At 32.1% G+C, this 72,089-nt stretch overlaps 3 protein-coding genes and 1 pseudogene across 3 annotated transcripts; 1 reads left to right on the forward strand and 3 right to left on the reverse strand.

Moving 5' to 3' along the window:
* Positions 1 to 24,525: 24,525 nt before the first annotated feature.
* LOC129890356 (F-box/kelch-repeat protein SKIP25-like) lies at positions 24,526 to 26,169 on the reverse strand. The gene has a single exon (XM_055965914.1). The coding sequence runs from the start codon at positions 26,037 to 26,039 to the stop codon at positions 24,903 to 24,905; it is 1,137 nt and encodes a 378-aa protein (XP_055821889.1). The 5' UTR covers positions 26,040 to 26,169; the 3' UTR covers positions 24,526 to 24,902.
* Positions 26,170 to 33,966: 7,797 nt separating this feature from the next.
* LOC129890167 (uncharacterized) lies at positions 33,967 to 37,915 on the forward strand. The gene is made up of 8 exons (XM_055965721.1): positions 33,967 to 34,320; positions 34,816 to 35,163; positions 35,715 to 35,795; positions 35,931 to 36,041; positions 36,127 to 36,237; positions 36,313 to 36,830; positions 37,472 to 37,759; positions 37,843 to 37,915. The coding sequence occupies exons 1-8, from the start codon at positions 33,967 to 33,969 to the stop codon at positions 37,913 to 37,915; spliced, it is 1,884 nt and encodes a 627-aa protein (XP_055821696.1).
* Positions 37,916 to 43,033: 5,118 nt separating this feature from the next.
* Positions 43,034 to 44,858, reverse strand: LOC129890169 (uncharacterized; annotated as a pseudogene).
* A 17,603-nt stretch (positions 44,859 to 62,461) lies between these two features.
* LOC129890357 (uncharacterized protein At4g15970-like) lies at positions 62,462 to 65,644 on the reverse strand. Its single transcript, XM_055965915.1, has 3 exons — positions 65,387 to 65,644; positions 63,958 to 64,323; positions 62,462 to 63,064 (listed from the first exon to the last, which is right to left on the reverse strand). Exons 1-3 carry the CDS (start codon positions 65,642 to 65,644, stop codon positions 62,579 to 62,581), a joined length of 1,110 nt encoding a protein of 369 aa, XP_055821890.1. The 3' UTR covers positions 62,462 to 62,578.
* Between the last annotated feature and the right edge of the window lie 6,445 nt (positions 65,645 to 72,089).

Genomic DNA, 72,089 nt, shown 5'->3' on the forward strand with positions numbered 1-72,089 from the left:
TTTCAAAAATAAAAATACCTGAATGGTATGGAGGAAATAATCTAAAATGGTAAACTCCGATTCCGAAAATTCAAAAATAGATAGCCTTATAATAAATATAAAAGGAACCCAGTTAAAAAATGAAGGCGATATGATAAACTTAAAAATGGATACAGTCAAACCAGAAGTAGATTTTAATCCCAATATTACTGAGCTCCCTACTCAGGCTGAAACCAGCCGAACAAGTTTTAATAAACCCTCTAGGGCTTATGCAGGTATAAATGTTGCAATAAGAACAAAAGATAGTCACACTCCAGTAGGATCAATGAAAACTGAAGCGATTAATCCGTTTAGAATATATCTAGATTTAGATTGTATTAATAATACTGAAGAAGCTATAGATAAATGAGAAACTTCTTTAAGGATAGCAGTAACAGTAAACAAAATGGATTATGGCACCACTAAACATTTTATAGAACGAAGTCTATTAAATAGTGTGTTAAGATTTTGGCAAAACTTAAATGATGCCACACAAAATGATATTTTTGGTGCCGATGATAATATTGCTAATTTAATTACAAGAGCTACTGAAGCTATAAGATTAGAATTTGCAGGAGAAGGTAATATTTTAAAAGACCCTGCAACGATTAAAAAATACAAAATTGCTTTGTTAAGATTACAATTATGTGATATGTGTGAAATAGATAAATATATTTATGTCTTTCAAGATTATTATTACTATGTTTACAACAGAGGTAAAAATACAGAAATGTATTTACCGATGTTTTTTACTAAGATACCAGACCCTTGGGGTAGAAAGTTAATAGATACTTATAATCCCGGAACAACCGATACTTTAGGAAAAAGAATAACTCATCTAAAAGATAGTCTTAATACATGGTGTGCAGATGTCATATTAGCTAAAGCAACAAAATGATTAAGAAAGAAAGTAAGCCTATGTTGTGATAATCCTAAAATGCCTATAATGATTGGATGTGAAAGTCCCTATTATTACAAAAATATTAAAAGAAAATATAAGAAAAAGAAACTCTTTAAGAAAAAAATATTTTAAAAAGAAAAGGCTAGATATTACAAAAAGAAAGGATATACACGATATCAAAATCTTTTTTACAAAAGGAATAATAAAAGAAAAAATCCAAAAGAATGTAGATGTTACTACTGCAAAGAGATAGGACACTATACCAATAGATGCCCAAAGAAATTTGCTAATAATAAAAAGAAAATAGAAATCGATGAAGATATAGAAAAAATGATAAATTTAGAAGAATTTATGTCACGCCCCGAGAGGGTAACCTAGGCATGACCGGCACTCAGAAACCATCTCTGGCTTCCGAGAGAACCACTTGGTCTCATTACTCATTTGTTCATCAGCGGAAGACTTAAGAATACTAATGTGGGCTTGTCATAATCAAAGGAAAAATAGATAATTCTTAGAAGAAGTAGTTTCTAAGGAGAACTACTCCGATTACATCATCAAACTCTGTCTATGAAGCCTCTAATACTCTTAGATGGTGTCAATGACATGTCCATGGCTACCTTAAAAGAAATATAATACTCAACAATAATTAAAGGATAAAGAGTTCTTCCGAATATAAAAAGGACTCACCAAATAGCTGAAAAATAATGATCTTCAACGAAACGCCTGTTGAGGATCTCTGTAACATCCCCTAAAAACGTTGTATACGATGTTTCAATTTTTGCCTAAACATGATACAGCCTCTGTATTTTGGTCATAACTTTTCATAGGAATATCCAAATTGAGTGATTCAAATTTCTGAGTAACCACAAGATCATTACCTACAACTTTTATGAAGACCATATTTTAAGATTCGGAGGTTAAGTAGGTCAAATAAATTAATCTTTGTAAGGTAGGATGTTGTGACGGAAATGAGTGTTTATAGAAGAAAAATCATATCTCACTGTAGGTTTATCCAAATTGGTTGATTCTTGAACGATATGAAACTAGACTTCCATATATACAATTCTTATGAGACACCAAATCCTAATAAGGAATTTATCTTATTCAAACGTAGCTCCCAAAACGAGTATTCTGTCAAAGATAACTCATTTCACCTACCATAGAAAGATCTAGATACATTTGACATCACTCATGACATAAATTGTCCTCCATTTAACATCATCCATGACATCAATATATTCCACTAAATTTTCAGATTTTTATTTATAATTATTTTTTTTATTGTTAGGTCCTCTTTCCCACCTATAAATACCCACCTTATTTCCTCATTTTATTCATCAAGCTTTCTCAAGCAAATCTTCTCTCTATACACTTCTTTACACATTCTCAAATATAGTTTTAGTTCTTAGTAGTGAAGAAATACTATTCCGGTAATTCATATATTCCGGGTAGTACACAAAACGTTCCGGCAAGGAGAAAAGCTAGGACTCAAGAGTGGTCATTAAGTCTTCCGGTACCAACTAAAGCTTCGGTTTCCAGGTATGTAAGGTTTCAATGAGAGTATTCCTTCCACTCTCATGTCTAAATTATTTTGATTATATGATAAATTATGTTTATTTTCTTTAAGCTTTACTCTAAGTTATGTGGGTGTTTATCCATGGGTTCTTCCACCCATGTAGTCCAAAAACTCTTTCAATTAAATATCTTGATTTCAAGTAATATTTTCTTATGTTAATTCTTAATTTTACTTAATAGTATGAATCATGGTTAAACTAATGATTATTGCTCTATTTTGATGCAACATAATTTCATATGTATGAATTGACGGTTTACAAGTAATTCTTCTATTTATCTATTTAAAGGCTCTTGAAATTCATGGTGGGTTATTTAAAGCATGATTTTTAATTAATGGATCAATAAGTATTTATGAATATTTATTTACATACATATTTGCAAATTAAAGTGATTTGAACCCACCTAGTTTTACTATGCTTTTAATAAAGTTTGACTTGAAAGCTTTGACTCCAAATAAATGTTTATGAAAGCAATATCTATGATAAAAAAAGAGAGTCTTATGAAATGAAAGAATGATGAAATAATATGAATGATAGATTCTTTGTGCAATAAGGACAATTCTTGCATATTTGAATTATCAAATGTTTTAATGAGCTATTCTAACGAATATGATGTTTGAATTCTCAAGTTATATGCTATGAATATTTTGAAGTATTAAACTATTCCGTGGGATTGACTTAGCACCGAATGAGGCATTGAGGTGGGATTCGGTAAGGGAATCCTAGTAGCAACCCCTTGTCTCATTAACTATGTGCCAACATAGGAGCCCTTGTAGGCTTAGGCTAATGGATCCATAAATAGCCCTTAAAGTTAAAGTTAAAGAAACGAATGAAGTTGACGGAGTTCTACCCGGCAAGTAGTCTCCCCGGCCAACGTAGGGGGTTATGTTGGATTCCATGTAATAGCTCGCATGGTCTTAAATGTCGGTTATGGTTAATTTCCCACAAAGTGAATATTTTAAAGGATATATATATGATTTATTATGCATACATTAAATTATGTTCCATATTACATAAATGTTTTAATGTTTCCTCAATGTTCATGCATCCTTACATACTTAGTACATTCAAAGTACTAATGCATACTCTTTTGCCTACATGATATCACCATGTAGGGATCAGTGCTCCTCCTCATTCTCCTCCACGTGGCTAGTTGATATTCCATTGAAGACTACTTTTGGTGAGTTCCCATGTTCCGGGAACAATACTCCTTTATCTTTCTAGTTTATGATATGTTAAGATATTTTACTATGGAATTTCTTCTATTATGATTGAGGGTGAGCTAGGGACTTGTCTTAGCCCCGTTAAATCTAATAGTTAGAGGTATTGTTGGACATATGTAAGTTGAAGATTTATTATGATTTCCGCTTGTTTATTTATCATCATTACCTATGAAAGGCTAAAAGAATGCTAAGAGGCTTGTTTGAGGTACTTTCGGGTTCCTCATTCGCCATGTCACGTCTAGGCCCTAGGCTTGGGTCGTGACAATCTCTAACACCTGTATCTGCATCATAAAATGATGTAGGTCGAATGACGTTAGTACGTGGAATGTATGAGTATGTAAAATGGCAGGAAGGTAAGGACAGATATCAATAAACTCCTCTCGAGAAAACTCAGCTCAAAACTCAACATTATCTCAACATCAATATGTAATGCAAGTTTAAAATATAAAAATAATAGTAAGAAGCAATGCTTACTCAGTTCGGAGTTTCTCTAACCCACAACCATCACTTATGAGGTAGCAATGATACAACGAAGCAATATCGTTGCCACATCCATCCAATACCTTGCCATGGTAAAGGACATCACCATCTTGGATCCACTCATCAAAGTCCTCTTTTTGGGACTTAAGAGGCAAAGCCTCCATCCTACGCTGGCTACGTAGTTCTGGGGTTTGAGTCAATTAAACTCTTACCCAACTCGGTGCTCAATACTACTCCCAAAATATGTGCTCATATTAAACTCATCATCTAGTCTCATTGGACTTTAATTTAAATCATCAAACTCATCTCATTTCATGTTCACCAATCATTATACTTCCAAAAACATCATTTACATCTCATCAAAACATCTTGCTCAAAATATCATTTGCTCAAATTCATTCAAACTCAACTCTTTTGCTCTTTCAAAACTCAATAAAATACATATATAGTATTAATTCATGTAACTTTCTTTTTATCAATGAAAATAATAAAAAGCCAACATCTTTACTCAAAAAAATGTGTAAAAATATTCATGAACATCAAATCAATTAGGATTCATGGGAAAGTAATCATGAACAATAATTCCAATAATATAAGAGATAACAACAATAATATTAATGCATAAATATATCAAACTCAATAGAAGAAGAATTAATTTATTTAGAATTCAAGATTTGGATAAAACTCAAATATAACTCAATTATAATGAATTTAAATATTGAGCGCATGGACAAACTCAATCCAATGCTATGAAAGTCTTACATACCTTAAATCCAAAGCTTTACTCCGAATTAGAACACTTTTGGACCCCTAGCTTTTTCTTCTCGCTGGAGCATTTTGTGTACTACCCGGAGTATAAGAATCACCGGAGTAGTATTTTTATACTACTAAAACTAAAACTATATTTGAGAAGAAGTATATAGAGAGAAGAGTTGCTTAAGAAAGCTTGATGAATAAAATGAGGAAATAAGGTGGGTATTTATAGGTGGGAAAGAGGGACCTAACAATAAATAAAATAATTATAAAGAAAAATCTGAAAATTTAATGGAATATATTGATATCATGGATGATGTTAAATGGAGGACAATTTATGTCATGAGTGATGTCAAATGTATCTAGATCTTTTCATGGTAGGTAAGATGAGTTCTTTTTAACAGAATACTCTTTTTCGGAGCTGCGTTTGAATAAGATAAATTCCTTATTAGGATTTGGTGTCTCATAAGAATTGTAGATATGGAAGTCTAGTTTTATATCATTCAAGAATCAACCAATTTAGAGCAATCTACATTGAGATATGAATTTTATTCTATAAACACTCAATTCCATCACAGTACTATATCTTGCAAAGATTAATTTATTTGACCTACTTATACTCCGAATCTTAAGATATGTTCTTCATAAAAGTTGTAGGTACGGATGTTATGGTTATCCAGAAATTTGAATCACCTAATTTGGACAAACCTATAAAAATTTATGCCCAAAATACAGAGGTTATATTATTTTCGTCGAGAATTGAAATACCGACATACAACATTTTAGGGGTTGTTACAATTTATACAACTAAATAATTTTGAAGAAGTTGAATAAGATGATACAATATTTATATTGACTGATACGGATTATTATTCTTCGTCAGAAGAAGACAGTCAAAATGAATAATAAAATAGAAACTGATATAATAGAAGAAACGATAGAACAAGTTGGAGAATATAAACAAGATATTTTTATTGATAAAAGAAAATTAAAACAAATACAAAAAGAAAAGTTTTCTTTGACTAACTACTCAGGATTTGACGTAAATATACTTGATAGATTCGGATTAAGAAAAAGACAACATCATTTATTTTATGGATTAAATATCCAAGAAAGAGCGTTAGAAGTTTCAGTTACTTCTAATAAAATAATAATTCCTTTGTTATCCAAAAAAGATATTCAAGATAAATTACGAAAAATAAAAACAGAAATTCAAAATACTCTAGGATGAATACATATAGGAGCGATCCAGATAATAATAAAATCCACATTTAGAGAAGGATTAGATACCCCAATAGATTTAGTTATTATAGATAATAGGATAATAAACAGGAAAGAAGCCTGCTTAGGAATACTACGAGGAAATTTACAATATGGAAAGATTAAATTTAATGTTTATCCTAGAATTTTATACCATCTTCTAGATAAAGACTTTGATAAAAATTTAAGCTTAGTACAAGATTTTAAAAGAAAAGATTTCTTTCAAAAATTATGTTTACTTTAGACATAACATATTCCTCCTCAGGAGGCTTAATTTTACTTGTTAAACAAGATGATAATGTTGTTAGATATGAAAATATACCCACACGGATACTTGACTTATCGAACCAGCGATTTTCTTCTGGACCCCCTCTCCCCGTTGGTAATTCAACTTAAATAAAAAGTCAAGGGTCCAACATGCTTCCATACCTGTCCCGTTTTGATCAAAATTACATCGGGTATCCGTCGAGACTTTTACCGGATATTGCAATCCCAACCTGAAAACAGGTAACTTCTCTGACGTTTCTTCAGCGTAACTTAGCACAACCTTAGTTCGTTTTCTACTCTAAGGTGTAAGGGTGATATGGAAGGGGAGACTTGTCTTTTTATAAAAGAAAAAAAAGATTATAATAGTAATAATAATATTTGCTCAAGAAAGTAACTCAAAAACTTCTTAGTTTTTATTCATATCTTGGTAGTGAAGGTATTTTACAAAAGAGAGGAGAGTATTTGAGGGTTTTTTCTGATCGATGCCCCTCTGTGTAACAAACTGTCTCCTTTTATAGATGAAGGAGACGGACTTCAACTACGAACTTCAAATTAGAAAATAACTTGATAATGACTTTATATCTATCCTAAACATCTAAAGACTTTTCTATCTTACAAAATGACAAAAGTGTCATCTTTTTCTAAGCATACTATTACAAAATGACAAAATATTAGCTACTTATCATATCTTATTACAAAATGACAAAAGGTTAGATATATGTCGCTATCTTTTTTTTTGTCTTTTCTTCTATCCTTGATTTCTTGCGTATCTTCTTGCCTTTTCTATTTTTATCTTCTTCTTCCATTTGTCAAGATAGTAGGACCACCTATCACAAAATGACAAATGTGTCTCTATCTTACCGAAATGAATCCTTATCTTCTACATCTTGATCCTTATCTTTTTTTCCACACGTCAGAACTTTATTCGGATGATGTGGACATGACATCTTCAATTATGTTTTCTTTTCTAGGAGAGCAGAATTCACACGTGCCTTTAGCGTGCTTCCTCATCTCGCACAATTTTTGCTGAGCCTGGGGGCTAGACTTAATAATACCTTTATTAATTAAATTTATCTTTGTTTCCATATATCTTTTAGCTGCCGGCGGAGTGTTTTTTGTCGGGGCAATCAAAATAGAGGAATGTATTTTGGTTCCTCCATAAGTTCTAAATCCTTTTTTAAAGCTGTGTTCCATATTTTGTAACACAATTCTTAATCCAATAGCACGTCTATAATGGATATCTTTGTTGGTGAATCTTTGAAATATCTTTTCTTGAAAATTATTTATGATATTAAAATCATCAGCCTTTCCAATTTGCATAAAATGGTAGACAGGATATTTTTCTTCTTTGTGAAAATCTGGTCCAGCAAAAATAAACTTAAAGACCAAAATATCTTTTACGGTAATCGTTGGGTTATTGAGATAACAATCTTTTCCTCCCTCTTGTACCCATGACGGTAGTCGACTAATTTCTGGAAAATTTGGAGAAGGAAGATGAATGGAATTTATAGCTCCAAAATCATACCAGTATCTAATTTCCTATGGAGATGTTTTTTTTTATAAATAATTTATTCGAGGATATATCCCCGTAAAATCAATATATCTGTTTGGAGTAGTTTTGAGAGAAAATAAATCTCTCATTATCTGTTCTTGATCTCTAATGGCCTGAAATAGCTTATCGAATTTTTCTTTAGATCCCAAAGTAATTCCTTTTTTAGGTAATTGGGGTCTAAAAGACATTTTTTCATACTTATCTTTTTCTTCCGTAGTTGTAGAGGTATTATCATCTTTTTGAGCTTTTATCAAGCTATTAATAATATCATAAAAATCACTGCATAGTCTGATTTGGGACGTTATCTGAGCACATACGCTGATTAATTTGTCAGCAATTAGTTGCTCACAATCAAAATTAGCAATTTCGATAATATCTGAAACTGCCTTTTGAATATCCTTAAATTCTTTATCAATATCTTGAAGATGGTCTTTAATTCTTTCCATCTCTGGTGAGAAAATCTGCTGCAATATTTTTATTAGAGCGAATAATTTCAATATCAAAAGAATATTCGGACAAAAGCATTTGTCATCTAATAAATTGTTTATATTCCAGTTTTGACGAAAGATTATTATGAACAAAAGCCTTTACTTGAGTATTATCAGTTCTAAGAGTAAATCGTTTTGGTAGTAAAAAGTAATATAATTTTTGACAACTTTTTACTACGGCTAACAATTCTTTTTCATTAATATAATATCTAGTTTGTGTATCTGAAAAAGTTCCGGAACAATATCTACATAGACTTTCTCCTATCTTATTTTTATTAAGATCATAATCTATCTTTTTTAATACTCCGCTCCAGCACTGTTCCGAAATATCTGTTTCTAAAATTAAATCATCACTATCTTTTGATAATTGTAATTTTGGTAAGTTTTTACAAATAGATTTAATATCATTTGCTTTTTTCATTAAGACTTCATTAAATTCAAAGCTCTTATCCTTTTTTAATAATTCTTGAAATGACTTTCTTAGTTCAGCCAAATTTTGAATATAATCCGAGGCATAGTTAAGTATTCCTAAAAAGCTTTGTACTTGCTTTTTATCGACTAATTTATCTGGGAAAATAGATATTTTTTCGACGATATGGCTTTGTAATTTTATACCATTTCCGTCAATTATCATTCCTAAAAATTCTATCTCATTTTTTAATAAGCTTGCTTTCTTTTTAGAAAGTGCTAATCCATTTTCTAGACACAAGTTAGTAAATTTATTTAGGTGTATCAGGTGTTCTTCAAGGCTATCAGACAAAACTAAAATATCATCAACGTAGATAAATATATAGTCATAATCTTTAAAGATGTTATCCATTTTTCTTTGAAATATCTGGGGTGCATTTTTTAATCCAAATGGCATGACTAACCATTCATATTGCCCTTGCGGGGTAGAGAATGCAGTATAATGAATACTATCTTTATTCATTTTTATTTGCCAAAACCCACTTTTACAATCAAACTTAGAAAATATCTTTTTGTTAGAGGTTCTATTAATTAGGTTTTCTTTATGTGGTAAGAAATATCCATCAAATATAGTATTATCATTTAATTTTTTATAGTTAATAACCATCCTTGGTTTATTTCGTACTATCTCTGCATGATTTCTAACCATAAAGGCTGGTGAACTTTGAGGGGAGTTACTAGGTCTTATTATTCTAAGAATTAATAATTCCTTAATCTGTTTTTGGAATTCTTTTTGGTCATTGAGGTTATATCTCATTGGTTTTACTCTAATAACTTTGTCTTTATCATTTATTTTTAACTTGGCTTCTATCTTATTTTTATCCCAAAATTCTAAGGGATTTTCTGAAAAGCATTGTTCTAGCTTTTGTTTAATCATGTCTAAACTTTCTTCTAATTTATTAAAAGTTATCTGATATTCTAACAAGTTGTTAGATTGTTGATTTATGGTTTGAGGGTTGTCCCAATCCGTATCGTATTGAAGTAATGAAGTACTTTTTGGAAAAATTGGCTTATCTTGATATCCTATATCACCACGCTGGGCTGTGCGGGGTTTAAAATGAATAGGTAATCTTTTGGAGTAAGCAGTTTTAAATCATTTTACCACAATAATATGTTGCTAAGGAGTTTTGAATTTTATTTGAAATAAAACTATATCATATAAATCAGTATGAAACATTTCTAAAAATTTATTTCCTAATAGAATATCTTGTCCGGTATTATGAAAATAAAATGGAGGACATTTTATTAGAAAATATCCTAGTAGTATGATTGGTTGAGCAATGCCTTTAGACATTGTTACAATATTATTAGATATATATTTTCCTTTAGTAATGGGTAATTCTTGATGGTATTCTTTGGGGAATACTTCTGGTCTACAACAACATATTCCTGATCCGTTATCTATATAGGCAGCAAAATATTCTACTTTGTAATCTTTATAAGTTAATTCTATTGGTATATAGATACTATATGGACTTGTCATTTTGATATGAAAATTATCTTATCGTTGTAAGTAATCTTGATACCATGATCAAGAATATCATATGGTTTTATACTATCTAGGAAAATGGTTTCTAGCTGTATTTCTAACATATCATTATTTTCTTCTGGTTCAACCAATAGTCTTATAGGTATAGTGTTATCTTTGAATCTTAAAATGGTTTCTATCATGTTTGTTATTTCATGTCTCTTTCCATTAAAATCAGTATAAAGATGATTATCTTTTAGTTTATATTGTTGGAGGTGGTTACATAGCCTAAGGCTAATGTAATTTCCACTAGCTCCTGTATCTAATATGATGTTAATGGGAACAAATTGTATTCCATTAAAATATTCTCCTTTTATCTTATAATTTTTTATTTCATCATTTTTTGCTTCTAAAATAGGTTGTCTAACTCTTTCCGATTGAGTTCTTCTTATCATCACTGTAGGATTTATGACTCGAGTCTCCTCAAAGGATAATCGAGAGGTGGAATCTTGTTGGTTGTACAAAGGTTTAGATTGTAAATCTAAATCTAACGGCGTATCTTCTATTTCTTGTATCTGTGTTATACTAGGCATTTATATCTGACTAACTTCCTCAAATAGATGGGGATAATCTATTGTTTTTTTTATGGCAAAGCAATCAGAATGATGTGTATTAGAAATAGCATATGATATTACATATGTCAATGTGCTTAGTCCTTTTTTGAAATACCAAATTTGATGCAATATGAAAGCCGCTTGGTTATCACACACAATTTCCATTTAACTGATTTCTCTAAATTTTAGTTCCCTAAGCAGTGGTTTAATCCATATTAGCTCACAAATTGCTACAATCATTGCTTGATATTTTGCTTCTGCACTACATTGAGCAACCACACTATGTTTCTTACTATTGTAGGATATCAAATTAGCTCTTAATAAAACACAATATTCAGATGTAAAAGTATCTATTAAAGGGTGATCTTGCCCAATCAATGTTTATATATCCAATGATCTGCCCATGACCTCGATTCTCAAAAGAGTAGTCCTTGACCTGGAGCTAACTTTATATGTCGCATAATATGAATAATTGCATCCCAATGACTATCACATGGGAAATCATAAACTGAGTTACAACACTCACATGAAAAAAGATGTCAAGTCTAGTTAGTATGCAATACCTTTCGAGATCATTGAGTGGATCCCCCTGTCAAGAGTTTAGCATTCGGATCCATGTGTATAAATTGGTCTACATTCCATTGTTCTTGTCTCCTCAAGAATGTCTACGACATACATGCGTTGTGAAATAACAATATCTGTTATGGACTAAGCAACCTTAATACTTAGAAAATACTTTAGTCTCCCAAGGTCTTTAGTCTCGAAATGTTGAAAGAGATGTTGCTTTAAGTTAGTGATACCATTTTGATCATTGCTGGTGATAACAATATCGTCAACACCATAAAAAAAATTCACAAATTTGGTGCAGAATATTGAGAAAACACAAAGTGATCAACTCCACTGTCAATCATGCAAAACTCCTAAATTATTGTGTTGAACTTCCAAACCAGGTTCGATAAGACTGATTCAGACCATAGAGTGACTTGCGCAACCGACACACAAGGCTACTAGACCCCCCCGAGCAACAAAATCAGGTGGTTGCTCCATATAAACTTCTTCCTCAAGATCATGATAGAGAAAAATATTCTTAATGTCTAGAAGAAGCCAATGGCGCAATGACAACCATGGATAAAAAAGGCGAACAAATGTTATTTTAACCATGAGAGATAAAGTATCACTGTAATCCAATCGAAATATTTGATTATATCCTTTGGCGACAAGGCAAGATCTGATTATATCCTTTGGCAATAAGGCAAACCTTACGTTGATCAACCTAATCGTCTGGACCAACTTTGACTGCATATGCCCAACAACTACCAACATAGATTTACCTATAAGAAGAGAAAAAATCTCTTATGTACCACTTGTATGTAAATCAGACATCTCGTCAATCATAGCTTGCCTCTATCTTGGATGAGAAAGTGCTTAAACTGTAGTCTTCGGGAAGGAAATAGAGGACAAAGATGATACAAAGGCATAATGAGGTGTTGATAGGCGGTGATAACATAAAGTAAGTATAATGAGGGTTAGCATTTCGAGCTAAGTTGCGCGGACTCTTCATATTTGCTACCGCACCCGTGTCGACACGAGACAGGTGCGGGTGCGGGATACATGTGGGATTCGGTCAACCCACATCAGATACTTTGACCAAGAGTCCATGGACAACCTACATCAGACGGGTGCGGGTGCGGGATGCGGGATGCAATCAACCCACATCAGATACTTTGACCAAGATACTTTTTCTCTTGGTCAATATTCGTAGCTTCATGTTTCAAGTCAAACAAAGAGATGCTAAATATTTAAACGATTGTGTTCCGACTTATGGTAGATAGTAACAATGGTTTGTAAGGAGAGTTGGTTGAAGGTCTTGAATGACTTTCTCTATCTTTTCTGAGGGGAAGAATATCTTTATATTTATAATTATATTTTATAATATTGAATATTTTAGCCGAATCCCCGCACCGTATCCATACTCGAATTCGTATCCTCGAATCTTAAAATTTAGATTATGCCGAATTCGACTCTCGAATTCTCATCCGTATTAGACACCCGCACCCCAGTCCAAGCAACTTAGATTTCGAGTGGATTGTTTACTTTTTTAAAGTGCAATCGATTGACTAGGAGGCAAGTCCGTAGTAGTTGTAGAGTCCGGCACATGACATGAATCATCTGGGCCATTGCTCGATGCGACGACGATGATAAGTCAAAGTGGTGGTGTTATGGTTGAAGATGTAGAAGTAACCGTAGATTCCTCAAAAGTTGGTATTGGTAAGGCCTCAGAGATGTCAGAATGATCAGGCTGATATTGTAAGGTTGAGATCTAAAAAATGTGACATCGGCTGATATTAGGTATTGATGAAGATCAGGTGAGTAGCAACAACGATATCCCTATTGAACTTGTGAATAACCAAGAGAGACACATTTGAAAGCACAAAGGATAATTTATCTTTTTCTGACGCTAAGTTATGAATAAAACATGTGCTCCCAAAGACACGAGGGAGGAAGAGAGTAGATAGGTGACTGTGGAAACAATATGTCATAAGGAATCTAATTCTAAATGGAAGATGAGGGCATTCTATTAATTCTATATAGTATAAGTGGCTAAGGAAGCAGGTCATGGACGACATCCCTGCTTCCAGCCAGGGGCTACATGGTCATTTTAAGCTTGGTTATGTGCTTTAAATATGGTGTACTTCATTGCTTTATGAATGCACTTTTTTTTGGACTAAAATATCAATCATTAAATGCCAAATAGCTTTTTCTATAGGCCCCATCCCTCAAATTTGCTAACAATTTTTTTTTGAGGTGTCGTGACTCCAAACTCCAAAGTTTCATTGTGGACCCTATTTGTTGTTATTATTGTTATTATTATTATTATTATTATTGTTATTATTATTATTATTATTATTGTTATTATTATTATTATTGTTATTGTTATTGTTGTTATTGTTGTTGTTATTATTCTTCTTCTTATTGTTGTTGTTGTTGTTGTTGTCGTTGTTTGCATCACAACTCAATCGAGGAAGCTCAAGCTAAATAGTTTGAACTTCTCATTAATGGTTCTAAAGTGATCATAGGGCTTGAACTTCCAATTCCCGTATTTTTGGAGCCAAAAATATTAATTCCAATAGACATCTTGTGAAATCAGAATTTTGTAGTCCAAGTTCTAGAAATCTTTTGCTAGAATCTGGAAAAAGGGTGGTGTTAAAAACTTGCTCAACAAGTAATCTCTTGCATGGTTATAACCCCCTACTTCATTTGGAGGGGCTCACAAGCTTTAAATTATTTCTGGCACTACTGGAAACTCCTGTTGACCATGTTTTACCCTCTGAAAAGTAGATAAAAGGAGAATAAAACCAAAAAAATAATAATTAATGAATGAGGGAATTGACTGCTTGGTGACCTCAGATAAGTGACCTCAGATAAGGTACTGGTAAATGTTAAAATTATTTCTTGGTTAGGGGCAAAAAGCTTTTTAAGCAGGCTAGCATCTAAGTTGCGTGGACTCTTCATATTTGTTGTCGCACCAGTGTCGATACAAGACGGGTGCAGGATATGTGTGAGATTCGGTCAACCCACATCGGATACTTTGACCAAGAGTCCATGGACAACCTACATCAGATACATCAGACGGGTGCGGGATGCGGGATGCGGTCAACCCACATCAGATACTTTGACCAAAATACTTTTCCTCTTGGTCAATATTCGTAGCTTCATGTTCAAGCCACACAAAGAGATGCTAAATATTCAAGCGGTTGTGTTCCAACTTATGGTAGACAGTAACAATGGTTTGTAAGGAGAGTTGGTTGAAGGTCTTGAATGATTTTCTCTATCTATTCTGAGGGAAAGAACATCTATCTTTATAACTATATTTTTATAATATTGAATATTTTAGCCGAATCCCCGCACCCGTATTCATACTCGGATTCGTATCCCTGAATCTTAAAATTTAGATTATGCCGAATCCGACTCTCGAATTCGCATCCGTCTCGGACAGCTGTATCCGAGTCCGAGTCACTTAGGCTAGCATTTCATTATTTTCTACCGTTGAAAGACAATTGTTCTGAGTTTATTAAGATCATGTTCTGCAGATGATTATTTTTCGTAATGATCTTAGATAATTATTATTTTCAGTCTTAAATTTGCTGGAAATCATATTCTATCATTAGTAAATGAGAAAACAGTTTTTAATATTTCACGGCCTACTGTGCGCACTTAAAGGGTAGCGGCTGCAGGTTCCCTCGTCACTTAAAGAAATATTTCACAGCCTAATTTGTTGGCATTCATTGGAAAAATTCTCAGATTGGGCAGCTATTTTGACGTGGTTAATGACCATTAAGGGCTTATTGCAGAATCAAAATATCATAGGAGGTGGCTATGGTCTTCATGCGGCATTGGCATGATAGTGGCAGTGTTTTGGTTGCATCATATGCTAAGGTGAGCTGCTAATCACAACAAAGTTTTATGTACTTTTAATTATGGTTGTTTAACAGCCACTGAAATTGAAGGAGTAACCAAGTGGAGACTTAAACATTCCTACAAATAAGCTACCGCCAATGTAGATTGTCCCTTGCCCACCACATTTGTAATAGTTCCAGTTTCTTTTTCTTCTAATGATCATTCCCTTATATTGACAACTAGTCTTGGGCCATGTGTTTTGTGCATGTACCACATATCAATGAGTATACAATTTTAAAGAATCACATGCATATTATTAAAACATTATGTTTTGAGTAATGAAAATGATCTTTTTTTTTTTGGATAAATTACTGGACGATTTTATTCACAAGTAACAGTTGAACAGTTCAAAGGAGTAAAACACAAAACAGATCAAAACTGGGACTAAGCAACAAGTTTCAGTCCTTACTAATTGACTACCCTACTACATCAGCTAAGGGTAAAAATTCAAACTATCTAACTTTTGTCGTGTTGCACCTCAAACATGCACTTCCTGTACAATCTGCTTTATCACTGTTTCTATACTCCTCTGCTTCTGTTGAAAGAATCCTGGTATTCCTTTTACTGCTAACTATGATATGTAGTGCAGAACAGGCACATTCTGTATACTTCTGCAGCTTCACTCTTGCCTTTATAGAATGAGATAGTCCAGTGCAATTCTTCATGCCACTCCATGGGATGCCTTGTTATCCTTGCCAATCTAGTACCTGTCTCCAAATTGTTGGGGAGACCACACACTTCAAAAATAAATGCGCCACACTTTCATCAGCTTGCTCAAGGCACGGGAAGGGGAAAGTAATAAATAGGGGTGTTCACGATTTGGGTAAAAACCGATCCAAACCGAAAAACCAAACCAAACCGATTAAATAAACCAATTTTTATTTGGTTTGGTTTGGTTTTATATTTTTAAAAACCAATAATATTTGGTTTGGTTTTGGTTTTGTTAAAAGCAAATCGAAGAAATAACCGGACCGAACCGAATCAACAAATTATATACATATTTTTTTTATAATTATATATACATAATATATTATTTCTTATAAACATTTTTTATGCAAAAAATACAGCACACTAATTTAAAATAGTAATGTATGATTTTTTATTTGTACAACCATATCATTAGTTTATATATTATTTAGTAAGTTTATGTTTATACATTGGATTAACTAACAATATAAGTAGGAAGTTAAAAATAATTAAAGTTTTGGTATAAGAATTATAAGATCCAAAATGGAACGAAGACAATTTATATTTTTTGAAGGAATTATTGTCTTTTCTTCTCTTTTGAATGAATAGTTTCTTTTATTTTTATGTATGGTTAATAACCGAATAATCGAATCAAGCCAAATCGAAACCGATAACAACCAAACCGATGGATGTATATTTTAATTGGTTTGGTTTGGTTTTAATAATTTTAAAACTGATTAAATTGGTTTGGTTTTGATTTTGACCAAAACCGACCAAAACCGACCCGTGAACACCCCTAGTAATAAACAAAGGGGACTATATTATTACTGTTCGATTAGCTTCAGTTCAACAAAATTTCCGCTGGTACCCCACAACGGTATATGGACCAAATTGCAGAATAGAGAGAGGCATGATCTATGGTGGAAAATCACAGCAACTAGCAGAGTATGTGCAGGACATTGGGTGGTATGTAGAGATCATAATATTACATGATATTGTACAGAAAGAAGAAACAACAATCGGCTCACAAGGGATATGCTTGGATTTTCAGATTTCATTGACGACTTGGAGCTCATAGATCCTCCCCTCAGTGGAGGATCATTTACGGTTTACCTGGACAAAAGGGGATAATCAAAAGATCTCTGCAAGATTCGATGTGTTCTTATTCTCAACAAAGTGGGACGAGACATTCAAAATTATTAGACAAGCTGTGTTACCCAGGTTTTTTCTGATCATATTCCCAATTCATTACAATGCGGGGAATGGGGAGATTCGAAATCATATTTGAAGTTTGAAAACTGGTGGTTGAGGGTTGAAGGGTTCACTGATAAAGTGAAGTCTTGGTGGTCTTCTTTGAAGTTTATGGTAGACCTGATTACATGCTTGCAAACTGAAGCTCATAATGGGAACTAAAGGAATGTAATTCTACTATTTTTGACAGCTTTAGGAAGAAGAAAACTAAGCTCCTAGATCAAATGTCAAAAATGGATAGCATTCAAGAACTTGGAATTCTAAAATGAAGAGGAATTGATACCAAAGGCTAGCTTATTCATGGAGATAGAGGAGAACACAAAAATGAAAGAGATAGCTGGGAGAAAGTAGTCAAGGTTGCTATGGCTAAAGTAGGATGATAGAAACACAATTTTTCCTCAACAAATGGCAAATGTTCACTAAAGAAACAGCACAATAAATAAGCTTGTAATAACTTGTGAACCTGTAGAAGATCAAGTGGCTATCAAAAGGGAAGTAATGTCCTTCTATTAAAAGTTATATGATGAAATTGAAGATTGGAGACCCGACTTCACCTGTATGAAATGCCCTAAAATCAATGTGGAAGTGTAGTAGTGTCTACAACGACCATTTGAAGAACAGGAGATATTAGACTGTATCAAGAATTCAAGATGTGTGCTATAGATAAAGTACCAGGGCCTGATGGATATTCTATGGGATTTTTTCGTAGCTGCTGGGAAGTCATCACGACTGACCTTATAATGACACTTGGAAAATTTCCACTCGAGAAATTTTGGAGAAGAGTTTTAATGCGACATGTTTGTCTCTAATTCCTAAAAAGAATGGGCTATGGAGCTAAGAGATTTTCCACCTATCAGCCTAATAGGAAATGTATACAAGATTATCTCCAAATTGCTTATAGACACTCCGAGAGACTCAAGAAGGTGATACACACAAGCTGGTGGATAGCCATCTAAATGGCATTCCTTAAGGGTGGATGAATAATAGATACGACATTAGTAGCTAATGAGTGTGTGGACACCCGAATGAAAGAGAGGAATCCAGGGGTTTTGTGCAAACTAGATATCAGAACGGCTTATGATCATGTAAATTTGGCCTTTCTGATTAAGAGGTTGAAGGATATGGGTTTTGGTAACAAATGGGTCAACTAGGTCTTCTTCTGTATCGTACTGTTCGATTCTCAATTTTGTTAAATAGAGCACCTCAAGGGGTTTTTTTCGTCCCAAAGAGGATTGAGATAAGGGATCCTCCATCTCACTTTCTCTTCATTATTGTAATGGAAGGGCTAAGAAACACGATAAAATTTGCTAACCAAAACAATTGGTTTAGGGGTTTTAATGTGGGAAGCAGCATAGAAGTTTCACACATTTTAATACTGATGTTTCCTTGGGTTTTCTTGACGCTAAGGCGGAGTAACTTAGGCATTTGAGACTCATTTTAGCAGTAGTATTTGAAGCGGTGTCTGGGCTACATGTGAATTGGAGGAAGATCTTGCTTTTTCCAATAAATGGTGTGACATAAATTCAGGCTTGGCTCTCTTCCTACTGTCTATTTAGGCATGCCCCTGGGATTAAAAAACAAGTCGCAGGAGATGTGCGATGTAGGTGGAACTGCCAATTGCTATCTCTGGGTGGTAGGGTGATACCGGTATACACTGTTCCTGACTCATTACCCACTTACATGATGTCACTATTCCCTGTGACTACAAAAAATGAGAAATGACTTGATTCTTTGAGGAGAAACATCATTTGGCAAGCTAATAGAGATATGAGGTGCTTTCATTTAGTCTAGTGGAAAACTCTCGCCATTAGCAAGATGGATGGAGGCTCAGGCTTAAAAGAAATTTGAGAATGCACAATATTTTTTTGATGAAATGGTCAAGTGGAATACTCTCACCATTAGCATGATGGATAGGAGCTTAGGCATAAGAATTTGAGAATTCACATAAATGTTTATTGATGAAATGGTTGTGGAGATTTGGTTGGGCAAGCATTGTGGAGGAGAGTTTTCAGAGAAAAAATATGGAGAAGAGGTTAAGTGGTGCTCAAGAAAGCTAATTCTGCTTATGGTGTCGGTGTATGGAGATCTATTAGAATTTTCCGACCTTCTCTTGTCAATAATATTAGGATACAAGTTGGCAATGGGAGAAACACTTCTTATTTGGAATGACAACTGGATTGGGCATGGACCACTAAAAGATCTTTTCCTCTACATTTTCAGCTTGAATTCACAGCCTGAGGCAACTATTTTCAAAGTTTGGAAACAGGGGTAGAATTTAAGCTTTTGAAGTCGGTTGATGACTGGAAATGAATAGAATAGCTGAGTTCTTCAAAATTTTGGATGATTTCCCCCAAGTACAACAGCTTATGAGGACATATTAATATGGTAGAGACACAAAAAAGGTGATTGCACTGCACAGTCAAGTCAGCATACATGTAGGACAGCAGGAAGGTTAAATGTCCTTGAAAACACATTAGGAGAGCAATCATACCTTATCAGGTGGCATATCTTTCATGTTTGGTTGCGGAGTTACTGATCTGATGTGGCAACTATTTCTGAACATGGAAGGAATCAAGTACTCTATGCCAAAGACTACTAAAGAGCTGTTGGAATAATACTATTGGAAATATCAAACAAAGACAATGGTGGCAAACAATACCTGCCTGCGTGGGATGGACTGTGTGGAAGGAAAGAATCACAAGGTTTTGAAGGAACGTACAACCCAGTACAAAACATTAGGATGAACTATTTGCTCTAATTTTACTTTTGTACTGAAGAACTCCTAGATGATGCTGAATCCTTAAAAGAAATTATAGAATCTTGGTAAGAAGAGCAAGGAGATGGTTTTGCTTTCTTTTGGAATGTAAATATGTTCTACACATCCTTTGTGCATCTGATATATAAGGGAAATTTTCAAAAACAAAATAAATTGAAATGCCAAATAAAATTCAATGTCTAAAGTCTTTATCTTTATCTTTATCTTTATCTTCATCACTTATTTGAAGGACAGAATATAAAGCAGAATCAACGGAAAAGGGCCTAAAATACCCTCGAACTATTGAAAATGGTATAAAAATGTTTTCATTCATCTATTGGGCCTAAAATGCCCTTGACATCCACCTTTAGGTCCAAATATGACTTTTTCTTTAACGGAAAAGGGTATGACGGGCATTTTTGTACTATTTTCAATAGTTCGAGGGCAGTTTAGGCCTCTTTTTCATAATTAAAATTCTATTAAAGAAATTTTGATTTATAATTAATTTTAAATAATTAAATTATAACCAATAGATGACCGCCACGTGTTTAAAAAATATTCAAATTATTTAATGAAAATTATGTTAAAGAAAATGTCATTTTTGGATCTAAAGCTGAATGATTATTTAAAATTAATTTTTTTAAACACGTGGCAACCATCTATTGATTATAATTTAATTATTTAAAATTAATTATAAATTAAAATTTATTTAACATAAGTTTAATAAATTTATTGTTTTATTGTATATCTTGCATAATGATCGGAGATTGTACTTGATATTTTAAAATTTGTGTATGGCCTAATTGTTTGTATCAACCAAAGTGGTGGTGTTCCTAGTTTGATTATTTTTATAAGCTTTTATGTTTGCTCGAGGACAAGCAAAAGTTTATACACAGTAAATGAGTTTGATGAGGTAATTTAAAGTTGTTTGACCTTAATTAGAATTTTGAGTTTGAGCTTAGAAATAGAGATTTTTTTGTAAGGAGTTTTTTATTTTTTCTTAGATCTCATTTGTTTGCACTTAATGAAAGTTTTAATTTTAATTATTCAAATCTCAGTCATTAAGTCTGTTCGTTTTCAAGGTTTTTGAATTTAAATAATTCAAATCTTAATCATTAAGTATGTTTATTTTGTTTACTTTATAACCACTTAATAGGTCTGAATACGTCTATATGATTAATATTTATAAGAGAGTTTTAATATCATTAAGATGTCTTTTTAGAAATTTTTATAAAGATAACAGTTCACCGCTAGTCTATCTACTTTTACCCACCATCCACAACCACCATTTCAGCTTAACTATCACCATCATCAATAACCACCATCCTCAAGCTAACCACAATCACCACACCAATTGTCATTACCATTAGCCATTATTTGCAGCCATCACCACAAACCATTATTACAACCACTAATAACTATCGATAATTACCATGATTAATCAACATTATATATCTCTAATTGTCATCAACATTCACCATGGCCACTAGCTATCGGTATTATTTTACTACTCATTATCAGCCACCATCACCAACAACCACGGTTAAACACTACCGCCAATCACTATACCATAAGATATACCCACAAGCACCATCATCCGTCAACACCATCCCAAACTGACACACACAATCACCATCATTAGACATTATCACCAGGATTTGTCATATAAAACTTTTGAAAATATTTTATTAATATAATATTATATTAATTTAATATTTTATTTAAATTTTATATTTATTAATTTTTAAATATAGACAAATTTATATATTATGATATTAAGAAAATAAATAGTCTTAAGTATTTAGTATTCAAGTTTTAATGCAATATCTTAATATTCAAATATGCATTCAGATTCAAACCTCTAAATTATAATGTACATTTTAATATTTAATGTGCAAAGATTCAAACATCTTAATTTTGATGAAAACAAATGAGACGTTAGTGGGTTTACCATGCATGAATTCTAGATTAGTCGGATGGTATGGTAAATTAAATAATATAGAAATCTTAATATTATTTTTAGTTAGACAATTTAAAACATTTTACCCGCCTAGCCAGGATCTTTTGTAACCCTCGCCGGTGTATACTCTATATATACAAATGTATAGTACATATAATGATTATACTTCAATTATATAATGATCATACTGATTAAAAATTAAAATAACTTTTTCATCATAAACTTTATTGGATTGTTGTGTATTGCAAAAGTTACCAAAAATTATTAGTGTGCGAAACTAAGATTGGGGTTAAAGTAGAGGCAAATTCAGAATATAAAATTTATAATTTTCATCCATCTCAGATCATAAAATAAAAGAAGGTATAATAAAAACTAATAAATTCTGACTACGGGGATTCAAACCCTCATCAACCAAAATGGAGGAAGAGCTTAACAAGTTCTTTCACGCTTTATTTATGAATTTTCGATTCATAGTTTTTATACATTTATTGATTTTTTCAATATAAATACTTCTTCCGTCCTATTTTAGTTCTCAGGATAAGGTCTTGCACAATCCTTAAGAAAAATTAATAAGGGATGCAATTTGACTAATATAACCCTACTATAAATATTCTTTAATCATTATGGAAATTAATCTCTATTAGTAGATTATTAAATTTATACATTAAATATCATTGATTGATGTGTTATATATTGAATGATAGGCAGTGAATATCAAAAGTTTAACAAGAAGTAATCTTGTAACTTTAAAATGACTTTTTTGAAAATTATACTAATAGAGTAGAGTTGTAGTAATAACTTTTTTTCACAATTCAAAATGACTTAATTACTAAAGGTAGAGTTGAAAAAAGTTACTAATTGTTTCTTGATTATTTAAATTGACAATTAATTAGAAACAACTATATTTAGTATACCTGACAATTAGTGGCGGAACCAGAATTTTGATTAAGGGGGTTTAAAATCTGAAGAAGTAGATACACAAACTAAACGAATGGGGCTCGACATCTACTATATATACATAAAAAAAATATTTTAACCAAGTATAAATAGTATAATTTTCTACCGAAAGAGATTCGAAGAAACTCCTAATCATAAGGTGGCTCCTCCACTGCTGACAACTAAAATGGGACGGAAAAAGTACAAAATTCAAGCCAAACTTACTAAATTTCAAAAAAAAATCCCGCTCAAAATTTGAAATTCGCCCTTGTTAAAAGAATAAAATAAAGATCAAAAGTAGACTTACCACACCGGTGTAGTGTGTTTGTACGGATATTAAAGAAAAAAAGGTAACCCGTGAAGGTGAAGCTCACTACCCTATCTTGTGTTACGTTCTTTTGACTTTTGGAATTAATTTTAAAAGTTGAAGGTTCTACTTTCCGGCGGATTCAAAATTTTTAATAAGGGGATTCAAAATCTAAAAAAGTAGACACACGAACTAGCTGAAGGGGGTTCGACATCTACTATTTATAAATAAAAAAATATTTTAACCATGTATAAATAATATAATTTTTCGCCGAAGAGGGTTCGGATGACCCCCCTCATTACATGCTGGATCCGCCCCTGCTACTTCCTCCTTCTAAGGTATACGTGAATTAATAGTCTTTGTGTAAAATAAAATATTTAGTTTATATATTTTTTAAAATTGATCTAATATTTCCTTACATGCTATAAATAAATATCCATCTTTTTATAAATTTAAGATTCGCCTTTCATTAACAATGAAAAGGCTGGCTAAAAGGGTGCTCTCAAAGATGACAAAGGAGATTTAATTATGGCTTACTTAGTTGCATTTCAATGGGTCAGCTATGGTTGTGACTTATGATGGTGATAATTGAAAATGATGGATAATAATAATAGCAATTAGCAAAAAAAATGAATAAAATATAATAGTGATGAACTGCATATCATTTTTGTAGAGATTTTTAAATATACTTTTTAATGATATTATTAATTTTTTTTTTATAAATTTTAATTATTAAGACTCATTAATTAGTAGTTGTAAAATCATGGAGGGTTGAATATATGTCCCACTATTTTGGGAATATATGTCCTGTATAAGGTGGAATAGATAATCCTAATTATAATCAAAATAAAATATAATCCTCCTTTTGAACAAACGACCCCTTAACCACATGCATTTGGTCCTATCAAATTCAACTCTACTTGGATTATCCATCAACTTTTGAGATTCTTCTTTTAGCATAAAATCATGTTAGCTCTTAGAGTGCTCATGGTGGAATTTGTATGTATATACATATACACAAATGATGCAAAGATATCATACGTAAACGTGTTTATTATTTTATAATTGGATTCAGTTAATATTTATGTCTTTCGATTTTTGGTATAAATAAGTAAAATTTGTATAAAATTGAATAAACAAACACACACATTCCATATGGTATAATACAAATCAATTTGAATATATCTCACACAAATTACTGCATAGGACGCCACGTAAAACGCATGTGTACTAGGTATACTTTTCTTATTTCGGAGAAAAAAATACAAAATTTGAGAAATATTATCAATGTCTCATCCTTTTTTTTTTATTTTTCATTCGGTGTCTGAAGCCCGTCGAGTCCTAACTAAATTCGGATCGCTCATTGCAGGATCTATTTGAGGGTGACACTCTCATCAGGATTTTTTTCAGACTTAGAATTCGAACATGAGATTTCTGATTAAGGGTGAAACAGTTTTACCACTGCATCGCAACGATGTTGGTTCAATGACTCATCCTCGGCAAAACATGTATATTCAAAACCTTAAACCCTACCGGAGTTTCAACCACCACCAACCTCGGCGGCTCAGCCACCACATCCACCACCACTATCCCAGTACTGCCGCCACCAACCACGCAAACTCTACCACCGGCTGCCGCTACATATTCCGCACCTTTAAGCATTTCATTCTCCAATATCTCCACCCAAATATCCCTCTCCTCATCATATCTTCTCAAAACTCCTTTAGATTCATCCACCATATAAAGTGTCTCCTCCGCCATCGCCGCCACCGGACCCCTCCACCCTACTAACATCCCCTCTGACATCTCTTGCCACGTGTCCATTCCGACATTATAAATTATCCCTTGTTTAGCAGCATCACCTTTCACATTCACCATACATAATTTTCCTTTCCATCCAATAGCTTCAATTGCTTCTCTACTGAATTTCCCGTCTTTTAACCCACTTATTTCCTCCCATACTGAATTGGGCCCACTACTGTTATCGAGGTCCCATTTTACAACTGATCGAGCTACCTGGACGTTGTAATGGGACCCAACCCCACTCGCTACATAAACCACGTTGCCTAACGCGCCCGCCGCGCACCACCGGCGGGGTGCAGCGAGACGGGGACCGTAGCTCCATTGTTTCGTCGTCGGATTGAAAATCAACGGACGAGAAATCGCCGGGAGGAACTGATCGGCAGTTGCAGCGAGGAGAATTAAGTTGCCGGAAACACTTACCGATTGAATCGGAAGGTTTCTGGAGATAAACGAAGGATGTTTAACGAGGAAGCGAAGTGGCGGATCTGGTGGCGGAGGAGGAAGAAGCTGCCATTTCGATGAAATTGGATCGAAACTAGCAAATTGTACAGAATCAGTAAAATTCGCTGAGTTTTTTGTTTCGTTTGTAGCTAACAATAAGGCGTATACAGATAAAAATGGAGGAAAAGAAGGTGAGTAGATAAGGTTACGCCATGAATGGCAAATGAAGAAAAGTGTAGAAGGTTTTACTTGATTTAAACAAATTTGAGCAATATCATCGGGAAGTCCAGGGATCAAGGACTGATGATCACCGTTGTGCCGGCGGTGGTGGTGGTTTTTGTGGCGTTTAACGGCGGTGGTGGCGGAGTTATTCATTTGTGGATGAAAAAAAGAAAGAGAATTGGAGGGGCGGGGGGGATGAAGATATGTATTTATTAAATTAATAGTTGATGAAAAGTGATGTGGTGGACATAGTGTGAAGTAAAAGGCAAATATTGGACACAAGTTATTATTATGACTTTATCAGTATACAACAAATCACCCTTTTACTACTACTCCCTCAGTCACTTGACATTTTAATAAAAATATTTATTTAAAATTAATTAATTATTTATTAAATTAAGATAAAATTAATTAATTTTTCTTATTTTACTCCTAAAATTAATATGGTCTTTTGAATATAAATAATTTTCAATACTAGTTATTTTTATACTCTATGTATATTTCATTGATATAAATAAAGAAAAAAATGGTAAAGCCTTTCAATGTATTAATGATTTCTTAATCACCGTATAAAATTAGAAGTGTCATCTAATATGAGACAGAAATAGTACTTTTTATAATTTAAGAATTTCTCCGCTTTCTTTATTGAGATAGTTGATTGATTATTTGAATTTTTTAATTTGCTTGAGAGTGTTTGACGTTGAAACTCTTACAAAAAATACTACAACACGAATAATGTAATGGATTCTTCGAAGCGTGAGGTGTAAGTATATTCATTATTCAACAATCTGTTCTAATATATCAAAGAAATAGCAAATAATAGTTCATCATTAACCCTACATAAAAGGTATCTAACATATTAAATATTTTGTATTAACTTTGCTCAATTTGATTATATATAATGACCATTAAAATGATCGTTTAAAGATAATGCAGAAATTTAAATTTAATTTGCAACTCAATTTTTTGCAAACTCTTAATCAAACACTCCTGCTTAAGCTTGAAAAATTGGAAATTTTCAAATGTGTTAAAAGATAATAACTATTCGATAAAATAGTCGAGACGTACATAAGCTTACTCCAACATCGCTGTCATTATTTATTTATTTTTTGGTTACAAATGTGGTATGCATGAGAATAGTGAAGAGAAAGAAGGGTAAGAAAGTAACTCAACAATTAGGAAATTTGTGGATACAACTAATTAAAGGTTGGAACTTTTTGCAATCAATACTTGTGATAAAGAGGTTAGATAGGGAGACAATAAATTGAATATATGGATGAGATAATAAATACTATAAAAAGAGTAATAAATGAGAAAAGGTAGTTTGTATTGTAATGGGAAACAAGTGGTTAATTAAAACTTAAAAGTAGTCTTTTTTGGTACACCCCTTTTTCTGCAAAATATTCTCTTTTTTTCTGCCTCTTTTAACCTTCTCTTCTTGTCTTTTATCCTATTCCATGTGTGTGACTCCCTTTAGTACCTACTCTCTCCATTCCTTTTTAATTATTATGATAAAATTCTATATAATTTTTTTTAAAAAATTAAATAAAAATATTATTTGACTAATATATTTTTTTATTAATTCTTTAATTTTTATTTATTTATGTGATTTTTAATTCTAAAATAATTAATGATAAATGTAAAATTAAAAAATATAATTAATTCTCTCTTGATTGTTTAAATTGACAATTATTTTGATACAAGTATTTTTAATATACATAACAACTAATATGAGGCGGAGAAACTATTATACGTTTCTTTCTTGGCCCTCCAATATATGGGTAGGGACAAAGAAAATAAGAGAATAGATTATAATATGAAAAATCCAATTTTGGGCAATTGAATTCTTATTAATAAGATAAAAAACTTAGGCAATCAATCCACTGATCACGAAAAAAATAATGTATGTATTAGTGTTGGAGCATGTATATTTTAATATTAAAATTATAATATCAAAGTTCATAAAATTTTCATGTTAGTGAATATAAATTAGCAATATGGCGGTTATATTTTTTGGTGTAACTTATGATAACTACTAATATCATGATCTGTCATAATTACTCACCAACTCATGTTCTACAATATTATTATTCAATTACGTTGCTATTTAATCTATGAAAGAATTCTAGGCCTATAAGTAGTGAATTTCTTTCTTTGTGTGGAAGCAGGAGAATTATGTGAAGTGTGGAAAAATACCGTAAAGTATAGTGATGTTGGAGCAGTGAAAGAAAGAAAAATATTCTAAAATTCGGTTTGGATGGGCTTAAACTATAAGTTAGAATTCTAATTTATGACTATTAGCTTATTCTGACTTATAAAAGTCTGTTTGATTTAGCTTATCTAAAATAACTTAAAAGCTGATAAGCTGTTTTAGATAAGCTTAGCCAAACATGTCAATTTATTTTTTTGGGCTTATTTTAAGTACAAATTGACTTTAAGTTGATCAGTCAAACATTAAAAAAAGTTGAAAATAAATTATAAGCTGTTTTCATCAACTTATAAGTCAATCAAAGTGCTTTAAAATTATTATGGCTTAAAAATACTTAAAATAAGTCAATTCAAACAGGCTCTAAGTCTCCAACTTATTCACTCTACAAAAGAAAGTAATTTTATGTTTGAAAGAATGTGTTCTTTTGGTGGAGTTTTAGATTCTTTAACTAATTCGCATTTGTTTGATTTATACGCCATTATCGGGCAGTTGTATCCTGAAGGAGACAAGTCAAGATCAGTTATATTGTTGAATCGAAAAAAATAATATTACCGTGGGCTAGAATCTTCTTAAAGAGAGCAAGATATGTGTCCCTCAACATGAATATTTATTTATCCATTTTTGTCAATTTTATTGTCAACTGTAATTAATGGTATATATATTCACCAATAATTAGTTTTAATATTACTAATTTTTTTATTTGGTACAAATTTGTATTAGCTATACACTTGGTTTGGTTTATTCTATGTATAAATAATACATAGCAAATTATGATATTAACAATAAAAGAGTTTTTAATACATGCATAAGCATGCTTAAAGACGCAATTGTCCCTAAAATTTTACAAAGCTAAAGAATGAAAAGAGTATTTTTGATAAACAAATAATTTATTTTAGACACTATGCTATGTCTGTTATTTTTAATACATCAAATCAAACAATGAATAAGAAATAATGTCAACATAGCTAACCTAAATATAATTGCATTACTAATCCAAATATTACCAATACACTATATTCAATACTAATCTTAATACACTCTATCAAATGACCTCTTAAAATCATACCCCGTTTTAATTTATTTGTCTGATTTTGATTTGAAATGGAGTTTAAGAAAGTAAAATGTACTTTAAAATTTTATGGTCTCAAACCAAAAATATGTAGAATGTATAAAAGTGTCCTCTAGTCTTGTGATCTTCAACATGTTTTGTGAAAAATTAGAATAAAAGAGTTGTCAAAAAGAAAAAAAAAACACATTATTTTTTAAACAAACTAAAAATGAAACTAAGACAAACAAATTAAAATAGAAGGAGTAAGTTCTAAGGTTACTTTTGATATGCATCAAAAAATTATCTTTCTTTTTTAAACTTCATGTTCAATCAAACATTACAACTTAAAAAAAGAAGAAGAGTAAATTAAAAAAATAAAATAAAAAATAAATTCTACTCTTTTTATTACATCGAGGATAGAGGAAGAGAAAATGAAGGAAGAGAGATTATAAGATGAAAATTGAACTCTCAGCACTAAAATCAAAGTTAAAAAAAAAAAACCAACTTATAAATTATTAATTGTAATTGTGAATTTTAAAGCACTTTTTTTTTTCTTTTCGCATTGTATCTATCTAAGCTTGTGACAACTTGGACCGACAGACCACTATGGGTACAGTGATGGGACTGTTTTATTTCTTAATCAGAGGTCTCATGTTTAAATTATGGGTATCGAGAATATTTTGTTGGGAGCGTCACCCCTAAATGAGTCATGCAGTACATGATTCAAATTTAATCGGAGCTTCAGAGACTCCGAATATCCGACGGAAAACCGAACAGCAAAAACTTTGGATAGACAGAAGTGTATTTATCACACTGTCTATCTGGTCCATTAGCTTGTGACAACTTTGCAAGAGATCAAGTTCATTAAATGTTCAACAATGTGAGCAAGAAATCTCTCAAGCTCTTTTTATTATTGTCTTTATTCCTACTATGTGTTTGTCATTAAATGTACATGACAAATTGCTATTTTAAATTGAAAAAAAAATAATATTTAACGTACAAGCTCAATGTGACTCGAACTCACTTGATCAAAAGATATTGACAAGGATTTCAAATTCATTTTAATATACTATTAGGGATACGATTAGATTCTCATTGTTGTTGCTTAAATATCTAAGGGAGGTAGTGACATTTCAATTGATTTATAAGATCATTATATTACAATATGTACACAAGCAACTAGATTTTTCCTTAAAAAAATATTAAGATGAGACAAATTTTTCCTTTATCGATAAGAATGATTTTATATTGATCGAGCAGAGGCGAATGCAATATTTCAACAACTTATGTATTTGACTTTTTGAATTTTCAATATAGTATATAATAAATTTTTCAAGTGATCATTCAATTAATAATAATTATCTAAAAAAATTATTTTTATATTAAGAAAAATTAAAATTACAAAAAATATATATTTTTAAAATAATAACTATCAGTTAAAATGGCTATATAAGAAATCGACTCTACAACACACGAAGGGACCAAAGTTCTTCCATGAATTTGTTGACTTTTTCTAATCGTATTAAAATCAAAAAGAAGAAACAATCAAGTTCTAGTAGTATTAAAATTCTATTCCCAAATAATATTAGAATGAGACAATTTTTGTTCTTTCTTGACTATATAATTATATTTTATGCTAATGAAAACAGTAATTTATAGACTTTTTCTTCTATTATGAAAAGGACTACAAGCTTAAATAATTAACTCAGTATTTTGTCACGTATTGAGTTGATTTTCCATTTAAAAGAAATATTTTTTCACATTTTCATATACTAGTATTTAGGTAATAATGAATTCATCTTTCAAATAAATACAAATTAATCTTTTTATTTATTGTTTATTGATAAATAATAACTGATACTGTATCGATCCGTTAGGTCGTTTTGAATACTAAAACTATTTGACTTTTCCCATAAAATCTTAAGCAAAAAATTTGAGCTATTTATTTAACTATGGTTATTTAATTGAAGGGTATTCTTTTAAATCATTAATTTATGTGGTGATTTAAATTTTTATAATTAATTATTAATGGAAGACAATAGTTTTCTAAGTTAAAAGTGGGTCATACCCACTGCTCCTTAATTTCATATAATTAGATTGGATAAAATAAGAGTAGTATTTTATAATCTGCAAAGTAAAAAAAATAAGGACGAGAAACTTACCTGCGGCATCTTTTTTTCATCCGCACTACCTGATTTATAGTAGAATCTAGAGAATGTGAACTTCTTGACAGAGAAGCAGTGCATCCAGGTGAGAGTTTTAAAATCTTAATCCATTGAGGGCATAATAAATTAGTAGGTATATGTTCTTAGAAGATAGGGGTATTATATTTGGATGTGAAAAGAATTAAAATCCTTAAATGGATGTTGCTGCACGCATGATTGTTGCTAATTGAGGACTAATGATTAGTATTTGGGAGTTGGGTTTAGGGAAAGAAAAGATTCTATGTGGAATTTTCTTGTTGCTGCAACGTGTAAATTTTATATATGAATAGAGACTAGAGAGTATTACTTACTGTTAACAAGGTATGGTGAAACAATGGAAAAAAGACTCAAAATATAGTGTATCATTATGTTGAACTGAAGAAAGGAAGAAACAAAAATTGAATTGGAAGTTGTTGTGCACGTGGTTTTCAATTTGTGTTCATTTTTATTTTAAATGGGAAATTATATGTGATAATAATTATGTGTGGGTAATGATTAGAATTGATATAAGGATATAGGGCGTAGAATTTTGAGGTTATTAGATTGTGGTTTTTTTGTGAGAGGTTCGTAATTTAGTTTATTTTTTCATATTATTATCACATTATGATTTAAGTTTGGTATATTAAGATAGGTAATTAAATGTTAGATATATTTTATTATATGAATATCATCATATCTATGGTATTGGAGGAATTTAGAGTTAACCATAGGCTTGAAATTTAGGTAATTAATTATAGATTTAGGGTGAGTTTTTGGGTCTAGACTATACATATAGTAATATGGGTGTCTACAGATTCATTTACTTATGAATAATACATTTTTGATAGATTTGAAACGTTCTGAGACCTTGCAAAAAGGAAAGGCAAAATCTTGAGGATTTGTGACACGTGTTCGACATTCGAGGTATGTTAAGACTTTTAAATTTCATTGAAGGATATTTTTCTAATTAAAGATTAAAAATTAAAATAGATAACGGGTAAGGATGAAAGATGGGGGTCTCATATCAATGGTGTGACGGGCATTGATACGAGTACCGGTGTTATAAAGGGAAAGTTTATTACTATAGAATGAAGGATTATAATTTGAGAATGCCAAAGCATATGGGTCTTAGCTGATGTATTTTTAGGGTAAATTACCCTTTTACACATATTATGATGCCATATTTACTTTTATTCCCTATTAAACCAAAAAATTTCCAAAATCCCTTTTTTTCCTTTAACTCTCCCTCCCTCACTGATACATCACGCCTCCTCCTACATCCTCGCCCTAATTTGCTCGCCTTAATTCGCTCCTCTTCAACAGTTTTTGAGATTTTAAATTTATGAGTACATCTGTTACTCAATTTCAAGGTTCTAACTAAGATATATGTTAATCTTTCCTTATATGGAATTTCACTTCATCCTCATTCAATCTGATTTCTTCTAAAATTTGTATCGTTTGATTTCTTCTGTAAATCTTTGAAAAATCTTATAAAATTGTTATCATTTGCTCTCTTCTGTAAATCTTTCTGTTTTTGTATCTCATACCTTCAATGATACATATGACATCCGTTCATGGTCTCAAACAGTCCAATAAAAATCAAGGAATTCTTGTTTTACCTGGTTCTGATTCGTCTTGGGAAGGTTACGACGAGGTTAGATCCAAACATCGTAACGATCCAATAGTGATGGATAAGCTACGTGAGAAATTGAAGTCGAAAGCTACAGTTAAACATGCACCCAAAGAAATAGACAACAAGATTGAAGGGGTTACAACATGCCCTATTCTCCCAAAGGTATGGGTTCAATTAAGGGTTTTTTTTAATGAAAATTTTGTGAAGGTTTTTTGATTCTGATACATATCGTTTATGTATCAGCTTATCATGTATCAAGCGCTATCTCTTCTGATACATAGTGTTTTTTTTAAAATGCAATTTTTTTGGAGATTTACTATTTCTGATACATCGTGTTTAAGTGTCAGTTTCTATTGTATCAAGTTTTAATGATTCTGATACATCTACATTTATGTATCAGATTATAATTTATAAAGCCTTACTGCTTCTGATACATCTTCTGTATGTATCAGAATCTCATCTTATGTATCAGATATTTTAATGCATATGATACATCGTATTTATGTATAAAGTTCAAGTTGTATTTAACTATTTTCATGTCAATGCAGGAAATGAAATACGTCATTAAGAAGATCCTGTCCTACCCATTGAGATTCGGCACGGCATATAGGGCTAATTTTCATGATGATTTTGAATCATCAATAGGTGAAGAAGGTATAAAGTTATCTAGGCAATTCATATTTGGTCACTACTTAGATATGCCAAACTGCAATTTTCAAGGGCAAATCATCAAATGCCTCTTACTTCTTGAGGTAGAGCAAAAAAACAAAGAAGAATTGCACATTCGTCACGTGCAGGGTAATATACTACGATTTACAATAAATAATTTTGCTATCATTACTGGTTTGCGATGTACCGGTAATATCAATGACTTTCGGTACTCTGATGATCCAACAAGTAGATTATTATCTTTATATTTTCCTGGTGCCAAAAATGGAGTCAACAAAGCTCGTTTCGTTGAGCATTTTCTGGTTGGAGGATGGAAAACAAACGAAGACGCTGTTCAGATGGCCATTCTCTACTTCATCCACACTTTTATTTTTTCTCAACTAGGTGATGCACCTATATCTGTTGATGAATTTAAGATGATAGAAGATGGTAGGTGTGAAAAATACCCATGGGGGAAAATAGCATTTTCCAAATTGATAAAAGAAATGCGACAGGAGTTTTCAAATGCTAAACAAATGTATCATCTAGGCGGCATGCCATACGCTCTGAATGCATGGATATATGAATGTGCATCTCAAGTACCCTCTGAAATTGTTGTAAGAGTGGGTAATAAAATTCTCAAAATTCTTAACTGGCGTGTTGTTGCCGTGAAGCCAAAATTTGAGACCTTCATGTCTACCATCTTCAGTGAGGTACATGCATTTAAGATTATTCGTTTATGCACTGATTCATTATACATAACATCTAAGATACATTATATATTCATGACCTTGATACAATATAATTTGATTCATAATGTAGATGTATCAGCTGCTATATTTATGTATCAGGTTATAAATGTATCAAGATATAATATATCTGATACATCTACTTTATGTATCAAATGAAAATGTATCAAGCTATAACCTTTCTGATACATATAATTATATGTAGCAGAAACTCATTTATCAGTATTTACAGCTCATGAAAACTCTATCTTATGTATCAAATTATAATGTATCAAGAATTACATCTCATGATACATCTGCATTTATGTATCAGATTCTACTACTTCAGATAATGTTGTTTTTCTATCAGTTTCTCATGTATCAAGGATTAATGTTTCTGATACATCATGTTTATGTATCAAAATTAACATGTATCAATTATTCACTTATTTTCTGACAAGCAATCAATCTTTTTTGCAGTATCAATGCTCCAACATTGTCCAATCTCAACATGAAATGGAATCTATTATCATTCATGGCAGTCAACAGAAACCTGAAGCTTCAACATCAGCTGCCAAGGTCAATTTTAGAAAACCTCATGAAGTCTCCGGATTTGAGGACTTTTCAACAACACCACCCACAAAATTATTAAAAAGATTCAGTCATGTCGCTGATACAGCTTCTCCACATCCTTCCAAAAGAATGAAGACTTCCCCTACTAAAGAGCCAATTCAAGTAGAAACAGCCAACATACATAAGGATTTCATACCACCAAATGAATCAGAAAAGCCTGTTTCTCCTGACAATGTACCAGCGGCGAAGTCAGCGGTAGGAGGTGAATCTTCCGGTCATTCGGATCAAATTGTTCATATGCAATTCAAAGCATTGAAGAAGTTCATAAAGAAGTCTCTAAAGAGATACGTAAGTTATTACTTTAAGATGTATCACATACAATATACTTTTAATTAGGTGATACATTCTGATTTTTCATATACCTGTATCAAGGTTGACCGAAAGTTCAAGCTTTTGGAGGATAAAATTGATTCAAATCATATTGATCTTTTGAAAGCCATCGACAGTATAGCGAACCGAATGACTGGCACATCATCTTAACTTAAAACAAATGATTTTGATCAAACATTCTATGTGGTTGAACAACAACAAACACCTACTGGATAGGAGGTGCACAATTTTGTAAATAAATCTGACCCACCCTAACAAAATGACCAATCTAATGTCCAGGAAGATATTAAGGTACATACATCACGTAATATTTGATATTTATGCCTTTAAACTTATGGATACATTTCATTGTCATGTATCATATGTAAATGTTATTATTTTTTCAGGGACCTGAACCATCCACCATGAAAAAATAGGTGGACAATATATCAGAACAAAATATTTCATCAGATGTTCCAGAATCATTTGATAAGCATGTTTCTTCTGATACATTAAAGGTAATTTATTAGAAACAAATTGATAACTAATCTGATGCTATATATATATTAGATAAGCTCAACCTCTTTAAATATATAGATATCTAGACATTTAGTATATATATATATCATAAGTAAATGTTATTATGTTTCCAGAAAGATGAACCATCCGTCAAGATACAAAAGGTGGATGATGTATCAGAACATAACATTGTAGCAGATGATGTAGAATTATTTGATCAGCATATGTCATCAGATACATTAAAAGTAATGTATCAGTATAAAATTTAATTAAGATAATGTATGATATCAGCAGTTTTTTTATTTAGTAATTGATTTTTAACATTTGTAGGAACCGAAAATATTAATTTTTACACCACAATTAAAAGATGTATCAGTACACCAAATGGAACCACAAAGAGCAGATACTGATCAGCTTATTGCTAATTCTGATACATTACAGGTAATGTATTAGATACATTATTGAGATAAAGTCAACATTAATAAATTTTGTAATGACGTTATACATTACATGTAGAACACTGCAAAGAAAGATGGAAGAATAGCCGTTGATAAAACTGACAAAGTAGAAGAGCAAGTTGAGGAGATTAAAAAAGAAAAAATCAAACCAAGCACATCGAAATCCAATACTTCAGCACCGTTTTTGACCAAAACTCTGGATGTGATAGATGCTCTAATATACGGACTTCTATTACCAGCCATGCCATTGACCGCTGTTAGTCATGAGCAAGTAGTTCAGGATGAATGTCTATTACGCGATAGCCAGCTACCAACCACTTTTCCATCAAAACCCAATGTATTGTCTGACGATGCGAAGATACCATTTCAAAAAAGCAGGATTCCTTCGAAGATCTTACAATCGCCGTATCTTTCAAACTTTGGATCGAGTGAAAAGGGTAAGGAAAAATTGTCATCTGTTATGCATCAGACACACCCTTTCAAAGGTTTTGGTATATGCTATCATCTTTCATCCGAGCTTTTCACAGACTACTCTCAATGGATAGATAAAGGACTACTAAAATCGCATGGCAATAAGTAAGTATGATATATACAACTTATATCCATACAAGTTGTGTATTATATTTATTTTGTTATTTAACTACAAGCTTCCATTCAGGAAATCGAGGGAGGATCATTACAGATCTAAGTGCTCTTTATTCGTCTTTAAAAAATAGACTTTATAGTGGCATTTCCTAAAGATAAGAACTGGTTCTACCTAATGTCACAGCCGAACAGATGCTGGAACGATGAGGTAAAAAATTCATCATAAAGAATATGATACAAGTCCTACTTACTATCTGATACATACAGATTAATGTATCTGATACATACATAATCTGATACATGATGTTTGTTATTATATAACTAATACTTTCTTAAACTGTGCAGCATATCAATGTAATATTTTAATACCTTCGAAAGAAATCAAAGATGCAGTTGAGCAATCAGTATTGATACACAATGACAAACTGCATTTTCAAAATTTACATCAAATATGCACACACACGCTACTATCACATTCCACCTGACATTTCTACCCAAGAAGATATGGCAAGGGCCAATGTTACAGCTCATCACAAGAGATCTGTGAAGAACATAATAAGAGGTTTCTCAATACTAGCCGGGTTGCCCTGACATTTGGTAGATGAGGTATACATTCCAATAAACTGCGACAGGGATTTTCATTGGGTTCTTGCGGTAGTTGTGTTGAAAAAGAGGTTGATACGTGTGTATGATTCATTGCCTAGACGAAGAAGTAGCAACCCTTCCCTAGAGATCCAAAAGATAGCAGTAATGCTACCAACATACTTGCAAGACAGTGGTTTCTTTGACAACAACGAACGTACTGATTGGTCGTCGCTTGATTCATACAAGGACAAATCAACCGATAACATGCTTGAACCACATCATCCATTTACAGTTGAATACGTTGAAGGAATTGCGCAACAGGGAAGTGACAGTTTGTGAGTATTAACAATTATGTATACCTAAATCATTAATATGTCAATTTTACTTTTTTTAAACTTGTGTATTACTTTTTTTGCAGGGATTGTGGAGTTTTCTTGGCCATTTTTGCTGAATATCGTATGATGGAATTTCTATTCCAAATAATGGACTAAACGCTGAATTCTTCCATTCAAGATATGCCGCACTCTTGTGGAGATATGGTTGTCAGAAGGCCATGGATAGTTATGTTAGCGATAACGACGATCCAAAAAAACCTAGAAGAGATATCTCTCCAAGCCAAGGAGAACTGATTGATGTCCAATAGTTTTTTTTGTGATAGTAAATATTTTAAATGTATCTGCTATTTTTAATGTATCTGATATATTAACTGTAATGTATCAGAATCAGTAAGCAACTGAAATGTTATAATCTTTCCATATATCAATTGAAAAGATTTGTATGTTTTTATCAGGTGTCAAACTCGAATATAAAATCAAAGTTTATGTATCATATTCTACAGTATCAAACTTGTATCAAGTATCATATTCATAAGTGTCACATTTTGCGAATTCTGATACATATTGTTTGTGTATGAAATTTTCATGCATCAAGATTTATTGATTCTGATACATCATGCACATGTATCAGATTCTCATTTGTCAACATTTAGTGATTCCGATACATTTATTTTTTGCATAAGAATTCCATGTCTCAAGATTTAATGCTTATGATACATGTTGCTTATGTATCAGATTCGTATGTATCAAGATTTACTGCATATGGTACATCTACAACCTATATCAAATAAGATCTTATGTATCACCCACAACTCTTGTGGAATTATGGTTGTCGAAAAGACAAGAATGTTTATGTTTGGGAAAATAGCGATCCAAAAAAAAACCATGTGCGATTTTATTTTTCCTAGTCAAGGAGAACCGATGGACGTCGTGTATTTTTTTTTAAAAAAAATTGTAGCAATAGAATGTACAATTTTGTTTTTCACCAATTGTAAACATTTTAAATGTAACTGATTTAAGTATCCCGATACATTATATTTAATGTATAAGAATCGAATGTACTAATCTTGATACATATCAACTGAAAAAGATTTGTATGTTTATGTCATGTATCAAACTCAAATATAAAATATAAAAATAGATGTAATTATATTATTCAAATAGAATGTATATCGAGATACCACAAACATCATATCTATTTAGGAATGAAATTACAAGTCTTTCTGTTGTGGCCTTCGTGGCCACAACGTCCACAAAAATTTGTGCTACTTGTTATCTTCTCACTAGAGAACTTTTTTCTCTCTTTCTATGGTCTTCCTGACATCCTTTTGTATATTGGTGGTGTAACATCCCCTAAAAACGTTGTATACAATGTTTCAATTTTCGCCTAAACATGATACAGCCTCTGTATTTTGGGTATAACTTTTCATAGGAATATCCAAATTGAGTGATTCAAGTTTTTGAGTAACCACAAGATCATTACCTACAACTTTCATGAAGACTATATTTTAAGATTCGGAGGTTAAGTAGGTCAAATAAATTAATTTTTTTGTAAGGTAGAATGTTGTGACGGAAATGAGTGTTTATAGAAGAAAAATCATATCTCACTGTAGGTTTATCCAAATTAGTTGATTCTTGAACGATATGAAACTAGACTTCCATATCTACAATTCTTATGAATACACCAAATCCTAATAAGGAATTTATCGTATTCAAACGCAGCTCCCAAAAGGAGTATTCTGTCAAAGATAACTCATTTCACCTACCATAGAAAGATCTAGATACATTTGACATCACTCATGACATAAATTGTCTTCCATTTAACATCATCCATGACATCAATATATTCCACTAAATTTTCAGATTTTTCTTTCTAATTATTTTATTTATTGTTAGGTCCTCTTTCCCACCTATAAATACCCACCTTATTTCTTCATTTTATTCATCAAGCTTTCTCAAGCAAATCTTCTCTCTATACACTTCTTTACACATTCTCAAATATAGTTTTAGTTCTTAATAGTGAAGAAATACTATTTCGGTGATTCATATACTCCGGGTAGTACACAAAACGTTCCGGTAAGGAGAGATGCTAGGACTCAAGAGTGTTCATTAAGTCTTTCGGTACCAACTAAAGCTTCAGTTTCCAGGTATGTAAGGCTTCAATGAGAGTATTCCTTCCACTCTCATGCCTAAATTATTTTGATTATATGATAAATTATATTTATTTTCTTTAAGCTCTACTCTAAGTTATGTGTGTATTTATCCATGAGTTCTTCCACCCATGTAGTCCAAAAACTCTTTCAATTAAATATCTTGATTTTAAGTAATATTTTCTTATGTTAATTCTTATTTTTACTTAATAGTATGAATCATGGTTAAACTAATGATTATTGCTCTATTTTGATGCACCATAATTTCATATGTATGAATTGATGATTTACAAGTAAACCCTCTAATTATCTATTTAAAGGTTCTTGAAATTCATGATGGGTTGTTTAAAGCATGATTTTTAATTAATGGATTTCAAAGTATTTATGTATATTTATTTACATACATATTTGCAAGTTGAAGTGATTTGAACCCACCTAGTTTTACTATATTTTTAATAAAGTTTGACTTGACTCCAAATAAATGTTTATGAAAGCAATATCTATGATCAAAAAGGGAGTCTTATGAAATGAAAGAATGATGAAATGATATGAATCATGGATTCTTTATGCAATAAGGAAAATTCTTGCATATTTGAATTATCAAATGTTTTAATGAGCTATTCTACCGAATATGATGTTTGAATTCTCAAGTTATATGCTATGAATATTTTGAAGTATTAAACTATTCCGTGGGATTGACTTAGCACCGAATGAGGCATTGAGGTGGGATTCGGTAAGGGAATCCTAGTAGCAACCCCTTGTCTCATTAACTATGTGCCAACATAGGAGCCCTTGTAGGCTTAGGCTAATGGATCCATAAATGGCCCTTAAAGTTAAAGTTAAAGAAATGAATGAAGTTGACGGAGTTCTACCTGGCAAGTAGTCTCCTCGGCCAACATAGGGGGTTATGTTGGATTCCATGTAATAGCTCGCATGGTCTTAAATGTCGGTTATGATTAATTTCCCACAAAATAAATGTTTTAAAGGATATATATATGATTTATTATGCATACATTAAATTATGTTCCATATTATATAAATGTTTTAATGTTTCCTTAATGTTCATGCATCCTTACATACTTAGTACATTCAAAGTACTAACGCATACTCTTTTGTCTACATGATATCACCATGTAGGGATCAGTGCTCTTCCTCGTTCTCCTCCACGTGGCTAGTTGAGACTTCGTCTGAAGACTACTTTTGGTGAGTTCCCATGTTCCGGGAACAATACTCCTTTATATTTCTAACTTATGATATGTTAAGACGTTTTACTATGAAATTTCTTCTATTATGATTGAGGGTGAGCTAGGGACTTGTCTTAGCCCCGTTAAATTAAATAGTTAGAGGTATTGTTTGACATATATAAGTTGAAGATTTATTATAATTTCCGCTTGTTTATTTATCATCATTACCTATAAAAGGCTAAAAGAATGCTAAGAGGCTTGTTTGAGGTACTTTCGGGTTCCTCATTTGCCGTGTCACGTCTAGGCCCTAGGCTTTGGTCGTGACAGGTGGCAAGACAAATTCTTTCAAAATTTCCTTCGGAGCAGACCAGTCTTTCTTATCTGGCATTAGAACCATTGGTAATTCATAAGTATTTGCCAACGCCTTTGGCTTGTAGTAATCAGAACAGTATGGGTGTAGGTCAGTAATGTTCTTGCTCTTCAACACTGCAATTGCATGTGGACATGGTATCTCGTCTAGTTGAAATCTACCACAAGTGCATATTTTTCTTTCTAGACACACAATGTATCTTATACCTAATTTGTAAACAGAATAAAGATAGTCTGATGAAGCAACAACCTGCAGAAATTAAATTTCAAATATATGTATCAATACTTATGCATCACATACACAACTATGTATCAGAACTGATGTAAAAGGGTAATAATTATCACAGGATATACATAACTGATGAAGCAACAAACTGCAGAAAATAAACTTCACATATATGTATCAAAACTCATGTATCAAATACAGATCTAATATATAAGAACAGATGTTTCAGTATATAATCATCACATGATATACCTGAATGATGATGCAACAAATTGCACATATATGTATCAGAACTTATGTATCAACTGTAGAACTTATATATCAGAACTTATGTATCAACTGTAGAACTTATGTATCATAATTGATGTTTCATTAGTTAATTAGCACATGGTATACATAGCTGATGAATCAACAACCAACATGAAATAAATTTTGAACTTATGTATCGAAACTTATGTATCAACTGTAGAACTTATGTATCATAATTGATGTTTTATTAGTTAATTAGCACATGGTATACATAGCTGATGAATCAAAAACCAGCATGAAATAAATTTCACATATATGTATCAGAAAGTATGTACCAATTACAGAACTGATGTATCAGAACTGATGTTTCAGTATTTAATTAGCATAGGTTATACCTAACTAATGTATTAAAAAACTGCATGAAACAAACTTTACACATATGATGTATCAGAATTTATGTATCAGTGTTTAATTAGCAGAGTTTATACATAACTGATGTATCAAAAATCCGCAGGAAATAAACTTCACACATATGTATCACAGCTGATGTATCAACAATAGAACTGATGTATAAGAAATGATGTATCAGTATATAATTATCAAAGGTTATACCTAACTAATGTATCGAATAACTATGTATCAAGTACTTATCTACTTAAAAATAACTGCCGTGTACCTTCATTCTCGAACACTTGATCGTGTTTGAAACTAGAATATCTTCGAATTTTCTATCCAAAGTATGTTTTATATAAGATACTATTTCCCTATTTTTGCAGTTCCAGGCACCAAATAACATTCTCGTTTGCTCCAAAAAGTCAATTATAGGCAGCTCTCATGCTTCAACAAGACATCTATTGATACATTCTGCGATGTTAAAAGTCATCATTCTACCCCTATTGACAGTGGCATGAACCCTTGACCACTTTTCATATCTTATATTTTTTAAATATTGTGCCACCCGTTGATCGATTCTTTCAACTTTGGCCATTAATTTATCGACTTCATCTTTTCAGTATGCCTTGGCCATTGAATAGAAGATCTCACTTAGTACAACTTTGCTCCTTCTGTATTTAGTACACACATTTTTTCATATATTTCATATGCATGCAAAATGAGGAACATTGGGAAATACCATGCTTACACTCTTGATTATGCTTTCATTCCTATCTAAAACAACATACATATTGTCCCTCTCACCAAATGCATTCTTGAAATTCTGAAAAAACCATGTCCATGATGCATCATTTTTTGTATCAACAACACCATACGCCAACGGCAATATGCAATCTAAAAAATCAATAATAGCAATACAATAGTTATTAGAATTCATCAAATCCACAACAAACGTGACAAATGAGACGACACAATGTTATTCAATAAGCAATAGTATCAGAAAGTAATACCTGCCCTATCAAGTGTGCTAGCTGATACAAATGTCCCTTTATAAGGTCCATCAAGATATGCACCAGCAACAACAATTACTGGTCGACAAAACTGAAACCCCCTCATCAAGGGCCTTAACGCTATGAACAAATACATGAACTCATCAATTGATGACTTGTGCATACTTATGTACGAATTTGGATATACGGTTTTTAGCATATGTATCTATACAGGCAGCTGTCTATATCCATCAGCAGGTTTTCCCCTTAACATCTCCAAAGCATGCTCTTTTGAACGCCATGCCTGTTGATAGGTAATATCAATTCCATATGCTAATTTAATATCCTCTCGTATATCATTAGGGGTGAGAATTCTCTTATGATTAACCAATTTAGGTGCTGTGAATGCACTAACAAAAGCCTTTGTAGCATGAACTTTGTTGAAAATCCTATGTCTCAGTACACATGAATGTTCACTATTGAAATATCTAACTTTGAATATATCGGATTTTTTCCAATATGAAGCTTTTATTCTCCAACAACAGCCGTCTGAAAAGCATACTAACACATAACTGCATTTTTATAAAAAAAAATGACATGTATTATACCAACATTTTTTCATATATAATATCACCAAACAAAGTGACATTCTGATAGGAAGTGTGTCAACGCATGTACTTGATACATACTTCTTAGTATGTATCATGAATAAAAAACAAAAATGCATCAGATACACAGAGTCATATGAATCTGATACATACTGACAACAATATGTTTTAACAGTATAACTACCATCATTTTTTAACTGAGTTACAGAAATAGAGTTTTGATGTATCATGACAGGAAAAAATAATTTTTTTAAGCATGTATCAGATACACACATTCATATGTATCTGATACATACCATTTGATAATATCCAAAACCAAAATTTCCAAATGCAGAATATGCGCATACCTTTTACTGTCGGATCTTTTAACCTTGAAATTTAATTCATTATTAATTTTGTATTTGGCCATTACGTCAACTAGAGTTGCTTTGTCCTTATAGAATTGATTCTCCTTCACTTCCGTACCATTTGTATCAGCTATGTAGTTCGTCAAATCCAATTCTGCTATATAACAATTTGCGACATTACCAGATTCTTCTAAACTAAAAATTTGGGACTCATTCGCATTTGATTCGGCACAAACGATTGCTCTAGATGTACTGTTGAATAATTTTATCTCACATCTTTTTATATCAGAGCTTGATATGTACAGGGGATAATTTACGAAACTAGGCTCTTTCTTCTTCAACTCTATGCAAAGATTAACACCCATATCATTACGAATATATATTGGCGACGAGTTACCTTCAACTATGTATCAGATTTCAATATTTTTCTCTGATTCATCCACACTCAATTCAGCAGCGATTGCTGCTTTTAGATTTGAGTAAGATATATTGTCACCGACAACGATTCCATCACTTTTGTATTGTTCATAACTAACATCGGATTGCCAAACTCTAGAATGTCTTAGTAGTATCGGGATATTCATATCGATTAATTGATGAAATGTGAAGTTTGTTTTGAATTGATGCTCTATTGTTTTCCTTGGAGTTGATGCTCTGATTTTTGACTTCAAAATTCATGAACATAACTATTGCCTTCTTTAACCAATTAATCTCATTAATTAGATTAGTAATTGATATAAAGAGCCAATCATACCTTATCTCAATCTACTATCCATAAATAGCTGATGTGCATTAACTATTTTATAGCTAAAGTTGATGTATCAGATACATAACTTATGTATCAGTTAAACTGAAAAAATAATTGAAATCGACTTCAGTTTGAATTGATGCTCTATTTTTTCCATTCGAGACGATGCTCTGTTTTTTGGCTTGAATCTTCATGAACATAACAGTTGCTTTTTTAAACAAATTAATCCCATTAATTAGATCAGTGATTCAATTAAATAACCAATCATAACTTACGTTAAGATACTAACCATAAATAGCTGATATGCATTAAGTATTCTACATCTAAAGTTGATGTATCAGATACATAACTTATGTATTAGCAAAACTGAAAAAAAATTGAAATTGAATTTGGTTCGAATTTATGCTCTATTTTTTGGCTTGAATCTTCATGTACACAACTGTTATTTTTTTTAAACCAAATTAATCCCATTAATTAGATCAGTAATTGATTTAAAGAACCAATCATACCTTATATTAAGATACTATCCATAAATAGATGATCTTCATTAATTATTCTACAGATAAATTGATGTATCAGATACATCACTAATGTATCAAAAAAATTGAAAAAAGGGAAATCGGGTAATTTTGGTACAATGAGGGATGTATAGTAATTAGACTTTTCCATTATGGGATTTAGGTAAAGTTTACATTATTAATTGATTTCTTTTGTGTGATTGTGCTTCTTATTTGAACCCGTATAATTGCGATAGTTGAGGTGATTATATGTCATACTGATATTTGATTTATTGAGATGCATCATCATCCCCTATGTTGTTGAAATTATATTGTGCACATGCATTGACATGAGATTGAGTAAGAGTAAATGTCTGACATAAGGGAAATCATTCGTGAGAGAGCATTTTATGGTTATAAGTTGGGCACATGGAGATCGTTCGTGCTAGAGATGATTTGATTTTATGATATTGCATTGAGATCGTCCGCACAAACATGTGGAGATCATCCGTGTCGATATATGGACCTCGCGAGTCCCCCATGGGTCACAAACTCTCGAAGTATATTCCGAGAAGTATTGTGTATATACGGTTGTGAGGTTACTTGGTATTTGAGGCATATCATCTCATGGTGTTGCATTGCATCTCATTATCTTCTTTATTTTTACTTGATTATGTGTTAATTATTTTGTGACGTTTGATTACTCCTATTTTGGTGAGACTTGATTGATAAGTATAATGCAGAAGTATACAATTTGAGAATGAATTTCATATATACTTCTGTCACTACTTCTTCATTATCGGTCAATGAGACATACTGGACACATGTGGTTTCGTACTCATACTACACTTGTTGCACTCTTTTGTGGTGCAGATTCGATTCCGAATACTAGCGCATCTCGTAGAGCTTTTTGAGTTCGAGCTTGGGTTATCTTGGAGTTGTGGTGAGCTGCTTGACTATTCCCCGGTCCACACCTCCCTCTATCTTTCATTTATTCTGTTATTTTAGTATTCAGACAAGATATTTATTACGTCTAAACTAGTCATTTTAGTTTCATTTTTGAATCCTATTTTAGAAATTCTTGTTCTTATGACACTAAATCTTGGGTGGTATTTTAGCTTTCCACATTTCATACTTATGACAGACTTAATGTGTTGGATCTTCCACTTGTCACTTGTCTCCTTTATTTATTTTATTGAATTGATAAGAATGTTTGGATTGGCTTACCTATCGGTTGGGGATGTAGGTGCCATCACGACATGTGAATTTGGATCGTGACAGATACAATGTGATTTTTACCCTTTAACTCTCAAATTTAAGAAGACACGCTTAATAAGCATTTTGGCAAATTTTGCAAATCTTTAATTTAAGATTATAAGATTAATTTTTCTTTTTACTTTCTTAATTTCAATCAAATTAAATTAGAAAGACAAATTAAAACGTAGAAAATAACTTTTAATCTATTTCTATCATTATTTGCCAACTATACCCAACCCCTCTTTAAGTCAAATCACATCTTTGTGGATTGCCATCAGCCAATGAATGGTTGTGAAACAATGGCAATGACAAATTGAGAAAAATAATTCAATTAAAAAAATACAAACTTTTGGCTGATGAGTCACACTCACCGAAAAGTTAAGTGGACATAAAAAAACACATATAATGAATGTCAAATAATCCTTTTAAGGTGCTCACGGCTTGGATAAAAATCGATTCAAATTAAAAAAACTAAATCAAATTAAATCGATCAAATAAGTTGATTTTTTATTTGGTTTGGTTTGATTCAGCTTTACATTTCTAAAAATTGATAATATTTAGTTTAGTTTTGATTTTGTTGAAAAAAATCGAAGAAATAATCGAACCGAACTGACAAATTATATACATATTTTTTTATAATTATATATTCATAATATATTACTCATTTTTTATAAACACTTTTTTGTCCAAAAGAATGCAGTACATTAATTTAAAATAGTAAGGTATGATGCATTTTTTATTTGTACAACCATATCATTAACTTATACATTATTCAGTAAGTTTATGTTATCAAGTATATTGAATTAACTAACAATTGCAAAAATTTAATCATAATTAAAGTTCTGGTATAAGAATTATAAGATTCAAAATGGCACAAAGACAATTTATTTATTTTTGAATGAATTATTATCTTTTTTTCTCTTTTGAATGAGTAGTTTTTTAATTTTTGTGTATGGTTAATTACCGAATAATCGAACCAAATAAAACTAAAATTGATAACAACCAAACCGATGGATGTATGTTTTATTTGGTTTGATTTAGTTTTAATATTTTAAAAACCGATTAAATTGATTTGGTTTTAATTTTGATCAATAACTGTAATAATCTAGCAATCGTTACTAAAAATATATGCGGTAAAAGATATATAAATCTCTTTCGTCATAAGACTAGGATCAATTCCGTGATATGCGAGTGCATTAGTTGTGAATTAAGATCGTACTATGCTCTTATCTCAAAGTTGAGTTGAAAGTGTTTTTTCGATTTAATTTTGAAGTTGAGTTCAAACTAGAGTCAACTTCAAACGAATATATCTCTCAGCCTATAATGAATTAGTGGCCTACGATCTATCAAATTAAAGGTATGTGAGCCATCTTTCCAACACCATCGAATTTTCCTTATTTGGAGTTCGAAGTAAAACGTTATGCCCTTTTTACTAACCATTGTCTGTGCTAACGCCGTTGTGGCGGGATTTAGGCCTCATGGCAGGACTGATAGAGAGGGATGGTTCCGCTGTGGCGAGACAGATGGAATTTAAAGTCGAGAAAAACCCAGAATGATTTATTTTATTTCCACCTCATTCTTAAAAGATCAGAAGTGGCCTAAGGAGATTTTCTACTGCTTTCCACTCCAATTTATGCTAAGGGTAAGTAATTTACTCCCTAAACTTGTAATTCGATTCCTAGAACCCACAATTGTTGGTGGGTGATCATTTAGGGGGGGGGTTGGCTTGAAACTAATGGTAGGAAAACCCTAGTCTAGGTGGAAATATCATGGGAATGGTCTAGGATTTGGTATTTGTATATAATCTCGAAGTATATAGGCCATTTGTGATTGATTTTGTATGATGCTATTATTTTAGACCAAGAACAAGCTAAGTTTTATTAAAGGAGTCAAGGTTCGCAATCAGACTTCTGCAGCAGTTGCTTGGCGCCTAGGTAGGCTAGGTTTCTCAATTGAGTAGTTATAAATCTGTTCCTATTACATAATATATCGTAGATTAACGGAAGATTTCATGTTTAGGCCATTGGGCACGGAGTCTAGTTGGTTGAATGTGTTGTTATTGTTGTTTATGGCATGAATGTACTAAGTGGGTTATGATTATGCTGTGACTAGTGATGATAGTCTAGTTCTTAGATTATTAACCTTAATAATTCTTGATGATACGGTTGATGGTCTTTGTAAAGTTAATGTGTAAGAAAATTATTGGGTTAGAGTGAGATCCTAAGACTTATGATAATCATGGGGGAGGTCTAGTATGGGGCTATTGATCCATATAAATATATATATAATGAGCCTGATTACTTGATTGTGTAAGTATATGAACTATTCGTGGTGGACTGTGATTATGCATTGTGATTGTGATATTGGATTGAGTATCACAATCCAACACATATATTAGATTGGGTGTCACATTCCGACATATATATTGGATCGGGTGTCGTGTTTTGACACGTATATTGGATCAGATGTCACATTCTGAACCATACTAAATATTGGAGCGGATGTCACGCCAACACATTAATAGTTTGGGTATGGGTTCTATGAGAGAACCATTGTGTGGCTATCATCTGTAAATTGATCTTGACTATATGTGTGATGATAGGAAAGTTGACTTGATGATAATTGAGCATGCCCATTCCGTGTAGTAATTGATATGAAGGGACCGAATATCCAAGTGTTACCATGTTAACAATTGTAACTGATATTTACACGGTGACACTATATATTGCTCTTAGAATGGTAAATTGGTAATGTGCTTCTATATATATGCATGTTAAGATTATGTTATGGTTGTTAGATGCATTTGTATCGTAGTTGTGAGGCTGTGGTAAGCAAGCGGAGTGCAGTTGATGTGTTATTTAATATGATTAGTGACTTAGAGTAAGATATTGATGGTGTCCTGTTGGTATATGTGAAAAAAAAGGATTGGGGGAGAAGTCAGAGTTACTGTCTCCGGCCAGGCCGCTCTAGAGGGAGGAATCTGGCTGTGGCGAGGCCACCAGAGCGGGATTGGTCCCGCTATAGTGGGCCAATACGGTTATAAGGTAAATCTTAGTTCACTAAATGTTTACCTCTTTCAAGTGAGATGTTAATTATTCTAAGGCCAGATGTTGGTGTGATAGCTAAAGGTAATAGAGTTATTAGACGGAGTTAGTGGTGGCCCGTGGTTTGGAAACTCCACTATGTGCTAGAAAGGTTAGGCCTTGATTTGTATTAGAGTTGGCAGCGGACCAACTAGAAGGTATGAGAGTTAGGCTTGATTGAATTTAATAAGTTTATTGAGAATAGTAAGAGTTGCACATAAAAGTTTGGCGGTGTATTTCTTAAGAGCATGATTTCTTCTTGTTGATTTCTTTATATTATGTGGTGGGTATCGGGTTGACCGATGAGGCCTATCAATACGTGTTGTTTGTACTGATACTACTCTTGCTATGCCATTTGACATAGTTTGGTTGCAGGGTCAGTGATGTTTTTTAGGTGAAGACGAAAATGATTTTCCAATAGACTCTACTGTTCCTTCCTTATGGTGGGAGCTATGTCGTTACTTTATTTATACTCTGCATCTTTTAAAGCTCTTGTACCTGTTTAGACTAATATCCTTGAGGGTGTTAGTATGTTGCTAGTAGTAAAATTTAGAGTTTAAATTTTTTTAATTATGGTATATTCTTGACTTTTTTGGTTGGCATTTGGCAATTGTTAAACTTCCACATATTATTTCTATAAGGGTCTCCTATCTAGGTGTTAGAGTAGGTGTATGCACGTTCCGGTGGGTTGGGTCATAACAAGTTGGTATCAAAGCCCAGGTTACCCGTCTCCAAGTACAAGAGCAAGTGTGGAATAGACTTCTGCGGATTGGTGTGTTGACGTCCACATCTAAAATCTTATGGAAGCTATGAAGCATTCTAGGAAGTTATTCCATTTCTTCTCACCTTTTGTATGGTTTGTCGCTTGTGGTATAGGTTGAGTCCAATTGGTATCTTAACGAAGTAAACTTGATGTCGTTGTCGTGGCTAAAAGACACAAACAAGAGAAATTAGAACCAAGAAGATTCAATTGGAATCTAGCCTTAGAGACTGAGTAAATGCATGGATGATCAATTAATGGTCATCAATGAAGAGAATTAAATTAATAACTTTGACTTGCTTGCGTGATGTAGCTTAAAATTGTTATTATTGTGCATAGTGTTTCTTGATTTAATGTCAATGTGTGAAGTGTACTTTTCTGAATGACATGATGTGACTATGTGCATAGTGTTGCTGGGTAACATTTAATATGTTAAGTACACTTGCTTGAGTAGTTGAAATTATGTGAGATATAATTGCTTGTACTTTTATGAACTTGTTTTTAGAAAAGAGTCATAACTTGGTTATGTGTAATAGTCTAATGATAAACCACAAGGTAATTAATCAACAAATTTCTAACTTGTTAAATGATATACTCATGTTAGGGAATACAAATTTTATTTGTGCATGGACTTACCGTTGATAAAGATGGTAAGGGGAGAAAATAATTTATGACTGTAGTGAAACTCTGATTTTAGGACAACCAGAAATGATTGGGAACCATATGAGAAAAGGGCCGTTGTTACATAATAGCAAAATGTGTTGTTATGAAAGATTTTCTTAACATATTTTATAACTGATTTTAAACAATATGATGCTGAATTTTTGTCTATGCATTATTTGGGTTGATCTTAAAATTATGTTAAAGACCTTAATGCGGTGTAAGGTGCTTATTATGTCAAGACTTAAGAATGAGAGTTCGGGTTATGTTGTACTTGTGATCAAGATTTAAGTATTGAATTGAGTTTGTGGGGACTCAATACTTTAGTTGTTGTTAAATTGTGTGCCTATTTGTCATAATGGTTTTGACTATTGAATTGAGCTTATGGGGACTCAATGTTTTAGTTGTTGTTAAATTGTATCTCTATCTGACATAATTATTTTGACTATATGATTGAATTTATGGGAACTCAATGTTTTAGTCATTTCTAAACCGGTGTCTAGTTATCATGAGGTTATTGGTTTAATGTGGATGATGAATAGATCTTTGTAGTTTGCGTATTTGTTTATGCTAAGATAATGGGGGAAAGCTTTTCAAGTGTGTAGTGCTAGGCTTGACTCTGGGATAGACCCCGCCAAAATTCCTCTATGGAAGTCAAGTTGGACTAAGCCATAACCATGAAAATCAATAAAGAGATTTAGGACAGGGAATACTCCCAAGGAAAGTCTTCCTGAGAAACTGTCCCCATAATCGTTGCTAGAGCGGGATCATCCTGCCAGGACATGCCTCTCAGAGCAGGTCCGCCAGAGCGGGAACCAGCTTGCCAGAGCGGGACAGGGCGAGATAGAATCTCATCTCTCTCTTTCCTATTTTGCCTTGTCCCACCCTTCTACTCCGAAAAAAGTAATAGTTAATTCTCTTATCTGAGTAGTTAAATCTATACCCAATGTGTAGTATAAAAAAAAATTTAATGAAAAATTGTATAACTAAGCTTTGAGTCACAGGCAGAAATTCAGTTGTCTTAGTTGTTTAATTTGAAATAACCTGAATAAGAGGGTGGTGTAATGATTGGGGAGATATTGAGTGTGATATTATTGCATATAGACGGGTGAAGTTGTAATGGACATAGTAGTATATACGGAAATATAAAATATATGGATATTGGTGATAAATCTTAGGGGTTGGCAACGGGTTGGCAACGTAGATGATGATTTTTTTTTCCGTATATGTTTCATATAGTTGCTCAATTACTTCATGGTATGCATATGTGTATATGAATAGAGAAACATGCTAGATTTTATGTGAAATGATATTGCTGGCCTGTTTTACGATGATCTTGTTTTTGGTAAGATAATGTTAAATACTGAATGTAATTGTGGCTTTTTTATATGCTGGAATCTGGTGTCACATTCTGACACATATTTGGATTGGGTGTCATGTTTTGGCATAAATATTGGACAGGGTGTCAGGTTCCGACACACAAATAGGTATTTGTAGGTTCCATAAAAGGACCCTTTATTGAAAATGCCTGATATTGAAAAGAATGTGAATCTTATAATATGTCTTGATAGTCCCATTGTGATAGTGAATTGCTTGAACTTATTGTGATGCCGAGATATTTGTCGGTGAATGTGACTGATGCTCGATTATTGATTGTAAATGAGCATCCTTATTAACTCAATTGTGGTCTATTGATTTGTGTGTTTGATTCATGAGATGCCTTGTGGTTACTGCTCTTTGAGTAGGGATGATGTGCTCGTTATAGTATTGGTTAGGGTTAAATAGCTGGGTAAAATTTCCCCTAATATGAGTGTCGATAAGGTTTCAGTTAGCGTAGAATTTAATAAACCATATGAATTGGGTGGTTTAGAGATATTTGGTATCTTGAGGTATAGTGTTTGAGAAAAATTTAGGGTGTTGTTATGATATGTGAGGGATGTAGTATCCCATAGAAACTGTCGGAGTATATTTTGGGTTGGTAAAACTTCGGATATAATGTTTGACGTAAAGGGGTTAGTCTGTGATGAAATCCTTTCCTTAAGTTATAGTGGTGTCTCATCATTGATTTCAGAAAACTCTTAGATCGGCTCGTGCAGTCTCCTACGTCTTGTCATTCAAAGATGATCAAGGGGTAAATTGGTATCTATTATAATGATCTAGCCGTCGTAACTAAAAATATCTGTAGTAAAGATATAAAAATCCCTTTCGACATAAGACTATGATCAATTCCTTGATATATGAGTGCATTAGTTGTGAATTAAGGTAGCACTGTGCTCCTACCTCAAAGCTGAGTTAAAAGTGTCTTTCCGATTTAATTTTATACTTAAGTTCAAACTAGGGTCAACTTCAAACCATCATATCTCTCATTCTATAATGAATTAGATGGCCAATGACCTATCAAATTAAAGGGCTATGAGTCATCTTTTCAACACCACCAAATTTGCCTCATTTGGAGTTTAGAGTAAAATATTATGCCCTTTTTACTAAGCACTGTCTCTGCTGAAGCCATTGTGGTGGGATTTGGGCTATTGTGGCGGGAATGATAGAGTGGGATGGTACCGCTGTGGCAGGACAAACAAAATTTAAAGTCGAAAAAAACCCAGAATGATTTATTTCATTTTCACTTCATTCTTAAAAGATTAGAAGCGACCTAGGGTGATTTTCTACTGGTTTCCATTCCAATATGTGCTAAAGGTAAGTAATTTACTCCCTAAACTTGTAATTTGATTCCTAGAACCCACAATTATTGGTGGGTGATCATTGAGAGGGGGGGTTTGGCTTGAAACTAATGGTAGGAAAACCCTAGTCTGGGTGGAAAAATAATGGGACTAGCCTGAGATTTGGGATTTGTATATAATCTCGAAGTATATAGGTCATTTGTGATTGATTTTCTATTATGCAATTATTTTAGACCAAGAAGAAGCTAAGTTTCACTAAAGGAGTCAAGGTTCGCAATCAGACATCTGCAGCAGTTGCTTGACGCCCAAGTAGGCTAGGTTTCTCAATTGAGTAGTTATAAATCTGTTCCTATTACATAATATATCGTAGATTGATGGGAGATTTCATGTTTAGGCCTTCGGGCACGGAGTCTGGATGACTGAATGTGTTGTTATTGTTGTTTATGGTAGGAATGTACTATTAGGGTTATGATTATGTTGTGACTGGTGATGATAGTCTAGTTCTTGATTGTTAACCTTAATACTTCTTGATGATATAGTTGATGGTCCTTGTAAAGTTAATGTTTAAGGAAATTGCTGGGTTAGAATGAGATCCTAAGACTTGTGATAATCATGGGGGAGGTCTCGTATGGGGCTATTGATCCATATAAATATAGTATATATATATATATATGTGTGTGTGTATGTGTGTTCGTAGTGATAGTCCATGTGAAATGATTGGGTAATGCACGTTAATGCAATGAGATGAAATAAAACTAATAAAATGACTATTTGAGAACAATTACATATAATGAGCCTGATTACTTGATTGTGCAAGTATGTGAACTATTTGTTGTGAACTGTGATTATGCATTGTAATTGTGATATTGAATCAGGTGTCACGTTCCCACACATATATTGGATCGGGTGTCACATTTTGACATATATATTGGATCGAGTGTTGCGTTCCGACATGTATATTAGATCGGGTGCCACGTTCTAACACATACTAAATATTGGATCGGGTGTAACGCCGACACACTAATAGTTTGGGTATGGGTTCCTTGAGAGAACCATTGTGTGGCCATCATCTGTAAATTGACCTTGACTATATGTGTGATGATAGAAAAACTAACTTCATGATAATTGAGCATACCTATTCTGCGTAATAATTGATATGAAATCACCGAAGGTCCAAGTGTTACCATGTTAATAGTTGTAATTGAGATTTACACGGTGAACTATATATTGCTCTTAAAATGGTAAATTGGTAATGTGCTTCTATATATATGCATGTTCAGATTATGTTGTGGTTGCTAGATGCATCCATATCGTAGGTGTGAGGCCGTGGTAAACAAGTGAAGTGCAGTTGATGTGTGGTTTAATAAGAGTAGTGATTTAGAGTAAGATATTGATGGTGTCCTGTTGGTATATGTGAAAAAAAGGATTGGGGGAGAAGTCAGAGTTACTGTCTCCGGCCAGGCCATTCTGGCAGGAGGAATCCCACTGTGGCGAGGCCGCTAGAGCGAGATAGGTCCCACCACAACAGGCCAGTACGGTTATGAGGTAACTCTTAGTTCACTAAATGCTTACCTCTTTCAAGTGAGATTTAATCATTCTAGGGTCAGTGTTGGTGTGAAAGCTAAAGGTAATAGACTTGTTAACGGAGTTAGTAGTGGCCCGTAGTTTGAAAACTTCTCTATGTGACAATAACCGACCCAAACCAAGCCGTGAACACCCCTAAATCCTTCATTTTGTTTTAGAATTATTATTCATTTATCTCTCGTATCAAATGATTTATTAAACTTTAAACGATGTGTGTATTTATCTATCCATCCAATAACAAACGGATATAGTGATGTACGCAATTTTGTTTTTACATAAATAATAATATGTTGAAAGTTAGAAATTAAAAAAGAGATCACATAACTAAGGGGCCACATAAATAATTCTCCACAAAAATATAAAATTCAGCTAAAATGACTATAAAAGTGTAATGATCCATTTCATCGTTACGACAGTTCTCTGACTTGAGGTATTTGAATAGAGTTAGGCTAGAATTAGATCGATTTGGTGAAAATTTCAAGTCATGCTACTTTTTGGTGAAAATTAGGTGTTGTAGGGGTAGGAATTGTCTGCGATCCGTGAAATAAGATTTGCTTGATTTTAGCTTAGATTATGTTAGTGGGGAAGATTAGTGAACCGTAGAAATATTATTAGTGAAACTCCAATTATGATAATTTTTACGGTGAGGTGAAAGTTCAGAGTGTGTTGTGAAATGAGAGAGTTTGAAAAAATACCTAAAAATTACTGTCACAACCGTGTCGTGGTATAGTGTCAGACTATCCGCCATAGCGACCTCAATCAAGTTTAGAGCCGCCATAGCAGACAATAGCATGGTAGCGACCTCAACCAAGTTTAGGGCCCGCCATAGCAGACAATAATAGCATGGTAGCGACCTCAACCAAGTTTAGGGCCGCCATAGCAGACAATAATAGCATGGTAGCGACCTCAACGAAGTTTAGGGCCGCCATAGCAGACAATAGCATGGTAGCGACCTTCGGTAGTGTTTTATGCATCAAGCCATATTTTTAGACGTTTTTTTTTCCTAACATCCAAAGATTCATCTTTAAATTTGATAGAGACGATTGTCACTTGCTAGTGTTCTTCACATCATCAAGGTAAGTTCATTACTCTCTTCTTCTACCGACTACTTCATTAATTTTTTTCATATAATTCTTGGATGGAGAAATTCTTAAACAAGATTCTAGGTTCATGTAATGACAGGAAGTTTTTATGGGTAGCCCTAAATGGGTGTAATACTGATTCTAGGTTGTTAAATGTTACTTCCTATTGAATTTTGCAATTCTTAAGATGAAGACAAATATTCAGATTTCTTAAACTTTATTGAAATTAAAGAAATAAATCCAAATTTTAATTTGTAATTACATTCTCATAACTTCTGTTTTCTAAAATATACTATAGATAAGTGGAGATAATACTACATTTATTAATTAGGAAAATTTTAATAAGTATTTAAGGACCATTCGTCTAGAAAAAAATATACAAAAACAAAGGCAAAAAACATCTACAAAAAATGGATCTCTTTCACTTAATCTTTTTCATTCTTGTTGCTCTCTTTGTTCCTAGTTGTGAAAAAATGGTTCAAGCTAGACCACATGAGAGTTTAATAGAAAAGAGCGAAAAAATATTTCAAACCTTTTCTAGCGGTTCACTAGATTTCAAGAAAGTTGAATGATGTCTCACAAGGGGTAGAGTTATCATACCGTTTGGTTCCTGGTGGCGCTGATCCAGATCGTCCTCCAGCTACACCAATCATGTCAGGCAAAAAGTTTCCATACTGTTTGGTTCCTGGAGGTCCTGATCCAGATGATCTAGATCGTCCTCCCGTTGCACCAATCAAGTCAGGCAAACAGTTTTCATACCGTTTGGTTTCTGGGGGCCTTGATCCAGATCACCCAGATCGTCCTGCAGCTGCACCAATCAAGTCGGGCAAAACGTTTTCATACCATTTGGTTCTTGGGAGCTTGATCCAGATCGTCCTCCAATTGTACCAATCAAGTCAGGCAAAAAGTTTTCAAACCGTTTGGTTCCTGGAGGCCCTGATCCAATAATCTAGATCGCCCTCCTGCTACACCAATCAAGTTAGGCAAAAAGTTTCATACAGTTTAGTTCCTGGGGGGCCCTGATCCAGATCACCCAGATCGTCCTTCAGCTGCACCAATCAAGTCGAGCAAGAAGTTTTCATACCATTTGGTTCCTGGGGAGCTTGATCCAGATGATCTAGATCGTCCTCCAGCTGTACCAATCAAGTCAGGCAAAAAGTTTTCATACCGTTTGGTTCCTGGAGGCCCTGATCAAGATGATCTAGATCGTCCTCCAGCTGTACTAATCAAATCAGGCAAAAAGTTTTCATACAGTTTGATTCTTGGATGCCCTGATCGAGATGATCCAGATCTTCCTCCAGCTGCACCAATCAAGTCAGGCAAAAATTTTCATACCGTTTGGTTCCTGGGGGGCCTGATCCAGATCACCCAGATCATCCTTCAACTGCATCAATTAAGTCAGGTAAAACGTTTTCATACCGTTTGGTTCATGGTGGCCCTGATCCAGATCGTCTTTCTGCTGCACCAATCAAGTCAGGCAGAAAGTTATATACAATGACAACCTAAAAAACTTTAGTGATTGTGTTTGCACCTCATCGGAGAGGAGATAATTTTTTCATATATTAGTATGCATTTATTTAGTCCATGAATGAAATAGAAATTCGAAAATTTAGTTGCTTCTTGGCCGAAGTCTTTAATTATAATTATCAAAGATTTTATTTTTGGTCAAAAGTTAGAAAACTTTATCTATATAAAACTAGTTACAAGAGGTTCGTGCTAAGTTCAGACCCAAACTCAAAAAATATAAATAGTAATTTCAATTAAGAACTATTACATGTGTTGCACTTTTAATTGCATAACCATTTAATATAATGTCACGTTACTTTTTATATGAAGACATGCATTTTTCTTTCTATCAATAGGTCGGCTTCGCGCAGATAGATATTTTTCGGGGGAGATTGGTATCCCTTGAGGTTTGAAACTTATGAACAGAACAACACAATAAAATGATGAAATGGAGAAGAATGAACGAGAGGCAACGGAGGAGCTGCCCACACCAGGCAGGCGGCCACGGGTCATAAAGCACTAGCTAGGCAAGTCATACTGGAAATGGACTCCACTCCGATTAGATCTCTTATTCTCTTTCGATTTGAATTGAAGAAACCGATCTTTTTAGATCTTTTATCTATAAAAATGAAGATTTCTATGTGTAAAAATGAAGATTTCTTGTAAAAAGGCCATAAATTAATTTTTTTTTGTAAAAGGCTAGAAAATAATTTCTCCCTCTAGTTTATATTAATACTAAAATATTTATATAATTTTAGTTTAGAGTCCTTACACAAACTAACTTAATCTAATAAGGATATTATTTCCTCCGTCTTAATTTATGTAACATCCTTGTTTGAGTTTGTTGCAAAAGAGATATCACCTTTTAATAATTAGTAATAACTTATCTTTAATATTCTCCTTTTATTTTTAATAAAATAATTTTTGGTCACAAATATCTAAGGCAAAGACCATAATTTTCTTTAAAAAAATCTTATAAACATTGTTAATTAAATGATATCATATAAATTGAGACGAATAAAATGATAAATAATAATTTAAGCACATATATAAAGTAAAAGATCTTTTAATGTGACTTCAAAGTTGACTAAAGTAAAAGTATGCGTGGAACTTTACATTATCAAAAAGTTACTGATTCTTTCCTTTTTAATTTGTCATTCGCTTTATGAGAGTCTATTTAATTTATATTTAGAGTTAAAATATATAAAAATTAATTTAATATTTTAAATATAAAATTTAAACATTCAAAAATTATATGAAAATACTATAAGTTCCAATATTTCTCATATTAATATTATGAAAAATGGAATAAGAAAATGCGTACCACAAAAAGGAAAATTATTTACAAGTGGCTACCCCTTTACTTTTCCACCCCATGTTTTTAACTATTAATTCGCGTTTACTTCTTGATACCATCGGAGTATATATATACACTCTGATGGTATCAAAGAGGAAGAAGCAGTGCTTCAGTGAAAACACTACTCAGTTATTCCTTGATATCATTAGAGTATATATATAACAGACAATGTTTCAGTGAAAAGACCATTGAACTACTGTTTGACACCATCAAACTATATAGATACCATCAGAGTATATATATTCTACGATGGTATCAAGGAGGAAGAAACAGTGGTTCAGTGAATAGAACAATGAGACAGTCGGATAAATAGTTTGGGTTGTGGATCCAATCAGGGTTAATAGTTTGGGTTGAATCCAATTTGGTTAAATATTTTGCCTAATGGGTCCAAGTTGTGTAGTTTTCCCAAGAAAAATTATATCTTAATATATTGATCAATATTTATGCAATTTGACTCTCAAAAATCGAAATATGACAAATAAAAAAGAACAAAGAAAGTAAAATCTCAATACTTCCTCCTTTTGAACGATTAGATCTTGTCATTCCTGTTTTTGATTTATGAATGAAATGGAAACAGAAAAATATACTCCGTCTATCTTTTTTTCTATTTTTTTTGGTGGTTGTTATTGATGAAGCTTGACTACATGAAGTTTTAATATATTAATTAGTTTTACTCATGAGTTATTGCTGTACTAGAAAGAAAACATTAATCTGAAGGCCCATATTATATGATTCAGTTATAGATATATTTCATTTATTAGCCTATAAAATTATAATTCATTCAATTCGTTTAAGTTTATGTTTGAAAATCGTTCAACTTACCTTCAGGTTAAGTTATGAGGAAGTGAAGTTTAACGTATGTAAATCGATGAAAGAATCTAGAGATATTACTGTGATGCCCGTAATCGACATAGTTGATGAAGGGTGATTGAGGTGTCCATTGAAGAAAAATTTGTTGTTGCGATTTTGACTGTCGTGATTGTGAACTTTGATGGCAACCATATGGAGGAATCTGAAGAAACTGTGAATGCTTTACAGGGCATGGGATCACACCCTCAGCCAAGTCATCCATTGAAGAACCGCCTGTGCTAAAATTGAAAGAGTTGCTTTGTTATCTCAGGTATGTATTTTTGGGTGAAGGTAATACTCCATAGGTTATTATGGTTGCAGATTTGAGTGTGGAGCAGTAAAGCACTTGTGGAGGTACTGCAGAGATTCAAGAAAGCAATTAGATGGATCATTGTGACATTATAGGCATACCTCTTGGTATTTGCACTCACAAAATTCAGCTGGAAGAAGATAGTATCCCAAGCATAAAGCATCAGCGAAGGTTGAACCCACCAATGCAAGAGGTGTGAAAAAGGAAATCATTAAATGGATGGACGCAGGTGTAGTATACCCAATCTCAGACAATAGTTGGGTCAGTCCGGTGTAGTGTGTCCCTTAGAAGGGAGAAATGACAGTGGCGACGAATGCTAAAAATGAATTGGGTCCTGTTTGACCAATCACAGGTTGGTGTGTGTGCAGGGATTACAAAGTTAAACAAGTGGACCTTAAAAAATCATTTTTCGATGCCATTCATGGATCAACTGCTAGACAGGTTGGTAGGTAGAGATTGATATTGCTTCTTGGACGGGTATTCTAGCTACATTCAAATTTCTATTGCCCTAGAGGATCAAGAGAAAATAAATTTTACATGTCCTTATGGCACATTTGCGTTCAAGCGCACACCTTTCAGATTGTGTAATGCTTCGACCACATTCTAGAGGTGTATAAAGTCCATTTTTTTGGACATGATTGAGGATACACTGGAGGTATTTATTGTTAAATCTTACCAAGGCTCTATAGAGATGCGAGGAGGCCAACTTGGTTCTTAACTGGTAAAAGTTCCACTTTATAGGGCATAGTATTGGGTCACAAAATTTCTTAAAAGGGTTTGGAGGTAGACAAGACTAAAATCGAGGTTATTGAAAAGCTGCCACCTCTTATTTCTGTGGAAGGTATCCGAAGTTTCTTGGGGCATGCAAGCTTTTACGGATGATTTATCAAGGACTTCTCTAAGATTGCACATCCTTTGTGCAAATTATTGGATAAGGAGATTAAGTTCAATTTTGATGACGCATGTATGAAGGCATTCGAATGTGTCTGAAGGAGAAGCTAATTTCAGCCCAAGTTATTATTGCTCCAAATTGATCAATTAATTACAAGTTACAACTATTAAAATGCACAATAAAGTCCTCATATCAAAGACATTTAAATGGGAAAAAAGTTCACCATATATATATATATACTACAATAATATAAATATAGCATATCCTCCTTTCGAATTTTCATCAAATTCCAAATCCTCTAATCAACTCCAAATACAATTAAAATCAACTTAATTATATATTCAGTAAGAAAAAGACTTTTGTTTATGCATATGCACTTATTTTCTTGTGCATTTCCATCAAGATTTCTCCGAGTGTCTCACAGTTACTTGGAGGAGGAGGCCTTTGGCTAGGTTCAGGAGGTCAAGTCGATAATGTTCTTTTTTCAGATACCTCCAAAATGTGTAGCGTCAGTGTTAAATGTTCTTGGATGTGTGTCGAAGATATTATAACATCTTTCTTAAGAATTCGACTTCGATTAATTGGTCCTCAATGTTGCAAAGCTGTATTAGACATTCATGATAGTTGTTGGCCAAAGGTTTCCCTTTTAATTCACTTTTCCCCTTTAACACTAAAGAGTTTTTGCTCCATTCAAAGGTTCATTACCACCAACAATATCTCTTCGACCTCTAATTCCAAATAGTTGCGTGAAAAATGAAGATCGTACAAAAAATTAAAAACTAAATTGTTTAATTGTCTTTTTGAATACTTTTCAATAAATGGGTGACGATGAAACTTGCACCCATACGTTTTTTCCTTCTTGTATTATGAGGTTGAATTGTATGATCATTAAGTTGTTGAAGGATGCATATATTTATTCATTTAATTATATGTTTTTGATAGATCTGCATGATACAAATTTTGTACTATAATTTCTATAAAAAAAAAAAAACATATAGTGATGTAGGACAAAAAAATTGAAACAGACAAAAAGTTGTTCATTTATCCACATATTCTTGGAACAGTCCAAGTATAATTATTTGACTTCCTTTCATTACTTGGCAATGCCATATAATTTTTCCAATCATCAATGGCCATTCTTAAATCATGTATTTTGTTATCAAGACCTATACAACAATTTGCATGCATTGTGCACACATAATTAAGATCTTTGCTAGGTTCACAAAATCCTCCAAAATAAGCAGTGTCTAAAAATCTCATTTTCAATCCAATTTTCTTGATATAAGGACCATATTTGATTATGTTGAGCACTTCTTGTTCATTCTTTCCTGGATAAGTTTTTCTTGATTTGTTCCAAAACTTGTAGAATTGTATCGTCTGATTATTTGACTTCACGAATTTAAATCCTCCATTTGGATCGTTATCCGGGTCAGATGAGTTATATAGATAATGATCACAAGCAATTTGGAAATCGACATGTGAATAAAAATGTGCAAATGGTTGTCGAAACCACAATATATCTGCATCCTAAAAAGAAAAAAAAAAACGGAAAGCAAGTAAATTTATCAAATCATTAAGAGATACAAATTGCACTTGTTTAAGTTGGTTTCATTTTTGTTTGGCCAAACTTTTGGAAAACTAACGAGTGTTTATTCCTTTATTTCAATTATAGTACTTTTTTTAACCGTATAAAAAAGAATTTCATACTTTCTTCCATAAGCTAATTAAAAAGTATTTTTTTCCCTAAAAATACTTTTTGAATCTTGAGAAAGAACAAATTATAAGCTTGTTGGTGAAATTTTCAAAATCTGCATATTTGAAAAATATTTTTCTTTAAAAGTGTTTTACGAAAAAGTATTTTTGAAAAGTAGCTGTTTATGTTTGGCTAATGAATTTAATTTTAAAAATACTTTTTTTAATATTAGAACAATAATTTGTGCTTGATCAAAATTCAAAGAATGCTTCTAGAGAAAAAGTATTTTTTTCGGCTTCCAAAAAACAAAAATATTTTTTTAGGCTTCCAAAAAACAACTTATCCTACTACTCAAAGGCCCTTACTCTTTTCTTAAGAATGATCAAACATTTCAACTCTCTAAAATAAGTAGTTCCTTTCTCTCAATTTATGTAACTCTATTTGCGTTTCGAGATTCAAACTATGAAATATTTTGACCAACATTTTATAACGTAATTTTTCATCATATTGATATGAAAATAATTATTTTTTAAAATATCTAAAATTTAATTTTGAAAATACTAAGTCGATCTAATTTAAATTAGCTCAAAAAAATATTACTCAAATCAACTTTTAAAAAGCAAAAAGTATCACATAAATCGAGACAAATGATAGGAAAAACTTTTTAAAGAAAATGAATTTTATTGCCTTCCCAAAAGTTTGGTCAAACAGACTATAAGAAACGTACCGTGAAGATGAAGCTATATCCCATTTGAAGAACAATTCTTAGAAAATCAGTTCTCCTCCACATCATCTTCAAATTATCACCACTCATATATTGTTTTTCTCCAGAAAAATCAACATTTTTAGTGATTAATGCATAGCAATGTGTGTGAATCTCCAAGCATCGTGAATAAGCAATTTGGTCAAAAGCTATAACTAATAAATTCTTCAACAAAGATTTTGTATTATTTCCAATTCTAAAACTCTCCAAGAAAATATCAAAAATTGAATTTGGAGCTGTCCATGCTGCATTTAGAGTTGTTATTATTACTGTTTTGTCTCCCATGGATGCCTCTTTTAACACTTTTTTTAATTCATTTTGCTGCTGCTTCTGAAAAAAATGACAATAAAATTAGGTAATCATGATTGGAAATAATTATAAGTTAATTGACATAAATAATCGTTCACTCAAAAAAAAAAAAGTTGACAGATATATAATATATTATGTATATTGGTAAGCGAATTTGAGCATCCACATCTCGAAAATTTCACAAATTAATGAAATATTCATATATAAAAAAAAGGGCAGCCCGGTGCACTAAAGCTCCCACTATGCGCAGGGTCCAGGGAAGGACCCGACCACACAAGGGTCTATTGTACGCAGTCTTACCTTGCATTTCTGCCAGAGGCTGTTTCCAGGCTTGAACCCGTGACCTCCTGATCACATGACAGCAACTTTACCAGTTACTCTAAGGCTCCCCTTCATGAAATATTCATAAAGAGATCAAAATATGTCAAACTCTTCTTAATAATCATATACTTCAAGAGGATCCACAAATCTTTTTATGGAGATCAAGTTCAATACGCCACTAATGGTCCTTGAATCATGGAGAAAATTCAGTGAGAAGAATCAAGTTCGAGAAATACGCCTCTAACGTCCCTTGAATCATGGAGAAAATTTAGAGAGAAGAATCAAGGGAACAAACAGATTTGTACCCACACATTTTATCAATAAAATTACGTTTCTTTAAAAATATATATTTGAGCATGTACATATTTTTTAACTGAGTGGTCAAATGTGTAACTTTCCCTTATTAAAATGCTAGGTAATTTTCTGCTTATGCCATTGGTGATGAATTCACTATGGATATACAACGTCAAATTCAGAGTTTTTTTTTGTATTACATAGACGATTAAAAAAAACATAGAAAAAAAAGAGTATGAAGCTATCTAGCCTTATACAAAGGTGACTTGCTATGTAAAATATTACATACTATTAGGTCAACTCCAACAATATTATCGATGTATACAATTAAATTTCCAGACGGTGTACATCATTTTTTTTTCAATACAATCTTTCAAATTACCAAATATTTCGCGATAAGAATTTAAAAATTAAATTAACTTATTAAATAAAAAATTTGAATTTACTTTTGATTAATTATATAACTCACCTTTGAAGTTAGATAATTTTCTGGTCTAGAGCTTTTCCCCCCACTAATATTGGTGTCATTGGTTGATAATGAAGGAGGAATTGAATTCCCTTTCTTTAAATCTTGAAACAAATAGGAGTTGTTTGAATTTGGAAAAAAATCTAAAATGTATGTGTTTGAGTGATAATTAAGAACAAGGCAACAAATAGCAACAATGAAGAATAAGATGGAAATCTTGACAATTTTATTGTTGCTTCCTCCCTCTAAATTATCCACCATTTTGTCACTTTAATTCTTGAGCATACCAAGAGCCATATATATATATATATATATATATATATATAGAAAGAGTTTAACATACATTGTCTGTCAGTATAAATGATTTTTAATTTTCACATATTAAATCAGTATAAATAATTTTAAATTTCCACATATTAAAAAGAAATACGTATAAATATTCTTTGAATAAATTAATAATATAAAAAATTATTTATACTGACGATGAGTTGTTGTTGCTTTAGTTTGACCAAACTTCTCTCAAAGTCTTTCATTGCCTACCCTAAATTTCACCTCTAAAAGTCTCACTCACCGCTCTGCCTTTAGCTTTAGTACACTAGGCAAAGCTATATGAATTTTTAAATTAAAAATAGGCAGCAAATATATAATATATATGTATAATTAATGTTATAATTTATATGTATTATAGTAAAAGAAGATTGCACCAATTGTGTGACGTAGTGATTCATGATGTATGATAAACATTATATGAAATTAAGATTTATATATCGATAACATAAATAATTTTAAGCAACAGGATCTAAATAATATATAGTATTTTTCGTATAGTTTTTGAATATCTAAATTATTATTTTAAAATATTCAATTAATGTAATCTAATTTAGCTTTGAAAATTAGTCAAGTTGACTTTCGAAAAGCGCAACATAACGACTAAGAAGATACAGAGGGAGTACATATTATGCCTTTTCCAAACTTGACTTTGACTAAACACTACTTGAATAAGAATAATATTGAATTTGATTCCATAAAAATACTTGTAAGCAACTAGATCTTGATTTCATTATTAACATTTTGGAAACCCATTCAAAATATTTCTAAAAGAGTTCTTATTTTTTGGTAATTAATTAGTCTTAATACTTATCTATGCTTTTTGGTAATTTGTGGACTCTTATGGACATTTAGTAATGCGAAACTCTTTTTCATTCATCACTAATCCTATAAATATCGAACAATTTCTTCATATATTAACATCAGACAAAAATATTAAGTTTGAGTCTCATCGTCTTCGATTATCAAAAGAAGGAAAAATGGATCTAAGAGGGGTTTTTCCTTTGATTGTATTGATGATTTTTGTTAGTGGAGGAAATTATGTTGTAGAAGGTCAAGCCAACATCATTATTTATAAATGTGATCTAGATTCATGCACAAAAGAATGCAAACAAACATGGGGGGACAAATTTATAGGGGCTTTTTGTAAGTCCACAAAGTATGGAAACCAATGTGTTTGTGAACATGTTGACTTAATGGTTCATAAAGGATCAAGAAAGAATTTGCTTATGTAATAGATAGACAAAGAATTTTTGTGTTGGAATTATTATAGAATTTTTATCTTCTCTTATGCTTATTGTGTTGTTTTCTAATGTTTAATTTCAGCTTTTTAAATTTGAAATCAGGGCGTGTTCGGTATCTGATTTTCTCATGTTTGGTTGTTAAATTTTCTTGAAAAATATTTTCTAGAAAAAAAAATGACCTTCCTAATGAAATTAGAAAAAAAAACATGTTTTACATATGACATTTCACAGCCATCTTTCCCATCCTCCGATACACTTTATCTTCACCCCACCCCTCGTAGCCCCCATCCCCACCACCCCACCTACCTCCATATTTTTTGTCAAGATTATATACAAATACTTTTAGAATAATATCTTTTGCTTACATATCGAGCACATTTTTAATGGAAAACACCTTCCTGGAAATTTTTGAACGATATAAAAATTAATCAATGTTTCGCAACATGATTTCTTATGACCATTTATAAATTTAATAGAAGAAAATGACATTCACATCTCTTATGTTTTGTTTGAAAATGAAGATCTTTTATTAAAAAAAATATAAAATTAAAAAAAAATTAAAAAGAGTTAAAAAAAAAACAAATCAAACTTTAACATGTTAATTCAACTAGAGCCTTTTCCCTTCCGGTGTGATATACTAAGGTGAACTTTTCTTTAACCGATAAACTACAGCCTTTTTCATTGAAAACATTTTCCTTCCTATCGAACACATTATTAATTTTATGCTTGATAAATGTTATAATTCAAGTTTTGATGCATCAACAAATCATGTCTTGTTCAGTACTCGCATTAGCTGCATGTCCATTTCCTGAGCATTCTGTTAATTGATTGTGTCAAGGGACCTGGTCCCCTGACTCGTGTGGTGAACGCATATATTCTATCAATAAAGTCATATGATTTAATTTTTCAATCATTAAGGTTAGGGGTGTATCAACCAAACCGTCAAGTCAAATCGAATCGACGAACCAAGTCAAACCAATTTGTGGTTTGGTTTGGTTGGTTTGCCCAATCTTTGTTGATTTGGTTTGGTATTAATAGAAAAAAACTTAAACCGAATTCAAATCAAATCGACATAATACATATATGATTTTATTGTTTTATACAAAAAAAACATTAATTTTAATATGCTTTGTAAGTATTTTTTAAAAATTAGTTTATAACTTTCAATGTTTACATATATTATTTCATATTTGGGTTTGTAATATGACTAAAAAAATTGATATGTATTGTGTCTTTTTGTGAGTTTTTGATATATTTTTCTAAGACAATGTCTTGAAAATGACACTGTACATCTTATTTTTTTCGATTTTACTTATTCAAGTGTCTTTTGAAATGTCATTAAGTAATATAATCACACGATCAAGGGAACAACCTTCAATTGAGAACTTCAAGTGGACATTAAATTATACGATCAAGGAAACATCATTTTCAATTTGATCTATTTTTCAATTAAGGTGCAATTATTAAAAAAACCAAAAAAAATCAAAAAATCGAGAGAACCGACTTAAATTGAAACTGAAAAAATCGACATTAGATTAATTTGATTTGGTTTATAAGTTCAATAAACCGATATAATTAATTTAATTATTTTTTAATGAAAAATCAAACCAAATCGACCTATCTACACTCCTAATTAATTAAGGGTCATTCTTAATTAAATCATGTACAATATTTTGTCATTAAAAATATGGTCTACTCATGAAGTAGCATGATTGACTTTCTCCATCTGCCTAATTTTAATTGATTTTAAATATAATAATAACAAAATTGGTCCCTAGCTTCTATATAAGTAAACTCATTTAAAATACTTAAATTTATTGGACCACTTTTAAAGTCTATCAATTGTAGTCCTCTTCACTCTGATAAAGAAAACAACTCAAAACATATTATGTAAATACACACTTACGCTTATATTTAAATTTACTTGAAATAAATAATTCAAAATACAAGTTTATAGTGTTATACTTGGAGGATTTTTATAAAAACTTATATTTCAAAAATGAAGCTAAAAATTCAAACCAAAACGTAATCTTATGAAAATATAAAGTATTGTAACAACATCAGACTAAATTCAAAACTATTTTCCTCTAATTTTCATTATTTAGTAATATTAACCTTTATTGTGAAAGGATTTTTTTTCCATGGTTATATATTTTTTGGCAAATTTATATATGGAGGTAAATATATATTTGTATATATAGAGATTTCTGAAAGTAGTTGTAACATACCAATTTAAAAAATTGTATTTGTGTAATTTCCATGTTTGAAGAAAATATTAGTACCCATAAACTTATTATTAAAATAATGAATCTAGTTATTATTTTTTTGAATTATTAAAATTATTTTTTTCAACTTGTATTACATGACCAACCAAAATTATGTGAAACATTGTCAAAACTTTCCAAACTTGACGATGGTTGAATAAAAAAAATATTTAACTTTGACTCCATAAAATATAATTTAAAGCGACTAAATCACGACTTAAAATTAACATGCTACTGTTCCATAAAAAGTTCATTCAATATATATTCTTTAAAAAGGTCCTATGATTGTTTACTTGTCGCGATCCAAAATGGGTCATTAGTAGCATCCACACTTAACCTCTCAAACCTCAACTTACATTAACGATTCAACTTATAAATCACGATAATAATGCGGAAGCTCAAACCTTATTAAAGTAAGACATAACAAAAGCCACTAGTAACATTTTCCAAAATCTGAAAGTCATCACATAAGGACATCTAAATTCTAAAACTAAGTTTAAAAATGTCAAACACCAGAATAAATAAATAACAAAATGTGTCCGAAAACTAAGAACAACATGTCATGACCGAGAGAATCCATCACGAGCTAGAAGGATAGCTCGCTCTGAAATCTTATAAACTGGAGACTGACTAGAGTTGAGGTCGAGTCGAAGTCGGTGGAACACTTGCTGCACTCCACGAAATAAAACAAAGAAAAATACAAGTAGGGGTCAGTACAGGACAACATGTACTGAGTAGATATCATCGTCCGACTCAAAATAGAAATCAATATGCATAAAGTAGTAGCGGGAAATCAACCATAGAAATTAACATGTGGCAACCATCAAGATCAAGATCAAGTGACAACACAATGAACAATTTCATAACCAGTCAACAATATCAAGATCACATATGAGGACTCAGGCCTCCACATCACGCTCTTTTGGAAAATGGGTTATTGGATATTGGGTAGAATTAAGTCATTTTAATTTATTTTCTTTTAATATTATCATGCCGGAATGTGACACCCGATCCAAATATACCGTACCGAAATGTGATACCCGATCCAAATATACCGTGTCGGAATGTGACACCCGATCCAAATATAATTAATTTATTATTCTTTATTATTACATTCCACTTCATTAACAATATTTCCTCAAACCTTCTTTATTCAAGGCACCATTTTTGATAGGGCAAGTTCAAGATTATAGATTTCACGGTCTTGAGATTTCAGATAAATCACAACAACATACCAACCATCCAAACCACAACAATGAAATGCATAGTAAACTTCACGCATTACTCAATGACTATCAATCACTATTAAGAGTTTATCTATGATATAGAATAAAGCATAACTTATCTCAACCGAAGAACCGAAGTAAAGTAAGTTAATCAACCAATGTCCTTCCTTTCTTCAATGCCTCAGACCGTTTCCAATCTATTAAATATATAATATTTATAAGTAAACTAGTCCGTAGACACCAATATTATTTATATGTTTAACCTAGACCCCACAACAAACTCAACTCTATAATCAATTCCCTAAAACTCAAGTCTAGGGTTAAGTCTTAATTCCTCCAATATCATAACTCTAATGGTATTTAGGTAATACAATAAACCTAATATTTAATTATCCATCTCAATACATCAAAACTTAAATTATCATGCAATAATTATGTGAAAATAAAAGACGAAGCCACGTTTTACAATTGACCGTGGTGTTACTGTATAAGAAACCAACATTATGCTTTAATTAAGAAACCAACATTATGACTCCTGCAAAGTCATTATATGTATATAATAATATATAACCTCTAACAATTACTTCCCTAAGTTTCATTGTTATCATTATTCAGTAAAACAAAGATTTGGGCGAGGTTGTGATGTACCTGAAGCACTCACGTTGCGCCGGTAAGTTTTCTCTCTGTTCTTTCGTTTCTTTTCTACTTAATTATATATCAAAATTAATAAACTCTATCCTCTTTCTTTAATAATTGGTATAGAGTGTTAAATAAATTATCAACTTATCCCACTAATTAAATTAGTTATTTAAATTTACCCCTCAACTAAATAACTATGGTTATCGAATGGTCCAAATACCCATTAAAAATTTATGGAATAAGTCTTTTATAAGATAAAAAGCTCTAATTCTCAAAACGACCTAATGGATCGTTACATTACTAAATAAGAAATTTTAAACAATAATAATTAATTATTAAATACCAAACAAATTCTCTATATAAATAGAGGGCATTATGAATTTTCTCAAACATCACAAAAATTATATTTCTTCGTATACAAGAATAAAAAAGAAGAAGAAAATGGATTTAAAGATGATTTTTTCTTTCATTGTATTGATACTTTTTGTGATTGGAGGAAATTACGTTGTAGAAGGTCAAGAAAAAATCATTGTTTACACGTGTGATATAGGTTCGCAATTGCTATGTTTATCCACTGATGAACCATAAAGTATCAAGAAAGAGTTTGCTTATATGATGATAAGGGTGTTATAGGTCGATTTTGTTTGGTCTAGAACATCCTAGGTTTGATTTATTGATTTTGATTAATTAGTTTTTTTAATTCTTATGAAGATAGGGTGTTTGTCCATCGATTTAATTCAGTCTAGAATATTATAGGTTTTGGTTAATTAGTTTTTTTAAATTATTAATTGTTCAATTTTATATTTAATAGATATTCTTCTTTAATTTTTATTTGTAAATTTGGGTGTAGCAACATTATTGCAATCTCTCAAAACGAAAAATAAGGTCAGTTCACAATACTAAGACAACTATAAAAAAACAAAAGAGAATGCGTTTGTGTTTAAAATTGAATGTCATTATAATAATAATTTAATATAAACTTATCCACTTATTGAATTAATCATCA

Source organism: Solanum dulcamara, chromosome 5 (assembly GCF_947179165.1).
Source record: "Solanum dulcamara chromosome 5, daSolDulc1.2, whole genome shotgun sequence".
Lineage (NCBI taxonomy): Eukaryota > Viridiplantae > Streptophyta > Magnoliopsida > Solanales > Solanaceae > Solanum > Solanum dulcamara.

What these genes read in the sequence shown, in the direction of transcription:
- LOC129890356 (XM_055965914.1), bottom strand. Translation starts at nt 26,039, where the DNA reads ATGAATAACTCCGCCACCACCGCCGTTAAACGCCACAAAAACCACCAC.
- LOC129890167 (XM_055965721.1), top strand. Translation starts at nt 33,967, where the DNA reads ATGGCCATTCTCTACTTCATCCACACTTTTATTTTTTCTCAACTAGGT. An exon ending in TTTCTTCTGATACATTAAAG is followed by an intron (nt 35,796 to 35,930) that starts GTAATTTATTAG and finishes TTATGTTTCCAG; the next exon opens with AAAGATGAACCATCCGTCAA. An exon ending in CTAATTCTGATACATTACAG is followed by an intron (nt 36,238 to 36,312) that starts GTAATGTATTAG and finishes CATTACATGTAG; the next exon opens with AACACTGCAAAGAAAGATGG.
- LOC129890357 (XM_055965915.1), bottom strand. Translation starts at nt 65,644, where the DNA reads ATGGTGGATAATTTAGAGGGAGGAAGCAACAATAAAATTGTCAAGATT. An exon ending in AAAATTATCTAACTTCAAAG is followed by an intron (nt 64,324 to 65,386) that starts GTGAGTTATATA and finishes CATTTTTTTCAG; the next exon opens with AAGCAGCAGCAAAATGAATT. An exon ending in GATATAGCTTCATCTTCACG is followed by an intron (nt 63,065 to 63,957) that starts GTACGTTTCTTA and finishes TTTTCTTTTTAG; the next exon opens with GATGCAGATATATTGTGGTT.